At 32.7% G+C, this 60,948-nt stretch overlaps 5 protein-coding genes and 1 pseudogene across 9 annotated transcripts; 2 read left to right on the top strand and 4 right to left on the bottom strand.

The window, feature by feature from the left end:
- Nucleotides 1-625: 625 nt before the first annotated feature.
- LOC144557981 (uncharacterized) lies at nucleotides 626-2,081 on the bottom strand. The gene is made up of 2 exons (XM_078306666.1): nucleotides 1,512-2,081; nucleotides 626-976 (listed from the first exon to the last, which is right to left on the bottom strand). Exons 1-2 carry the CDS (start codon nucleotides 2,079-2,081, stop codon nucleotides 626-628), a joined length of 921 nt encoding a protein of 306 aa, XP_078162792.1.
- Nucleotides 2,082-6,465: 4,384 nt separating this feature from the next.
- LOC144558329 (uncharacterized) lies at nucleotides 6,466-9,035 on the bottom strand (annotated as a pseudogene). The gene is made up of 3 exons (XR_013512885.1): nucleotides 8,854-9,035; nucleotides 7,010-8,619; nucleotides 6,466-6,908 (listed from the first exon to the last, which is right to left on the bottom strand). The product of XR_013512885.1 is annotated as an uncharacterized LOC144558329 (transcript).
- An 8,378-nt stretch (nucleotides 9,036-17,413) lies between these two features.
- Nucleotides 17,414-19,157, bottom strand: LOC144558164 (amino acid transporter AVT3C-like). Its single transcript, XM_078306926.1, has one exon. It carries the CDS (start codon nucleotides 18,955-18,957, stop codon nucleotides 17,719-17,721), a length of 1,239 nt encoding a protein of 412 aa, XP_078163052.1. The 5' UTR covers nucleotides 18,958-19,157; the 3' UTR covers nucleotides 17,414-17,718.
- Nucleotides 19,158-26,360: 7,203 nt separating this feature from the next.
- On the top strand, nucleotides 26,361-32,048 carry LOC144557982 (EXS (ERD1/XPR1/SYG1) family protein). 4 transcript variants are annotated; one of them, XM_078306667.1, is made up of 14 exons: nucleotides 26,361-26,664; nucleotides 26,898-26,985; nucleotides 27,068-27,183; nucleotides 27,469-27,507; nucleotides 27,602-27,694; nucleotides 27,788-27,904; nucleotides 28,500-28,595; nucleotides 29,067-29,180; nucleotides 29,700-29,753; nucleotides 29,873-29,920; nucleotides 30,239-30,389; nucleotides 30,505-30,670; nucleotides 30,779-30,848; nucleotides 31,551-32,048. In XM_078306667.1, exons 2-14 carry the CDS (start codon nucleotides 26,910-26,912, stop codon nucleotides 31,800-31,802), a joined length of 1,392 nt encoding a protein of 463 aa, XP_078162793.1. In that variant the 5' UTR covers nucleotides 26,361-26,664; nucleotides 26,898-26,909; the 3' UTR covers nucleotides 31,803-32,048. The 4 variants fall into 4 exon arrangements, with proteins under 4 accessions (XP_078162793.1, XP_078162797.1, XP_078162794.1 ...); XM_078306669.1 differs by having other exon boundaries at nucleotides 26,629-26,664; nucleotides 27,097-27,183; XM_078306671.1 differs by lacking the exon at nucleotides 26,898-26,985 and having other exon boundaries at nucleotides 26,466-26,664.
- A 10,584-nt stretch (nucleotides 32,049-42,632) lies between these two features.
- OCT1 (organic cation/carnitine transporter1) lies at nucleotides 42,633-46,312 on the top strand. Its single transcript, XM_078306742.1, has 2 exons — nucleotides 42,633-43,053; nucleotides 44,899-46,312. Exons 1-2 carry the CDS (start codon nucleotides 42,666-42,668, stop codon nucleotides 46,068-46,070), a joined length of 1,560 nt encoding a protein of 519 aa, XP_078162868.1. The 5' UTR covers nucleotides 42,633-42,665; the 3' UTR covers nucleotides 46,071-46,312.
- A 2,606-nt stretch (nucleotides 46,313-48,918) lies between these two features.
- On the bottom strand, nucleotides 48,919-51,651 carry LOC144558767 (uncharacterized). The gene is made up of 7 exons (XM_078307636.1): nucleotides 51,381-51,651; nucleotides 50,382-50,916; nucleotides 50,158-50,280; nucleotides 49,778-49,852; nucleotides 49,619-49,684; nucleotides 49,300-49,338; nucleotides 48,919-49,181 (listed from the first exon to the last, which is right to left on the bottom strand). The coding sequence occupies exons 1-7, from the start codon at nucleotides 51,581-51,583 to the stop codon at nucleotides 49,005-49,007; spliced, it is 1,218 nt and encodes a 405-aa protein (XP_078163762.1). The 5' UTR covers nucleotides 51,584-51,651; the 3' UTR covers nucleotides 48,919-49,004.
- Nucleotides 51,652-60,948: the final 9,297 nt, after the last annotated feature.

Here is a 60,948-nt window from a genome sequence, read left to right as displayed (position 1 = left end):
GATTGATCCAGATTTTAATCGGAGGATTCGAATCTATACAGAAATATTATGTTATTTCAGATCTTTAATTAGCAGCTTTTTGGGATGCTTAATTATATCTGTCAATATTCGGAATCGGATTTTCGTATAATTAACAGCACAAATTTATTATAAATTTACAACATCTTATATTGTATTGATTTATATTCAATAAAAATAAATGCAGGACAATGAATTTCGAATCAGATTAAATATTTTAGTTGTATTTAAATAGCGAAAAATCCGACTCTTTCCCTCAATCCCAATTTCCTGTTTCCACCGCTTCGACTTCTGTGACGGAGCGATTTCCTTGGTGAAATTTGTCGCGGCTTCATTAATTCTCATCAAAAAATTTCTCTTGTGGCTAAGATGAGGTTTAATTTTAACTATTAATTGTTAGAATTTTGGCATATTGTTCGTGTTTCTTAGTGATGTTTTATTTGTCTTTTTTGTGAATTTGAGATGCATGGTCATCGTTCGCACTGTGCATGAACAAATTTAAATGAGAAAAATGTGATAAAGCGGTTCTACAGTCTCTTTTTATTTAGATGTGGTGCCTATAGGCTACAGACTTATATGAAATAATTATATGCATGTTTACAAACAATTAATACAACAAAAGACAAAACTGACAAAGTGTAGTGCTAGTGCTAGTGCGATTTCTCTCCTTCTCGCGTGATTTCACTAATACATATGCATTCTCTCCTTCTCGCGTTGCTACTGCAACAACTGTTTCCCCCTCCATCTTCATCTCGTTCTGGAGAACAGCCGCTTGTTCCCACCTCTTGTCACTTTCTATTAAGAGAAGCGTTTCATTTGTTGCTACAACTATTGATTTTTCTTTTTGTACCGCAATGGCGTGGCCAGATGGTGCAAACGGTTTTGAGCTCTCTCTACGCAGTACCTCTTTTACCGTGCCATCAATTGTATCCACTTTAAAGATCTTTCCTGTTCTTGTCTGCATGGAGAGAGAAGAAGATTTAAATTTAGAATATTTATGTTTGATAAACTTTCTTGTTGTTGTGGCTGTAAGGATAAGGAAGGAGAAAAATAGTGCTTAATTTGCAACATTTTTTTCAAACAATAACTATATTTCTTCTATTTTTTTGAGAAATTATATGACAATCAAAATTCTATAAATGCAATATTTGAAAATTCACTTAAGAGCATATAGCTAGCCAGACTGTGTGAAGTGGCATATACAACTATACAAGTCCAAATTAAAGAAATAATTTTTTTAGAGAAAAATATAATTGTTCAAATTGATTATTTTATTTATTTTAAAAATAAAGAAATGAATTTAAACGAAACAAGCACTTTGATGCTGAAATTTTGAAAAATAGCTCCACCAAGGCAAATAAAATAATTGTCCAAATTAGTATGAGAGATTCTGGTAAACGAAAGAGATTTCTAATATTCTGATACATCCTACGGAATTGATAAATTTTAATTTCGACAAGCATTAGCCACAAAATCTATAGTCTATACTTTACCTGTAGAACAATGATGTATCCATGATTGAGATACACAATCCCACTGAGTCCTCGATCACAAAAAATTTTAGATTCTGAAATTACTCTCTTGCTATCTTCTTGGAGCTCCACCTTCAACACAATCCCTCTCCCCACACTGCTAACAAGCACCTCACCTGTTTCAGAATCTACCACGACCCCAATAGGAGCACCATGTAATTCTGGCAAAGGTACTGTATAAATTCTCTGATATGATTTCAGATCATAAGCGGAGACAAATGAGGGATTTGAGAATGCAACAATTAGCCGGAGACGTATCTGATCAATAGCAACAGCGGTGACTGAGACACCACTACTATTGAAAGAAGGTTCATAAAGAAGGCACTTGACCGTGCCGTTATCAAGAATAGCATAGACAGTAGGTCCCATGGCAGATCCGACAACAAAGTACTGCATGGTCGGGTTCCATACTAAACTTGAGAATTGGTGTAGGGTAGAGGAATTGATGTTGATGATGTGGCGCGCCGAGCAAGGAGTAGTGCCCAGGACCAGGAGGATGGCGAGAGAAAGCAGCAACAAAGGATAATACATCGAGGTAGTTTTGATTTTGGTGCGAGTCTTGTTTGGAAGATTTTACTTTAGATATATTTATATGAATATTATTTATTTATTTACTAACACTTAATTTGGACTTTCGAACTAAATACAGTATTGTGTTATGTTTTCTCTGCTTTGCTAAAAGAATAATTATTTATGTACCCGTGCTACAGTACTCGCACGGTACAGTGCTGTGCTACAGTATTCAGACTTAGAGAAATAATATATTATGGTCCCTACTAATTATTATTCTAAAAAGATATTATATAGTCTTAGCTAATTATTATTCTAAAATTCCAGCAGTACCCTTTCTCTATGATTCATATTAATTATATGGTTTCCTTTTCAAAGTCCCGACATTAATTCCGCGTCAACCTTTCTCTAACAAAAATAGTTGATCTAATAAAAATAAATACTTCAGTGCATAGATATAAATACTTTTAGTACTTAGATATTAATAATTTCAGTGTCATATGTAAAAAATACTTAAATGCTTATATTTTCGTAGATATAAATACTTAGAATATAAGATATTAGCACTTAAAAAAGTAAGATATTAATACTTTCATGCGTAACTTGTTATGATAATATCTTTTCGAGTTTTCCAATTATTCTCGCGTCAACTTTCATCTAACAAACATAGTTGATCTCATATGTATAAATACTTCAATGTATAAGTATAAATACATTCAATATTTAGATATTAATACTTTCAGTGTCATATGTAAAAAATACTTGCAAGTGTAGGTATAAATACTTGTACAGCGAGGTAAAAACATTTGAGTGACAATCCGCATGAAAGTACATCATTATGGATCTCATTTGAAAGGAAAAATTGCATAAATATTAATACTTTAGAAAAAAAAAGTTCAAATTGTGGAGGTTTATGTAGTCCCCGTAGGAAGTTATATTTATGCATTTAATTTTTGGTAGTCCCCAGATACTGTAGCACAGGTACTGTAGCGTGGGTACAGTGCGGGTACTGTAGCGCGGGTATTGTTATCTTGGCGCTACATAATCCACACAATAAATAATTATTCACATCATAAGTATAAATACTTCCGTACATAGGTATAAATACCTTCGTTCATAAGTATTAATACTTTAGGAAAAAAATTCGAATTGTGCAGTTTTTGCAATCCCCACAAGAAGTTATATTTTAACATTTAATTTTCGGTGGCCCCCTGCGGGTACTATAGTAATAAATTTGACATATAAATAGTCATACATATTATTTTATATAAGTGTTCTGATCTTAAAATGAGAAATTAGAGAAAAATCAACATATTCTTTTTAAATTTAAAAGTATATCAAATTCAAATGAAAACAAAAATTTGGCATATTTTAATGGAAATGTATAGTAAATGCTGTGAGAAAAAGTTTTGTATCACTTTTTTTCATATTGTATTTTAACCTGATGCGGTGAGAAATGTCGAAAGTAACTATTTTACATTCTGAATCTTCATTTGCTATAGATATTCGGGTATGGAAAATATAATGTTATAAATATTTTTTCAATATTAGTTTAAACTAAAAAAAAAATGTTATAGATATTTGATTTAAATAAAGAGAAATGTCTCTGTACCCCAAGCCACCAAATTTGAGCCCGTCCCCAAACTGGTTTAACTGGGTTTAACCGTCTGCTAATAACGGTAATTTATTAATTTGCCATTAATTTACTAATTGTTGTTTTAACGCATTACTGTTTTAATTTGATTGTTTTAGATGTTAGTTTTGTATGCTTTTGTACTGTGTTTTAATTTCTGATAGACCTAAATTATATACATATTCGATCTGATTTTTATCACGAAATAACACCAAATATCTTGTATTTTGAATATAAAGAGAATATAATACACCTTGGATCAAGTTACTGCGTTTGTTTGGTTTTAATTTGAAGAAAATGAAGAAAAACGAAGAAAAACGCCCAGTGCGGATGCACGGTTTACGATACAGCCGCACTAAGTACTTAGATGGATTTCTAGACGCGCGCTAATTTTAAAAAGATATAATAAGCTATTCGTAAAAATTCGTGCGGACGCACAGATTTCGATGCAGATGAAATCTGCACGCACACGAAAAACCCGAGCCCAGTGCGGACGCACTGTAGCAGAATGCATAACTGGAGCCTGAACTTAAAATAGCCATAACTTTTGACTCGTAACTCCGTTTTGGGCATACGACCACTTTTTGGAAAGCTAGAGAAAAGATCTACAACATGAGAAACTAAAAAAAGGTAATTTGGAGTCAGTAGGACGCACTAAACTAGCAGACAGCCAAAATTACATGTTTTCAACACGGTTTCTATTTTTGGCGCACCAAGAACACATTTTTACAGCTAAACTTGGACAAGCTATCCTGGGAAATAATCCAAATATAGCACCCACTAACTCCACTTCCTAGTCTCTAAATTGGACACAGTCTTTAGTTATAAAAGAGGGGTTTCATTATCCATTCAAGGCATCTCTTCGCAAAGATCAAAATCGATAGCATTCAATCTCATTCTCTCTTTCCACACACACAATACTTAGCGATAAATTCTGAAGTAAGGAAAGCTTTCAAGCAAGGAGAAGAAGGATTTCCTGAGCAAGATTCGGCAAGATTGAGGATTTTGATCCAATAAAGGGTGTAATCATTTATTTATTTCATTTCTTCTTACTTTTGCCAACTTTTGTAATGGATCTCTCTATGAGGGAGTAGATCTCTCTCTAGGGGTTTAGGTCAATGCATGAACTTGTTTAAATCTATTTTATTCGGTTATTTATTTTTATTATGATTGTTTTATGAGATTTGATTGTTAATTTTTGTGATTTATCATTTGTGTTGATTACATAGTTTAGTACTTGAAATCAAAGTAGTCCCGCTTTGGTATCTCTTTGTCATGCAAAGGATTTAAAGAAGTTAGGATGAGAGGAGAATATCAAATTATGAATGCAAATATCCTAGGTTTGGATTAGGATCTAACCAATTTGTAATCTAAACCGGAACTACAGAAATTAATGTTAGGAATTTGGTGAAGGACCTAATCGTGAAGCCAAACCCTAATTAGGACATCTCAAATTGAATCGGGTATTGGTATGATGGACTTAATCGTGAAATATCAATATTTGAGGAGAGGAGAGACTAACAAGAGCGTATGGTTTAGGTAGCTAGGGTGAAACATCTAACCGTGAAGTCCGAAATTATCTAGGCACATTATTAATTCACGACCATGACCCTTTTTAACACTTTAGGTTAGAAACCTCATCAAATCATACATGAATTTAAACAAATATCGAATAGATAGAATTAGCAAGGGATTGTAGACCGAATGCTCCTAGATCTCCTAAACTAGAAGACAAACCAATCTTTCTTTCATTCATTTACGTTTATTGTTTAAAACTCTCTATTTGGGTATTGAACCCAAATTTAGGAATTGTTAGAACAAACCCCCAAATTTACTTTTATTGCACTTTACTTTATTTTATTTTCTGAAATTTATTACTAAAGTTTAAGCATAGTAATTAAACATACTCTTTGTGGATCGATACCCGACAATATACTACACGGTAGGATTGTATACTTGCAATCTGAACCAAAAAGTGTATTTAGGGATAAAAAGTACATCTAGTTGTACTGAAACTTTTTACCATACCCTTTGGACGTATCAATTTCCTGTACAGTTTGTTAGGGGCAGTTGTAATCAGCAATCCCCGAATTAGTCCCCCAGCTTATTAACGGTCCTCTAATCATTTGCTAACTAATTAATTACTTTAACTAGTTTAACTAGTTATAAGCATAGTGACAACTTAATAGTTCGGGAAAGGTTCGGCAGAGTCAAAAATTTGTGATTTGGATATAATTCGTGTATAATTCGAAAATAATTTGAGAATAATTCTTTTTTGTAAACACCAAATTAGTATAATTCGGGTATAATTCGAGAATAATTCGAGAATAATTTGTTTCTGTACACGCCAAATAATATACTAAAATTCTAAAGTTGTAAAAAAAAATGAGATTGTCATTTTTTTTAGTGTAAAAATATAAATTTTTACATAGACATGTTTGTTTAATTCTACTCTATAAGTCCTATCAAATTTATAGCTTAGTTTAACAAAAATTAGCACCAAGAATGGATACCAGTAAATAGTAAGCAATATAAACATCATCAGCTTGATCTGAATTAATTCATTAATATGTAAACAAATCAACTTGTCAAGAAATTGAAAGTGTAAAATTAACATTTAGATTCCTAGTTCTATTTTTTATCACCTTCATACACATACACATATATAAGTATATAACAAGTAAATAACACGTAAATAATATATCACACCACTGATTCATTACATCTGATTAAATACAAAAGTTAGAAGTCCAAAAAATAGTTATATAACTAACATCTTCTCAAAAGTAATTCTAAACTTTCATAATAATAATTAAAAACTTCTAAAGATTACACTAAATCATCTAAATTAAATGTTGATTCATTCAAGCTTGCATCATTGGAGACTTCATCAGCCTCAGATCCACTGTCTCCTTCATTTTCCTCTCTTGCAATTTCAAAGTCACCTTCATACGCATGAATTTTTGCAAGGTTAATTGGAACTGAGTCAGCTTTCTCTTTAGCAATCATAGCACGTTTAAAGTGATTGTTCATCCTCACATAAACAAGATCTTCTAATTTTTCTGGTTCCATCCGTTTTCACTTCTTAATATGAGCTGCCTCAAAAGCACTCCAATTCCTCTCACATGCAGAAGAACTTATAGGCTAACTCAATATTTTGATGGCCATGTTTTGTAGTATAGAAACTGCACCACCCCACATATCCCACCATATCCCTGCCCCGAAATATTCATAAACAAAATAATGAGAATAAAAATAAACAAGATGTACAATGCACATGAACTTATAAGCTGAAACAACACAATAAAAAGCTTACTTGGATGAGATATGTGAAGAGAATTGATTGCCGTGGGACTGAAAATGATAGCATCTAAAGAATGATAATCCTTCAACTCTTTCATTATTGCAGCTTGTGTCTCTTCTGAAGGTAGAAGCTTTTTTACTACATTTTCTAAACCTTCTTTGATCTCTTTATTCATTTTTGCTAATCCATCATAGAACAAATGAGGGTTTAAATAGGCTGCTGCTGCATACAAATCACATTTGAGAGATTTCTTGTACCTATCTTCTATGGCATTAAGGAAGGGTGAATAGTTCTCAGCTTCATGGTTAAAGAACTCCTTAATTCCTTCTTTTGCAAGTTTAATTGCAAAATAAATATAACCTGAAGAAGAACCATCACCATCAGCCAACCTTAAAATCTTCACAAGAGGATCCATGGCACGAAGGTCTCTCCCAAATTCCCAAAATGACTCATGTTCTATGATCGCTTTAATATCAATACCTTCTTTGCTTTTACATGGAGCTAAACCCCGCCACTCGGGTGAAACGACCATGTATCGAAGTGCTTTCTCTTCTCTCAATATAGACTGCAAACACAAAAAGTTTGTTGCAAATCTAGTTACCCCAGGTTTTTTCAACTCTCTACCATTGGTCTTTGCTCTAAACATGTCTGTAACATGTTGGTGCTTATAAACAAACCGAACAACTTTTCTTGCACACTCTAATACTGAGCATACTCCACTAATCCCATCAATCTCCTTGAAAATGAGATTAAGACAGTGCGCAATACAATTTACCCGAAATATGGTACGATATTTCTCCTCAATCATCCTACCAGCAGATATATAGTTTGAAGCATTATCGGAGACAAACTGCACTACCTTTTCAGCTCCAATATCGTCTATCACTTCTGATATGAACTTGAAAATATATAAAGCATCATTTTTATTCCCAATAGTACAAAGAGACTTGAGAAACACAACCCCTCTGGGAGAACTCACCGATAAATTCAAGTACGACCTATTCTTAGAGTTGGTCCATGAATCAGACATGATAGTGACACCGGATATACTCCAAGACTCTTTAATAGACCGAACATAGAGGGTAACTTCATCTTTCAATTCTGCCAATAATTTAGTTCTAGCTAACTCACTACTAGGTGGTTCATAACCAGGTCCAGCTCGAGCAATGGCCCTAACAGCTTCTCGAAAGTTAGGAGACCTCAACAAATTGAAAGACAAATTTTCACGATGGAGAGAGCAATTTTCTTATGTGCTTCTTTACTCTCAACTTTTTTTACCATAGATGAGATGGTTCTTTGAGCTAAGACATTTACCTGGTGTCCATTACAAGCCCCATTTTCATATTGTCGTTCAGACCCGACATAACCAGATTGGGTCGAAAACTCAGCAACCTTTCTCTTATTGCTGGCTTCTAATTCATGTATTCCCTTCAAGGCCAATTCCGTAACTGTTTGAGGTACCTTTGTACATGCCTTAACATCTTTACAAGCTATCTTTGCAAAATGATATCGCATTCTATTTACTCCACCCAAGAACTTTATATCACAGAAGGTGCTCCGTACCACCTTGTCGGTCTCTTTTGAAATATACTCCCATAGTTTATCTTTCTCTCTTGGCATTTCTACAAAAGCAAACACAAATTAGATGCTACATATTGGTACAATTTGGATCATGTACAACACTAAAAAGGTGAAGCATGGGATCACAGAGATATGTTGGAATTAAGAAATTATATAAAAGACTGATATTATACAACACAGAGATGATTAAAGACTGATATGTTGATATTATACTGACAAACATAACAAAAAAAATTAACACAAATAATATTAAAAAAAGTAATAATATATTTCACCTCCTGAGCAGTCAGCCTATCCTTGAGATCAAAAGTTAAGTAGTTCCAACAGATTGAGAGCTAAATAGTACTGAATGTTTCCGTCTCATCAAATCAAGATACCTTCTAGCCTTCTCATTTCTGACATGTGGTCTTGAACAAAAATAAAATCTAAGAAGTTGGAATTAAGAACAGCCAATAGAGACATTGTAGCATACTAGTACTCAAAACAAAAATTAAAATCAAAGTATACTGGTATTCAAAATAACGTAGCATTTAAAATTTGACAATTTGATAATTTTTCGGTTTGAGCGAAACCCACAAGCACCAAACAAAATTTGACACTTTGATAATAAGCAAATTTGTTGCTATTTTAGCAAGGACTTCATGGTTTGATGCTAAGCAGGTACAAAGAAAAAGACATTTACTTGGCAGCAACTAATCGATTTTGGTCAAAATTAATTGATCAAATATCTTAGTCTTATCTCAAATAGAAAGAATCAAAGAAAAAGAGACAGATGTTACCGCTTAACATAATTTTCAATCAAAATTAGAGAGAAATTAAGCTACTTAGTAGTTTAGTACTTACTCGATCTCTTCTTGCTGTCACAGAGTCGCAGTCTAGGGTTTTGAGAGAAAGAGAAATGACGGAGGGAAATAATTCAGCGAAGTCAGAAAAGAAAATATGATTTAGGATGATAAACAATGGGGTGACGAATTTTTCCGAACACAACGTGATTAATTCGTAAAATTTGTAGAATTTGTGAATAATTCGCGAACGGAGCGTTTAATTCGCGAATCACCTTATTAAACGCGGATTGATCCGCTGAAGTCTCGGAAACGATTAATTCGCGAATTAAACGCGTACCGTGTTACTATGGTTATAAGTACTTTAAAGTACTTTAGTGTACTTTAAAGTACAATTTATAATTATTAGCTTGGGTACAGCTCGGGGGATTGGTTTTAATTTTAATGATAACCACAAAGTTTAATTAAAGTTAAACAATTTGCTTTTGATATTGAATAACTGAAAAAAGAGTTTCCATTTTGAAGCTCCATTTTGTTTATGTTTTGCTTCGTTTCTTCTCTCTCTATTTTCTTCCTCTTCGTGCTTTCTCTATTTTTATCCAAGCTGCGATTTTCGATGAGCTTGTCTTCTTCGAATGGGATGTTCATTGATCTTGTTTCTCCATTCTATTGTCGGTGGCGTCGCTACTTATTCCGATCTGTTTTTTGATAGGTGTATCTTTCTCAGATCTGGAGTCGCTCTGGTCATATTATAATTTGAAATCGATCTGCTGTGATAATTTGGAAGCGATCTATTGTTCTTCGATGATCTGTTTGTGCTCAAATATTCTTGAATTATCTATTCAAAGGTACAATAAATCTTCGTATTGTAAGTATGTATTTTGTGTATTTTTGTTTTATTTAATCTGATTCAGTTATTTATTTATTATTATTTTTTTATAGTGGTTTAGTGTAGATTACTTTGATGCTTAATATTTGCAGGTTGATTTTTGATGATGATTTGTTCGAGATTTGAAGTTCTTCTAGTTTATTGATGATATGCAAATGCGTAGTATGTATGGTTAACATGCTTAAAAATGTTATTTATTTATTGATCCGTGTATGATGAATTATTTTGTAGTTGATGCTCAATATGTCAGGTTTGTATGCTTAACAGTTGATATTTGTGTGTATTAAATTGAATGAGCATTATTACTTTCTTGTATTTTTTTTATGTTTACTAGTTTAGAATTACATGCTTATTAATTGATATTTGTATGTTCCAATTGAATTATATGAAGTGGGAAATGAAGTGATATTCATATTCTTAATAATTGATAATTATATGCTTAATAATTGAGATTTATATGCTTAATTATTTCACTGATATTGTATTATTGTTATTTGTAACTATTTAGGGTCGCGATATATTTAAATGGTTCGTAATTAAAGGTTATATCATTCTTACATGATTATTAAATGCTTATGTGAGTTAATTATAGGTGTTACCTTTGATTTTTTAGATTAACTCTCTAATTAATTTGTATTTTGAATGCTTTAAAATAGAGGTTAACATATTAATAACTCGACATTTCGGTACTGTCTCTAGGAAGTGTCTGATAAAAACTATTATTATATTTATATCAAAGGAACTCTCCATCTTCCTTTTATCTTTCCTTTCTTGATCGTCTCTCCACTTCTTTCGTGACAGGAGTGTTGCGTTTGAAATTTGAAATTACCGCTGACTACTACTCTCAAGCAAATCATCATTTCTCATTACGTTTATTAAATCAATTTATCATTTCCGCATTTGCTAATTTCGTAGTTTAATAACGACACTCTTTCACCTATTTTATGTCTTTCTTTAGATGCATTCGAAAAGCGTCAAATCTTTTTCATCTTCAATTTCGGAAGAAAAGCGGGAACTTGCGTTATCTCGAGTTGGCGAAATTGGCGCATCTTCTGAGGAAGATTTTTTTTGTTTTTTATGTGTTGTTATTCAGGATTGCATGTTTCGTATTTAATGATTAAATGGTTCACATTACGATGAGATAGTATTATTTTTCGTTATTTGTAATAATTAATTTCCAACAAATTTTTTTTTTTAGGGTTTTGGGTTTAATTTCTTGTAATTTGTTACCAATTAGATTGTAATGTTTAGAGTTTATGATTTACGATTCAATTTGTGAAGTCTTCTATTAATTATTTGTATATATTTTTTTAATTCATTGTTTGGTACAAAAGGATTGCATTCTTAATTCATGATCTTGTAATTGTTAATATCAGTACTGTCAAATATTCAATGATTATTATTTGTTATTTAGGATTGCATGTTTCATTATTGTTGATTATATTGTTCACATTACGATTACATATCATGAATTTTCTTTGTTTGTATGTACCACTTTTCCCCAATTTTTTTTTAGGGTTTACGGTTTTAAAGTGGTATTTATATTTGTAGATATTTATATATTTCTTAACATTCGTTAGTAATAATATTCATTACTATATAATTCATTAGTAATATTCATTATTATGTAATTCATTCCTCATTAGTGTTTGTTTGAATGCAGTTGCTACACACCCTGTGGATGCACAAAAAAAGAAGATGGGAAGACCTGCAATTCCAAGATAAAGTAATTTTTTGTATTTTATTTGTTACTTAATTGATTTTTACATATTTTTTTAAGTTAATGTTTTACATAAGAGCATTATAAGTTTATTTTCAATGGTATATACTTTAGCTTTCAATGCTTCAAAAATGTTATAGTTAATGGTTTACATAGGTGATTATCAATTAGCTTTTAATGGTATGTATTTTAGCTTTCAATGCTTTAAAATAGTAATAGTTAAATGTTTACATGTTGGAATTATGAGTTTGTTTTACATTGTTTATCTTATAATTTGCATATCATCAATAAACTAGAAGAACTTCAAATCTCGAACAAATCATCATCAAAAATCAACCTGCAAATATTAAGCATCAAAGTAATCTACACTAAACCACTATAAAAAAATAATAATAAATAAATAACTGAATCAGATTAAATAAAACAAAAATACACAAAATACATACTTACAATACGAAGATTTATTGTACCTTTGAATAGATAATTCAAGAATATTTGAGCACAAACAGATCATCGAAGAACAATAGATCGCTTCCAAATTATCACAGCAGATCGATTTCAAATTATAATATGACCAGAGCGACTCCAGATCTAAGAAAGATACACCTATCAAAAAATAGATCGGAATAAGTAGCGACGCCACCGACAATAGAATGGAGAAACAAGATCAATGAACATCCCATTCGAAGAAGACAAGCTCATCGAAAATCTCAGCTCGGATAAAAATAGAGAAAGCACGAAGAGGAAGAAAATAGAGAGAGAAGAAACGAAACAAAACATAAACAAAATGGAGCTTCAAAATGGAAACTCTTTTTTCAGTTATTCAATATCAAAAGCAAATTGTTTAACTTTAATTAAACTTTGTGGTTATCATTAAAATTAAAACCAATCCCCCGAGCTGTACCCAAGCTAATAATTATAAATTGTACTTTAAAGTACACTAAAGTACTTTAAAGTACTTATAACTAGTTAAACTAGTTAAAGTAATTAATTAGTTAGTAAATGATTAGAAGACCGTTAATAAGCTGGGGCACTAATTCGAGGATTGATGATTACAACTGCCCCTAACAAACTGTACAGGAAATTAAAACACAGTACAAAAGCATGCAAAACTAACATCTAAAACAATCAAATTAAAATAGCAATGCGTTAAAACAACAATTAGTAAATTAATGTCAAATTAATAAATTACCGTTATTAGCAGACGGTTAAACCCAGTTAAACCAGTTCGGGGACGGGCTTGGAATTGGTGGCTTGGGGTACAGGAACATTTCTCTTAATTTTAATGCATGTATTTTTTTTAATGATTTTTTACTACTTGGCTCTATACAAAATACAAAATTAGTTCGAAAATTTAAATTTTTTACATATAGACACATTAATACTCGTAAGTATACATATTTTAACAGTTTGAATTATTATTTGCAGCCAATCTAATAAGTTTTAAAATTGAATTCACAATTAAACTTGACGACTTTTATAACACCTAGTCGTACTACTCACTCAAATATAAAATTCAACTAATTTAATTTTCTCACTGACTTGTTTATGTTAATATTCGTAGAGGAGGGATCCACTTACAACATTTGTAGGTTATAACATCTTATAACAATTCGATTTCGTGGTTTTTAAAGTTCAAACAGTCGATCCAACCCGTTCAACATGATATCTATATTAAAATGTGTTTGGAGATCAAATTTTACATTTTTTATGAATTTTTTTATCGTTTATTAAGAATTTTGTAAAACTGTTGTTTTTAGACAATTTTGGACCACTGAAAAATAACAATTTTGTAAAATACTTAATAAATAGTAAAAAATTCAAAAAATATAAAATTTGTTCTCCAAAGCACATTTTAATATAGATATCATGTTGAACGGTTTAGATTAATTGTTTAAACTTTAAAAATTATAAAATTAAATTATTGTAAGATGTTATAACTCACATTTCATGTTGTAAGTGATCCCTCCTCATATTTGTATCCAAAAAATTCTTCAAAAATTCACATCGTCCTGCAGCAGAGGACTATCACATCCAATTAGGCCCATAAATGTCCAGAACGTAGCTAGACTTTGAGACCGGTTATAAGGAGTATGGCTAGCATAACATTATGGTTATTTCAACCTATATAACACCAACTCTAAAACCTATCAAATCGACTTCAAACAGTGAATCCAAACCGTTCAAACTGATCCACTTCATTAGTTGTGCGTTTACATGCAAAATTTATAACTTTTCGAATTTATTTAGTATTAAGTCAAGCAGTCAAAAGTGTGAGTTTTTAAGTTAATTTTAATACATTAATTTTTCAATATTTTTACCGCTTGATTTGATACTAAAATAACTCGAAAATATAAAAAAAAATTGTATGTAAACGCATCATTCATAATGTAAATTGATTTGAACGGTTCGGATTAGTCGTTTGAAGTCGATCTGATAGGTTTTAGAGTTGGTGTTATATAGGCTGAAATGACAGTGATGTTATACTAGCCAAACTCGGTTATAAGCTCTCCTTTTTTTTTTCTTGCAAGATATTTCTCTTGTATTCTTTCGTCTTTTTTTTTTAAGAAAAAAATGTGGGTCTGGCCTAGTGTGAAAACAAAGCGGATAGTTGCATATCCATATTTTTTTCTATCTTTCGATACGATATAGATTGAATATCAGATAAATACATATACAAATATGAATTGGAACAAATAATATTAAAAGTTATTAAAAAATACTAAAGTTCATAATATTTATCTAATTATAATGGTGAATGACATATTTTTTTCATAATATATGCTAAAATATATATATCTAGGATGCAAGAAAGTTCATTGAATGAAGGAAAGAAACAGGCATGACTATTTTTAGATATATGCTATGAGGCCCATCGCAAAACTACGGGTATCTAGGCTCATTTCCCCACCCCAGTGCTAAGCACTGGTGCAGTACCGGCTGGTATGGTACATTGGTACTGATATACTCTCTAAAACTACCACCATCCTGTCAAAAAGAAATCCCAAAAAAAAAAAAAGAGAAAGAACTAAATATGTTCTTTTATAAAAAAGGGTCAAATCATAATTGCAAGTAAGAAGAAATTTGTTTCCAAATCTGAAAGACCATATGAAACACTAATTAGAAAAAACCTTTTTCGGTGGGTCTGGTGCAGAAAACTATATAGACCTTACCAAATCTTTCAAGAATTAAGCAAAAAATTTCAATCTCTTTCTGCTCACAAATTATTACCAAATTTTGGTTGATTTTTGTTAAGAAAAAAAAACAGAAACACTATAAAGGCATTTTTTTATATAAAGGTTCATCATTAGTTTCTTTTTGCTACAAACCCTTCGTATATTATAGCTTTGTGTACTGCTTTGTTTGAGGTTTGGCTAAAGAAAAAAAAAAGAGGCTTATTGTTTGTACCATGTCTTCAAATAAATTAAAGTGATTTGTACATTACAAAATATACTGATGTCACTGTGTGAACTGTCGTGTGATATTCATCTTTGTTCTAACTGGTATAAACCTTTTTATATCATTTTTGTAACCTTACCAGTACTTGCAAACTGAATGAACTAGAAATCATCTCATCAAATTTTATTATAACAATCACTATGTCATACACTGCTTATCCAATATTCGATACATATGCTTACGGTGGTCAATGCAGACCTTGATACTATACATACGGTGTGCCAATTTTTTCAGTACTGAACAGTGCCCTCATTCTGGTACGGGTACCAGTCAACTGATTTCCCATGACTACCAATTACCTGTGACTGTACCAGAAGCTCGTATGCCCCTCCTCCTTCTGGGGGTGTAGGATATATCATAAAAGACTCACATGAACTAATCAAATTTGGTTGCATCCCGGCAAGAGCTTTCTCCCCTTACCACACGGAAGTCTTGGATTTTTATTGGGTATCAGGTCAGTTCTAGAACTTAGGTTTCATGTGTTTTTCTCACGTATTCACAGCAGCTAATGCATACGCTTACAGCACCTGACAGCCCAGTTAGTGAGGATAGGCGTGCTTACTCTGAAATTATGAACATGTCATGCCTTCTGGCTCAACACAAAGGCTTCCGCTGTGTTTACATCCCTCATCAGCACAATTCTGAGGCTGATGTTTTGACACATCAGGCACGTATGACCAATACTCACTGTGAAGGCTACACTTATCTGATTGTCCTCCCTACCGCTGTGCTCTAAGTTTTTGGGTTTATATCTAACTTTTGGTGTTTTAGCTTCTTTAGGTTTTTTGGTTTATATGTAAAATTTTGGTTTTTAAGTTCCTTTTCAGGGGTTTTGTGGTTTTATGTAAATATACCTTGGTTCTGGTTTTCTTGTGAATTGCCAGGTATGTTACTTTTGGGTATTTATGTAAAGTTACTTTTCTAGGTTTTTACATTTGGCATGTTGGTACCGGTACTCAGGGAGCTGATTTTTGTATGTACATATAGTAGGTATACCCTTGAGCATTTTGGTTTTAAATTTTCTGAAGCTGTTCGTGTAGAGTTTTGCTGAGAATGGAAGGCCGATCCTCCGATATCTTGCCTTTTTTCAGAAAGAAAATTGTGATCTACCTTGGAAAGATTATAGGTTTTTCCACAGCTCATGTTATCACCTGCTTCAATAGGGATCGACAGGGAATGTCTTCACTTCTGGCACTATTTACATAAAATTTAGGGTGCTGTTTATTTTTCTATTTCTTGATGTCGGATCCCTTCTATGCAGATCCGATACATATCTGCTTGATCTTTGTAATATACTTTTCAGTTTCAATGAATTGCCTACGGGGCCGGTTGTCAAAAAAATATTCAACACATATGCTAGAATAGCACCTTAGCCTATTATTTGGAGCCTCAAGTCTGTATTTCACGGCCGTCTTCAGTCGGGACACTCCATTTACATGGGGTATCCAGTCCTGGTGGTGCAATGAAGTGTCGACGATTCCAGAAAATTGCATCCTTGACGAATATGAGCTTCAGTTTATTGCTATGGCAGGCACAAAAATGGTGTCTAAATAAACATGGTTAAACAGGTGTGAACAAACATGCTGATTCAGCAGCTGCTCGGAAAATAATATATATAGTGGCGACATACAGAAATGATACAATGTCAAGAGAGACAGATCAAAGACAAAGTAGAAGTCACAACTAGAAGCAAATACCAGGAATTTTAACAGTGTCAGATTTGGGCAACAAATTCAGAACTGATCTTAAAACCATGATCCAGCCAATGTAAAAATCTTTGCTATCAAGCTTGTTCATCATGCATTTCTTTGAAGATTTTGTTTGGCAACAAGTTTCAATTATAATTATTTTAATATACATCAAAACTACTACTCCAAGAGGCCAAGATACACTACTAATTCGTTTAATTATTTTGGAAGGCAATACATTATATATAGTCTTTGAAGTACACTACATCATCAACATATATATATCAGCCAACAACATTTATCTTAAAATACATCATAGTTTTTGAAGTACACTGCATCATCAACATATAATTGATCCAGCAACATTTATCTCAATTCTCAAAAATCAAGGAAATAGCCATGCCATAATTTTAGACTGGAATTTCATGCCCAATTTTATATTATTGCCAAACGCACCAGTAATACATTAATTCTATCTTGATTGTATCCCCTTTCCATCCGAAAAAACCCGTGGAAATGGGCATTGAAATCCTAAACCCCCTCCCAACCAAGAAACCAATCAATATGTGCAAACACAACATACTGCTAAATAACCACTTCATTCAGACTTGCGTTGAATTAAATATCGCCATCAGGGATGACCATGTACCTGACGCTGCAAGAACCGTACCAATCATCACCACTGCAATATCAGCTGCAATCCCTCCCCACCCCATTTCACCACCAAACACCTTTAAGTGAAAAGCTGACGGCAAAACAAAACCTAGCACAATGCACACACTGCTCCCAATAAGGGACAGAAAGTCGGCAAAATTCGGTACGAGCATGGCACCCATACAAACCAGTAAGACAAGACCCCATCTCAACCACCAACAGTAATTCTTACCACAGAACCACCTCTCAGCTACCTCATACACCGGGTTCATCATGATTGGCATGGTGAAGAACAAATTAATGCACAATCCGAGCTGAACAACTAATGTAAGCCAACCACCACCAAAATTTGTGGTAATGATATCACGAGTGTCATCTCCAAATGCGAGATAACCCAACACACCAAATGAACCATACATAATTGCAATGAAAAACATTGAGAGGCCGAGGGTCCCACCGAACTTGGACTTGTCTTTGGCCTCAGCTTCTAATGGAAGAACCATACCAATTCCCTCGAATGCATAAACAGCTACACCAATTCCATAGAGAAGCATTGAGGGGTTGCTAAAGGCACGGACCGGCAACTGGTTGGATAGGAAAATGGAAACGTCCTGTCCGAGGACGACTCCCATGGCACCGAGGTCAACCACGTCAGCAAATATGCTCAACGGGGCGAGAAGAGTGAGGGTCTTGATTGAATTGAGACCCAATTGAAAAGGCAACAATGCCCATATGTATATAGCTTTAGGTGCAAACAGAACAGAGGAGATTGGAGTTTCCAGTGGGTAAAGATGTGCAAGAGAATTGGAGATGAATATCAAATACCCAACACAAAAGCCAGCCTGGCTGAGAACAATCATCAGATCAACCGAGAGACGGCCACCTGCACCACACACAGCAGCCCCAAGGTCACCAAAAGATGAAATCTTTGCATCTAAACGGCGTCGGGTTTTCACCAGAAGCATCATACAGTGAAAAGTCAAGGCTGAGACAGCAAGTAGAGTAATTACTCCGGCAGCCCAGCCGGTGCGCATGAAAGTGTAAGGGAGGCCGAGCACACCAGCACCAACTATAGCGATGAAAACATTCGCGAAGGTTTTGGTCTGGGAGGAGAGATGGTCAGATTTACCGGAGGGGTGAAGGGGAAGAAGCGGAGCGGAGGAGCTAGCCTCGGTTCCAATACCCATTAAAAATTGCTGGTATTAGATGAACCCAATCAAATTTGTTTTTTGAGTTGAGCTGAAGAAATGTAAATTCTATCAGATTTGGGAATTTCCAACGGGAAAGGAGATAGATGGTTGCAAACAAGGGGAGGGAATTGGGAATGAGTTTATTGGGGGAATGGTCGAATGGAACTATGGAAGGTAATAAGAGAGATGACGGGAACACCTACTCCGACCCCTCTCCTGTTTTTATGCAGCTTTGGTGGTCCGAGAAGTCACCTTGCCCTCGAATTCATATCTTCTGCATTAACTCAAATTTTGAGTTAAAATGTGGACCGTCCGATTGAGATCTGTACTAATATTAAAGGGCCCCGTGCGTTATAGGCTTGGGCCGGATTGGCCCGAATTCTGATCGTACGTTTCAGAAATTAACTCAAACGGTACGTTAATGCAGAGGATACGTGTCCCCTTGCCCTCGGAGTCGGAGGTTTTGTACTTGCGTGTCGGCATGTCACCGATACGACCAGTCGACCGTACCTATACTATTTGTTTTCAAATTCCTCTCAGCTCGTGACTAGCGAGTATAATATTTTAAAGTAATTAAACAAATGGTTTATAAAGTACCATTTGTTTACAATATCTTTACAAATTAAAAAATGTTTTTTTTGTTCTTCTTATTACTTGATTTATACTTTTTTTAAGATATATTTATTTATCATTTGGGTTTTTTAAACATATATTTTTAGTTTACCAGTTCAAAAGTATAATTATCTTCTTATTTATCATTGGGCGCGTCCGGTGAGCATCAAATTCGAATCAGTTCAATGTCTGCTCGGATTCGTCTGATTTGCTTCTAGATTTATGCATATCACTTCAATATGTGTGTTGATCAATCGTGTACAGATCATGAAGCGAATCAGACAATTCTAAACAGATATTAGACTGATTTGAGTCTAATGCTCATCGGACGCACACCCTTCATATCATAAACTTTAAGCCAGAAGTCAATCATAGAAATATAAAAGGATTCTGGACTTGTTTAGCAAAGAGCAAGTAAAAAAAAAATGTTTATATTTTTTAAATTTTAATCATATGTCAATGAGTATATGAAACAGTGAAAGGATGAAATTATCCTTGCCTCTATCCGTTCATGTAGAAGAATTAAAAATGCAAAAATGAAAATTTTGACTACAAACTTTTTTTCTAAGTTTATGCCATTTGATTTAACTTCAATATTGTTATACCACTCTCTTACAATTATTTTACACTCTTCTCCTTTTCTTTGCTCATGGAACAAGTCTCTAAAGTTTTATGTATGACATTAAATGCTTTTATTATGTTCTTCAATATGATTATATGAAAGTGACTAAATCAAGATGAAAAATTTATGTGACACAGATTAACCATTCATGGATAAAATAAAGCGTTAATATCACAGAATAAATTAAAGGACATATATCCATTACGTATGAACAGAAATTTCACAAACTTGTCCCTTTCAAACTTTCTGTCAATAGCTGTTGCTATATTTTATTTTATCTTTGAATTTGGAATTTAGAGCAAATTGACATCGGCGTAATTAGCCATCACTGTCATGATAACTGCTACCGCCCACCTCTGGTAAAAAATTTATCTAAACCGACCAATGCATAATAAAAGTATAGAATGAGGATATGGTACTTGTGCATAGCACGGATTTGTTGTACAATATATCAAGAATGAGTGTATGATACTATGTATGCATGAATTGATGAGTAGAACTAGGGTGTTCTTAAGTTCATCAAGTTTCTTAGAAAATTTAAGTCTAAAACTTGTCAAATCGGTTTCAAATGACGAATTCGAACCATTAAAATGCGTCTATATGTAAAAATTTTAAATATTCGAATTAATTTAGTTTAAAGTCAAGCGGTCAAAATTAGAAGATTAATAAATTAATTTTAATGCATCTATTTTTTTTAACGTATTTTGACCACTTTACTCCATGCAAAATTAATTTTTTTTACATGAAGATACATCACTCATAAAGTAGGCGGGTTTCAATAATTCAAATTCGTCGTTAAAGCCGATTCGATGAGTTTTAGACTTGAGTTCACCAAAAGACTAGGTGAACTTAAGAACACCCTAGTTCTACTCGTAATTAGTAATATACTAATATGAATCAATATTTTTGTTTTCAAAAGTCTAACAGTCAATTCAAATATTCAACATGATTATCATATGAATATGTACTTGCAAACCAAATTTTATATTTTTTAGAATCCTTTTAGTACTTTTTAGGATAGGTAGAAAATCACTTGATCTGAAAATTTTGGACCATCCAAAACAGTGATTTTCTACCATCTTAAAAATTAGTAAAAGAAAAGTATAAAAATTATAAAATTTGTTTTGCAAGTACATATTCATATAGAAATCATGTTGAACGGTTTGGATCGACCATTAGGAATTTGAAAACAAAAATATTGATCCGTATTATGGACTAATCTGTGCTATAGAAAGTACCATAGACTCACTTGTATATTAATATCTTCGTTTTTAAATTTTAAATAGTCGATCTGAATCGTTTAATATGATCTTTATAAAAAAAATATACTTGCAAACCAAAATTTATTATTATTATATAGATACGTAGAAAAGTACTTTTGATTGGTCTAGAATTTTCAGGCAAAATTGATTTTTTTTAAAGAAATTAAGAAATAAATTTTCAGAAAACGAATTGATTGTTTTTTCTTCAAAAAAATAGATATAACTACGCAAATGGTGCAGCCCTAATAATTTTGAGACAAATTTGTAGTCAGGAAAAAACACTTATGCGGTCCTATAAATCTGTACCAGTAGGACTATACTATTGGTGCGGAAAAAGAAATTAATTCTCTTTCCCAAGATTAATTTTTTTTTTTTTTTTGAATGAACTGACAGATGCTGCCAGATAATGTATTAATAAAAGCATAGGGAAGATTAAAATTTTTTAATTTGTAAGACAATGGGCAAAATTGGAGACACTACGATCTCCGCTATGATCATCATTACGAGTTACGACAGATACATTTGAATAGCAGCTGGTTGGGAGCAACACCCGCTGCCACTGCTACGTACACTAGTTTGTAACTTTGTATAAATACTTCGTATATATTAATATTGATAACATATAAATACAAAGGCTTCATATCGATAGGAGCATGCATGTATCTATGATTCTATGTTCAACAGATTGCTAGGAAAGTTCGGAACGGGGAACAACTGGACACAACCCGTCAAATATTGTCCGGATCTTTGGAAAGAGACAGATCAGATCTGATAGCCAACAGCCCAACATCTTTGAAAAGGTATCCCAGCAATTTCCTCCCAATAACCATTTCTTCATTGCTCTAACCTCTAAGAAATGAGAATTTTTTTTTTTTTATAAACTATAATTAGAAAATTCATTTTTATCAAACCAACATGGTTATTTTTTCTTTACAAAAATCATAAGGACTTCGGTCCCGCATTTCTTTTTTTGGAACCGAAATGTCAATTCAGTTCCCACTTATTTCATAGTTTTTTCAACACGCAACCACAGAAAATTCAAAAACACCCTGGACCGAATTGGCAATTCGATCCCTTGTGGTTTCGGATTTTTTGTGACCACGTGTTGGAAAAACTGTGATTTAGGTTTTCTGTTTAGTGTAATTATTAATTGTAGAATTTTTTAGTTTGCATGTAGTATAAATCAATTGTTCAATGATTTATTTTGTTTAGTGTAATTTAGGTTTTTGTAGTGTAATTATTAATTGTAAAAAATTTTAGTTTGCATGTAGAGTAATTTAGCTTTTTGCATGTACTATAAATCAATTGTTGAATGATTTTTTTTTAGTGTAATTTAAGTTTATGTAGTGTAATTATTAATTGTAGAATTTTTTAGTTTGCATGTAGAGTGATTTAGCTTTTTGCATGTAATATAAATCAATTGTTGAATGATTTATTTTTTTTAGTGTAATTTAAGTTTTATGTAGTTTAACTACTAATTGAAGAATTATTTAGTTTGCAAGTAATTTAACTATTTGCATGTAGTATTAATCAATTGTTGAATGATTTATTTTTTTTAGTGTAATTTAGATTTTTGTAGTGCAATTGTAGAATAAAGTAATAGAATGAATGTCAATATTTAATTGGATTTGCATGTTAATAATTTTTTTGTATGTATTTATTCATATTGTAGTTTTATTTATATTGTAGTGCAAAATGGATGATGAACTACCCTTATGACCTGTATTGCAGTTGCCTCGAGAACAATACAAATTATACTTGGTGAATACGAGATTATTTGTTTAATATCGGTTTGGATTTAAATTTACTGATTAGATTTTTGAATTCGAATTAAATTTTTGGTTAAACTTTGTTTGCATGACAATTATTGTTCTAGCCTGATTATGCACTGCGTCCATGGCAATTATAGAAGAAGGGTATTTATAAAAAATAAAAATAAAATACATGGGACAAAAATACCAATTTGGTCCCAGCTGAAAAAACACTGGACCGAAATGGCATCTTGGTCCCGTGTATTACACCAACGGCCACACCGTTTCCTACGAAAATCTGTGAAATCAGTGGGGACTGAATTGGCATTTCGGTCCCAAAAAAAAATGCAGGACCAAAATGCCATTTCGGTCCTTGTGGTTTTTGTAAAAAAAAAAAAAATTAATCATGTTGGTTTGGTAAAAATATTTTTTCTAATTGTGGTTTATAAAAAATTCAAGAAATGGTTTCATTTTTTGTGTCTATATTTTTAAAGCTATAGTAACTTCAAATTTAAAACTTAAATATCAAAATAAAATTATTAGATATGATCAATATTATTTTTTTCTATACATACATAAAAGATTATGACATTTTGATTATTAGCATCAAGAGCATGCAAAAATACACCGATATGAATAAATTATGGATGTTGATTTTTCAACTAATTGATTCGTATAAAATCGAAATCAAGAAGTGATAATTTCTTACGTACATACAGAGAAAATAACATATATTACATCTAACAGTTTTATTTTGACATATAAATTTTAAAATTCTAATTCTTAAAAAATTAAAAAGTGATGAAAATTCAAAAAAATAAAAGCATTTGAACTCTCTTAATATATAATAGCTTTATCATGTTAGTTGAGTTGGTAATATTTTTCTTAGAAAATGTGATACGATGGAAGTCTAAAAAAGAAAGCATGGAATCCTGAACATCTATATTTTTTTCAATCAAAATACTTTTGTTTAAAGAATTTACTCTGTCAAAGAACTCAATTGCTTTTTTTTTTTTCTTTTCTGGCAATGGAAGAGCCTGTTAATTAAAAACTACTTGGATCACACAAGTTTTTCTAATATATACGTAACAAATCATTTAACTAAAAAGTATTAATAGCATGTAGATAACTTTCGGGGTTATAAACAAAAATTTCTCCACGCATCTAAATAAAAACATATTTAAGGAGGGGGAGTTGCTATGTCATTTTCACGGAGAGGCGCCAAAGTGACTAGTAGTGATCAAATTGAGTTCCAACTTTATTATATCTGATTTTCTACCACGTGAGTCTACAAGTCATAATGACCGGGAACGGTTTCGAACATTTCGGGCTCTTTATATATGCAATTTTTTTTATACAGATATTTTTTAATATATATATAAACTAATTTTTTTTTGTGAGCCCCTTGAGGCTGAGGACCATTGCTTTGGGAGTTTTATTTTATATTTTCATAGAATAAAGCTGAAATTCATATCACCTGATATAATAAGGTATGTTTAGATCCGGATCATTTGATCAAAATATGCACGAATTAAAGAGCTACGTGCATTCCACCTCGGACTGAATTGGTCTGGATTTTGATCAGATAGTTCAGATCTAAACAAAAATATTTTATTATCTCATAGGATATGGAGTTGTAAAGTTAGAAATTAAGTGACATAACTGTTTAATATCTACATAATTTTTTTTTTCTGAATTTCGAAAAGTACGATTTTCTACACAAATAGCATCATCTTTTGTCACTCGATCAAAAGTTAATTATGAAATATATATTCTTTTAAATAAATTATGAAAGTCATCTTCAAACATGCGTGAAAAATATTGTCTTATCAATAAATCAAAGACATGATTCTCCAGACAAAGTGATTTCGTAATTAATACCGTCGGTTTCATTCAAAGCGTCTGTAAAATTCAAACTTATCTCGTGAACAAATGAAACTCATCATCATTCTTATTATTTTTTTTTTTTTTCAAATATCATCATTCTTATTAAACCTATGATTTTATGTGAAAGAAGCATACGTGTTTCCTGGAAAAAAAGATCCCATTTATAAATTTACGCATGCTGATATGCTATCGTAGTTCTACTGTCAGAGAACTATAACACACGATCTCGATCGATTGATCATAAAAGATCTCTCACGAATCTGAAAAAACCTCACCAAAAAAATACACAATATATATCGTACGTGTTCAAACCCAATCAAATAATCGAAATCGCATGTCACAATTATTTTTGACACGTCAACAATGATTGCATTTTGAATCGGTCAATCACCATGTGAAAGATTTGAACTCGCCTAGTTGCCTTTATAGAAAAAGGAAAACAGAAACAGGAAGACAAATATCAATTTTCAAAATCGGATCGTATCGGATCGGATCATATTCAATCATATTAAATCAGATGTGTGCTTCGATTTTATCACCTTTATTTTAAATACATTTGTTTAGTTAGAACATTCATACTGATCTACACTTGCGTGAATAATTAGATGTATTTTTGCAATGAGAGCATACAAAAAAGTTAATATGAGAATTTACTATAGCCCGGTAAAATATTTTTAATTCATGAAACTATTAAATTATAAAAAGTTATTCAATTTATATTAAGCGGTAGAATTTTGCAGGCATAGCCAGTTTTATTTAAAAACTTATTATAAAACATAACTAACAATAAATTATAATTGAAAAAAGTAAAAATAAAAATATAACATATTCTATCTAGCAACAACGTAGAGAAAGTTCACGTTATTTCTACATTAAATTCATATTTTTTTTCAAGTTGAATTAGTCGGCTGAATAACGTTGATATAAATTTGAATTATGTAGAGTTTTAATCTATGAAAAAAAGCCATGTGATTTTAACAAAAATAACGGACGAATCATGAGCTAGCTTCTTTTGGCAGCAAAATCAAAATTTTAAATTATTAAAAATAAATTTACTACAAGTAATAGCTGGCCCAATAAATCTCTAATCATCCGGCCCATGAAAATTGCGTTTTTCTTCTTAATCTCTAGAGAACTGAGTTCGGATCCTCTGCAATACCTTATTGTTTGACTTTTAAATGTAACCGTTCGATCAGAATTCGAGTCAATCCGGCTTGAGCCTGTAATGCACGGGTTTCTTTATGATTCGTGCCAGTATATAATTAGAAAAAAGAGGTACCTAACGTGATACCTAAGAATTGTAGTTTCTCTTCCGATCGCCAATCACATCCAACTCCAAGTGGTGAATCGGTAAAAGAATCAAATCAAATCTGAAGACTCATCAGTATCAAAACAAAGTAGAAGAAAGTAATAATCGGCGTAAATCGGACGGTAAGTCTCTTCCGATTCAAGCGTTCCTTTGCCCAAAACCAAACCGCAGCAAGTCAATTTGTAAAATCGCGCAATAAATTGGATCGTCGTGTGTCGTGTGCTAGATTAGATTCTCCAAATCATGGTAGCAACAATCAAGGTACTTCATTCCATCTCTGAGATCACTGACTTGTTTCATTTTTTTTTTTTTTTTTTTTTTTTTTGAAGTCGTTGAGATCTATAACAATCATAATTTCACAGACACACAATGTACTTGATTATATATGAATTTCCATTTATTTGGAACGTGTCTATGATTTGCATCTTTAGCTTTGAGTTTAAGACAACAACTACTAATCTGATAAGATCATCACTGCATTCTCTGTTAAATAGGAAGCTTAATTGATGCCAGAGGTGTCTTTGCCTATTCCTAATAGTAGTCCTGTTATTCGTCGAACCGCTAGCAAGTCAACAATATTTGGTAACAATTACTTTGATCTCATATTTCTCTTGTTCATTAATTTTGCTTTGACAATATATATATATATTTTTGTATTCTTTAGCTTCTGACGACGAAAAATTCTTTTTTGAGGACGAGACTATTGATATGAAGGGTTTAAGTATGTCAACACACTCTGCTGTCATAGTGCCTTCACTGATTTTCTTGTGGAGATTTAAGGTCACTCTTTCTTACTTGAATGAGAATGAATTCATTTTGCGGTATTCTCATGCCATGCAAATTAGGAATAGTTGGAGAATGTGTGAAGATAATAGAGTTAGTGGCTTTAATTGAAAAAAAAAAGTTTTCATACAAATGCTTATAAGGTCTTAATGCAACATCCTAACATTAGAAACCTTTTGGAGCATCTATTTGGCTCGAGTGGAGTATGCTAAATTGTATTTATCTTTTCCTTGTATTTATCCTGTCTGTATAACTTACTAATTAGTTGACATGAATTTTCAGGTTTTGCTATTCCTCTTATGGGGTGTTCTCTGTTGCAAGGTCTGTTTTATTTATTTATTCAATAATCTGAGGAACCTTTGTATAAAAAGAATTTAAAATTGTTTAATCTTTCTGCTCATCCTTTCATTTGCAGGTTAGTTGGGACTCAGTTATGAGAATGAGTGTTGATCTTCGAGATTTGTTTCTTTACGAAGTCTTCTTGTATTATAACCCTCTTCTTCTTATTGTAAGTTTCACTCATTTTTTAACTATGACATAATTTGAAAAGGGTTTTGCTGGTGCCGGGTTCTCACTGATGTAACTGGTTGCAACATAATAGACCTTGACAGTTTGGCTTTGGGGAGTCAATCTGTGGGTGTTCTCACAGTCGTCGGTGAATTATGCTAGAGTGTTTGACCTTGCACAGACACATCTCTCACACAGAGAAATATGGAAGGTACGTCTGTATCTCCTCTGTATCTGTTTTTTTATTTGGAAAGGGTTCTTCAATATGTTAATATGCATGGTATAGTTCAAGAGACTAAGAAGCTACTTTAGCTAGCTTATCAGCTCGATTCTTCCTATGTACATTTATTTTTTTTTAACCGCAAATTTGAAGTACTTACTGACTAGATGGCCCTAGGTTACGTTATTGGTCAATATTCAGAATTCGTGGTTTTACTCTCAGGGCAACATGGCCCAAAATTTTTATATCATATAAAATGTGGATATCATATTGGAATATTATTTCTTTCGTCCTTCCACTGTACTGCATCTGTTTTGTTATCAATTTTTTTTTCTTGGTGTTTTACGCCCTATCTCTGTCCTATGGGAGACACATTAATTAATCTTTAGGGACTGGAGTAATTGGGGTCTCCTGGAATAGGTTAGTAGCATGTGTTTGTATTAATATTTCTGCTATGGACATTAAATTTCTGGTTCCCATTATTTATAACAGGAATAAGTTATAAATTGAGTTTGGCTTTATAATTGTACTATTATTGTTTCAGCTAGTTGCTTAGTGTAGTTAATAATTTAATCTATGATGACAGTGTGCTACATGGATGACCATAGTTGTGCCCACAAGTATGACTGCATACCTTTATCTCTACTCACATGGAGAAGTGTCTCTTGCTGCGTCTCAACCAGTGTAATATCAGTTTCTCCTTTAACTTTACAAGTCTCACGGTCAGATTTACGAGTGTTGGACCTGGTGGTCCATTTTAGTCCTTTGCCAGTCCGATTTTGCATTTTCTTAGCTTATTTGTTGTTTATTTTACTAACCAATTTAGCCTAAATTAAGCCTGGTAAACCTATTTAGAGGTAAGAAAACAAAGCAAGATGCTGTTATTTACATTATTTCTAGAGTTTTGTTGGTAGAATTTTACTGTTGGTGTTTTCTTTTCTATTATGGTCATGGTTTTCTTCCTTTCTTTCATTTCTTTTTTAGATGATTTGATTTTAAAGGTAGATTTGGGCCTGTTACTTGAATGGAGAGGAGACATTTATTGGGCTATATATATGATATACAGTCAATTTTTGTTGGGATTGTTTATTAGCTAAGAGTTACAAAGTACTGTGGTAAATTCAAATTCTGAAATTATACTTTCTTTTTTTAGGTGATTCTATATGCGGTTATTCTTATGCTTCTGATTTCACCATTTGATATCTTTTATTTGTCGTCTCGCTATTTTTTGCTAAGGACTTTCTGGCGTATAGTACTTCCTCTACAGGTATGTAATTGCTTTGTTTTTAGCCCCTGATTTTTCTTCTGATAAAGATAACAGAAAACATAAATGAGTGTATCCTTTCTTCAGAACTGTTAGACTTATGAAAATTGATCCATACTATGAATTAATGTCTCCATTTTCAAAGTGCATACAATTGATCTGAACCGTTAATCATGATCTACTTGTGAAAATGTACTTGAAGATCAAAATTTACATTTTTTTAGAACCTTTTTGCTTTATTTTTAGATAGGTAGAAAATCACTTGATCTAAAAATTCTAGACCATTCAAAAGTAGTGATTTTTTACCTATTTAAAAAAACAGTAAACAAATTCTAGAAAATTTAAAATTTAATCTGCAAGTACATTTTCATATGAAAATCATGTTGAACGGTTTAGATTTGATTATTTAGTTGAAAATGAAAATATTGATCCGTAGTACAGACCAATCTGTGCTATGCATAGTACCATAGCCTCACTATTTGTCTAAATGTATATGAACTAAATGTCTGCGTCTTACTGTAGGCTATAACATTTGCTGACTTCTTTTTGGCTGATATAATGACATCAATGTCCAAGGTATGTTTTTTATGTATGCGGTTTTCAACCAGTGTCTGAATTGGTATAAAAAAAGGTTGATGCTAGATAAATAAAGGTAATTTTTAATATTTTTGCATTAACAATTACTTTTGTAACAGGTCTTCTCAGATCTGGAGCGTTCAACTTGTCGGATGGTCAACCGCCAAGTAAACATTTTGCTTTTGTGCTAATCTATTAATTGTTTTGAGGACCTATATGTGCTATATTGCCTTCTATTTTAATTTTTTTATTTAAACTATCAAATTTTGTTGACAAAGTACAATATCTAGTAAACCACAAAAATAGCTGAAATGGCTAAGGTTTGATAAAATAATTTTTGCCATGTTTGTTCCATACAGGTTGTCTTTTTACTTAAGAATATTGCATATTATGGTATAGTGTGAGTTAATATTATCAACTTCACAATTAAGATAAACCCTTTATGCATTGAATTCTCTTTTGCAAAATCACTTATATATTATCAGGTGGCAACAATTGCTTGGTTCGAAGCTGATTCTATTTGTGGCAGCCACTCTGTAGCCATTCCTATGGCGTTAGTCTTCCCTTATCTGTGCCGTTTCTTCCAGTGCCTTCGTCAGTACAAGGACACCAAAGAGAAAACTTGCCTTTTTAATGGTAACAACTTTTAGGGCCGATCTCTATATAAGCTGTGACTCGTTTTACCTATTTAATTCATTTAATATGTGATTATGTCATTGTTTTAATACTTCTTCTATTGTTCAATACACAGCTTTAAAGTATTCTACGGCAATTCCTGTGATTTTCCTCTCAGCACTCAAGTATCATGTACTCCCTGAAAATTGGGTTGGATTTTATCGACCCCTTTGGCTCATCTCTAGTGTTATAAATTCACTGTATTCCTTCTACTGGGATATCACCCGTGATTGGGATTTAAGGTTAATTTTCTTTTGAACTTCTTTTATCTTTGAAACAAAAATAAAAAATTATAATAAACCATCATCTATTTTCCCCCCTATAATGAGATTATGTATCTCCTACTGCAGCATATTATCTAGAATTTTCTTGTTCAAGAACCCGGGTTTACTGACAAACCTTCTCTATGGTCGTCACTGGGTAACTATTTCTCTTCCATTTGCCTCTGCTTCCTTCTTTTGTTGAAATTTTCCCCAGCGCTGCTTGTTTTTTTGAGGGAATTTCATGTATACACCTCAAAAACCTTGAAATTACGTATTCCCCCCTTTAAAATTAGTAATATCATATGTACCCTTCTAAATTTAAAAAAACTCGCAAATTTATCCAATTAATTGACTATTCTATTAAAACTAATTCTAAATTTATTAATAATCCATTTACCCTTTATTAAAAAAATATATATATATAGCCTGTTTAAGAGAAATGTTCGGTCTTCAATTGGCCGATTGTGAGAGCAAATGGTTCATTTTCTTACTTGTGATGCACACACAAACATATGCTTAAATGCCACTGTGCGCGCGCGTCACAAGTAGAGAAATGACCCATTTCCCTTGGATTTCGGCCGATTGGAAACCCAAACACTTCTCTTACACACACTACATGTTTTAATTTTTTAATAAAGGGTAAAATGATTATTTTATAAGTTTAGGATGAGTTTTAAAAGAAAATGCAATAAATTGGGTAAATTTGTGAGTTTTTGAAATTTGGAAGGGTAACTATGATATTACGAACTTTAAAGGGGAAAGTACATAATATCAAGGTTTTTGAGGGGTATATATGCAATCCCCCCAACCCCCACTTTTTTTTAGTGTCACTAACAGTCTGACATTACTCTTTTGGTAGGTTTACTATTGGGTCCTAGGAAGTAACCTAATTCTTCGCTGCACTTGGACTTACAAGCTCTCTGCTCATCTTCGACATAATTACCTGACCGTGTTTGCCATTACTGCCCTTGAAATAGTGAGGCGGTTTCAGTGGGTTTTCTTTCGTGTAGAGAATGAGTGGAACAAAATGACCCAGAAACAAATTCTCGAGCTCACTGAAGCGGTCAAGGAAGAAGAACGGTTGCTTGGATCTGCTGGTCACAACGTCTGAATTTTGAATACAAAAACTTGATTTACAGCCATTTTTTCATATTCTTTTGTTCTTTTTTTTTTTCCGTGGTTCTCCGAATTATTTTTGTAGGCTGTGTTGATTGGTATACGGAAATTCTGTCTTGTTTGGAGAACCAATAGGTCCCGATTTCATAGATTCATAAAGGCATCTAATTTGGTGCATCAACTGAAATTATCTTTTGATATAGTTTATATAATTTTTAGATAATGCAGCAATGCTTGTGAATCCTTGAATCTAATTTGGTGCATCCACTGAAGTTTTCTGGGCATTGCCACCAGATAAAATTCGGTGTTACATAGCGTATAAGTTATAGATATATGTGAAGAATCGGTGTTCGTACGAATTTAGGTAGTTTAAGGTGAAAATAGAGTTGCCAAGTAATACAATATTTAAGTGTGGTGGTCTATGTTATCTCATAGTTTTTGAAACTGGTGGTTGTCATTGCTAATTTCAAAAAGGTTGCGTTTAGTTTTAAGTCTCTGAAGATTGAGAAAATTAAATATCAAATTTCAACGGGCAAAAGAATTGTATTTTACATATCACAAAATTAAAATACAAATAGGTAAATCTTATTCCATATAGAGATGTAAAAAATCTGAAATCTAAGATTGCACTTTTTGGATAGGTGCTTTCATAGAATAATGAAAATGAAGACGCAACTTTTATTCCAGATATTGTGTACCAGTATATGTTCCCAGGGAAGACCTAAACAGTTTGTGAACTTTTCAAATCTAGCAATTGTAGCCCAAACTAAAGCACTGGATAAAAAGGAATATAGGCTTATATAAATATCAGAGATCAAACTTCTCAACCCATTATGATCTAGGCCCATAAATCCGTAATGCTCCCAATTTTATTTAATCAAATATAAATTCCCCATCCACCGGTTCCTGCCCACCGTGGAACCAGTAAACTTTCCTGCCCACCGCTTTCATACTACGGTACTTCATATATTATAGATTTATATGTTTTATTTTAAAAGTTCAAACAGTCCGTTCGAACTGTCTAGATCTTCATCATCTTTTCATTATCTTTATATAAAAATATATTTCAACACCAAATTTTTAATCTTTTAAGTGCTGTTCAGCTAAATAAGATTTAGCTTCCTTAAGGCTTATTTAGATCTTAATCCATGTTAATCTGTCCAAACAGTGGCTCCTCAAGCAAATTAAGTTCTCTTCCTTAGCACATAATCTAAATCCTGGATACCCTTTTAGCTTCCTTAGAGACACAAAAAGTGCATATTTTCTGAACAATTATACCCTTAAAATTTGACTTCCTTAAGGCCCTTTTCATTTTTAATTCATTTCTCCTATTCTCTTTCATTGAGGCGGGAACGAAACCCTAGGCGCGGGAAACAAAGACTTTCGCTCTCTCCAGCACAAATTGACGGCTCTCCGGCTAACGATTCTGGACCATTCAAAAATAGTGATTTTTTATATGATTTGATTGGTAAGTACATTTTTATATGAAGATGATGTTGAACGGTTCGGATTAATTATATGAATTTATAGTACAAACTTATTTGCACACTATAAAGTACCGTAGACTAACTCATCCAAAATTCATTTTTTCTTGCCTGTATTGCTTTTGAACTTTTTGATGCTTAATAGATTTCCATGGAAAAGGCAAGACATATATAATAGAGATTTAAATGAGCAAGACATGTATTGGCCAATTGGCACAAAATTGTACTCAGAGCATCCGACATGCAATGAGAAGATATTTGGTAAACAAGTGCTGATTGCTTTCTTTTCTCAAAAAAAAGTGCTGATTGCTTTCCAGCAAATTAATTGTTGGAAGTCTAATCAAACAATTAAAATGTTTTTAGTGGATAATGAGGGTACTACGCCTCGATTAATTAGTGGAATCAACTTTTTGGAACAATTAATGCTGTCTATTATTCCAAAGCACAAGGTATATTACAAGAATCTATCACTTGAAATTCCATTCCTGTGTGGCCAAACAAGCACCCAATAATTGCTTAACCTTTTAATCCTAGTATATCAATTTTTTTTTTTTTTTTTGTGGCATCTAATCCTTATCCAATGTAATTACAAATGCATCACGGGAAGGAATGAAGAATGTAATTGTGAATTCTCTTACGTTTAAATTTGAAATAATATGGAAACTCATTTTATTGCACTAGTTATAAAAAAGGCAGATTCTTTCTAGTGTGCAGCTTAGGTATGTAACAGAATTCACATGCTATGATCGGATATGTTACGGTATGGCACGACATGTGCGTCATGACTATTTGTATGAAGTAACTATATTTTAAAAGGTTGATGAGACATGCAAACTGATTTTTGTCATGGTACGGTATGTTATGTGCATGGACAACCCTGGTGCTGAGCATTTAGGGCGACCGCTCCGGACCCCAAGATCCATGAGGTCTAAAAAAAAAAAAAATATAGTTTGTATATATATTAAAAATAATAATTTGTATATATTAAAAATAAATAAAATATCAGGGCCCAAATTTTATATATATAAAAGGCTCAAAATTTTCTATAAATAGGTATATGATCTATTGGCCTATCAATAAAAAATCAGACCGGTTAATCGCTTCCATAAGTACTTCAATACCATATGCTTATAAGTCATTTTTGTGTTTTAAAAGTCCAAATAGTCGATCCAAATCATTCAACATGATATCCATATTAAAACGTGTTTGGAGACCAAATTTTACATTTTTTTGAATTTTTTTACTATTTTTTAAGGTAGGTAGAAAATCTTTTTTTTTTTTTTATGGTTCAGAATCAATAGATTTTCTATCTATCTTAAAAAATAGTAAACAAATTTCAAAAAATGTAAAATTTGGTCTCCAAACACGTTTTAATATGAATATCACGTTGAATGGTTTGGATCGACTATTTGGACTTTTAAAACACAAAAACGACTTATAAGCATATGATATTGAAGTATTTATGAAAGTGTATTAGCTGGTCTCATAAAAAAATTGTATATTGTATATATAAAGTGCACAAAATTTTCTCCCACCCCAGACTCCAGAATCTTCAGGACTAGCACTGGTTATGTAGTCATATGAGTCAAGCATGATCAGGATCGTCAGATCTTGATTGAATGGTAAATATTGAATAAACAAACTTAAATTACAAAAAAAATAGTTAAATGTGACAAAATGTGACAAATATGGTCAGTCAAATTTGGACACGATACATGTAATTACTATGTGACTAACATCCTGTGACTATTTCTCTAAATTTGATCACAACACATAAAAATATGACTTAATCACGCTATGTGACTCAAATCACATAACTAGTCACAGCACGGCACAACACAAATTTACATCCCAATGTGCAAATCACAAATCACTAGCCACAAATTTAGCTTGCAATAATTCACCAACAAACCAAAAAAGTGGCATTATACATTAGTGACTAACTGATCAATGAGACTTGCCGTTAATAACCAGTCTTAATTTGGTCCCACAGTGACACATAAGCATTTCTCACATGAAAATATTAGAATGTGCCTATCCATGTCATAAATGGTCCCACAGTGACATAAGCCACAGGAAGTTGATCAAAAGCTTTTGTATATATGTAATTAGTCACTTAATTAGATAATTAATAAGATAATTATTAATGGGGATAATTTTTTTAATGTCTTATATACTTGTCAACATTTTAAACTTTTTCTTATTGCCCTAGCTAGCTAGTTAACCTTCAAGTTGAATTACGAAAACTCCTAATTAGTTCCCCTCCGCTTTGAAAATAAAAGACAAAAATATTCCCTCCATTGAATTCTTATTTCCCCACCTCCTCTCTCTTCTCTCTTTGCTCCCGTTGCTATGCAACTAGATCTAACAATCGTACAATACTAAAATTGAAGATAGGATGTTGTTTTGTTAATTTCATGTTTAATGAAACAAGGTGGTATATATTCCCATCTTTTATCAACTAAATTAAGATCGATGTATGCTTATACCAGTATCATGCTCTTGTCCAATATATATTTCATGAATGATATATTCACAACTAAGTTGATTTTATGAGACGAATATACAAAAAATAAAATTGAACTCTTGAGCAAATTAATTGAAAATCTGTATAATATTGTTTTGTGAGGAAGCATGTGACATATGTATATTATACAACTATCATTATCAATCCCATGAAATATATGCAAAACTATATATTAATAGCTTATAGCTATAGTGCACTCATGTTAGTTGATATATTGTTGGATTTATTTAATGGTACGTCTGTTATGGGAAACCCGAATTCAAAACCCAACCTGTTATGAAAATGTGCAGACCTGTTATGAAGAGGTGCATTAGTTTTTCTATATACTCTATCCTTCTGTCTCTTCAGATAATCTGATAACGAAAACAGTAACTGCCACTGTTTCAGAAAAAAGGAAAACACTATATTAATACTTGAAGGTCTTAGGTCGTGGAAAATGCAGGGCTTCCGGCTTCGGCTTGTGATTCCTTGCAGAACCAGTGATACTGCTACGCTCGTAAGATCCACTTCCGCACAAAGATTAACGGAGTAATTTGTAAGTTCTATCCGTTGATTAACATATATATATATATATTCCCAGTAGGGAATATGCTAGCATGCTATGCATAACATAGAACCCCTCCGTGCAACGGCTCGGATTTCGAGTTTTCAAAATCCTAACGGTCGATCTGAACCGTTCATCTTGTTCTCCATATTAATATGTGTTTGGAGACCAAATTTTATATTTTTTGAATTTTTTTTACTATTTCTTTAGATTTATTGAAAATCGCTGTTTTTTTATGGTCCAGATTTGCTGAAAACAGCGATTTTCAATAAATCTAAAGAAATAGTAAAAAAAATTCCAAAAAATGTAAAATTTGGTCTCCAAACACATATTAATATGGAGAACAAGATGAACAGTTTGGATCAACCGTTAGGATTTTGAAAACTCAAAATCCGAGCCGTTGCATGGAGGGGTTCTATGCTATGCATAGCATGCATGCTAGCATATTCCTTCCCAGTAGTATTATATATCATCACGTCATCTTTCAATCCCAAAGAGCAACAAGTTAATTTTATTAATTTAATCTACACAGAGAATAAACTAAGGGTAATTTTATCTTTCATTTTCAAAGCAAGCTAGCTAGGTAAATTAAGTAGCTTTTTAGTTTAACTAGAAGGCTAATTACATGAATAACTAAATAAGAAACAGTTTAAAATGTTGAAAGGTAAATAAAAACAGTAAAAAAATTCAACGGTATAAAATTACCCATACGTATCATGTATGATTTGCTGTACATTAAATTTCATAAATGACTCTTCACTTGTTGTATTGGCGGAAAAATTGTATATTGAATTCAAGTCGTTTAGAATATTTAATTATTGGATATATATATACACTAGCTACAAGCTAGCTTACAATTTCACAATTTCAACAACTTCATTTAGAAGTATATAACATAATTATGCCCAAACTATTAGATATTAATGTAAAATTTATTCATGAAGTTACATTTTCAATGCATCTTACGCTTCTAGTTGCGTCCTTCATGGTAAATTCACAAAAGATAATAGAAAATAGCGTTAATAATTAGGGTTTGCCTAACCTAATGATCACCTCACATAATCTATATTACCAATATAGACCAGTAGTTGTTGGTATTCACAGATCAGTATTATTTACTGTCAAGCAAATAATTGACCATATTTTTTTATTAATAGAAAAATAAAAATAAAAATATTGAGAAAGGTGAACAATTTTGGAAATTTTCGAACGTTATGGAGCATAACGCCCAGATAATCAGAAAATGTAGAACTCTTCTTATAAAATCAGAAATTCATTAATTGTTTTTGGAAATTAAATTTGTACTAGAGTCAAGCCTAATGACAAGGAAATTACAGTTAGCTTAAACTAGACTCTAGTTTTTGTTGTTTTCTTTTACTGCACATATGCGCATCTCTTTCAATAAAATGGTGAGAGAAACTTAATTATTGAGAAACAACTAAACTTATCATTTTTATGTTTCTATGTTCAAGTTCTCTCTTTAATTACATATATGTCATTGCTAGAGATTACAACTTATGCATCTCAAGTCAACTAGGACTAAATTATTAAGTTCAACACCTTTTTTTAATTAAAATTATGTTGGACAAGTGACAGTATATATTTTCATTCATTTGGTACAGCGTTTCAGCTGTCAGAGCCAATTATTGGAATAACAGAATTTTGGCTTCATCGCCTTCTCTTTCTTGGTTGTTTACTTGTTTTTGAACGAAGCATGCAGTACCATACCTCACGGTTTTTTTTATTTTTTATTTTTTATTTATAAATATGAATGAGGTGAAAGTATCATATCTTTAAATATTTATAAAAAGTATCGAGTGATATGCATTTTACACAATGGTCTGCGCTATGAGCTCATATCTCTATTTGTAAAGTCTAAATAATCGATCTGAATCGTTCAATATAATCTTCATATGTAAAATGTGTTGGCAAACTAAATTTTACATATTTGAGAAATTTTGTACTATTTTATAGATAGATAGAAAATCACTTGATTTGAAAATTCTGAACTGTACAAAAACAGTGGTTTTCTAGCTATCTCAAAAATGTAGTAATAAATTCTAAAAAATATATATAAATTCGGATCTTCAAAAACATTTTCATACAAAGATTGTGTTTATCAGTTCAAGTTGACCGTTTAAACTTTATAAAAAAAATTTATGAATCCCTAGCACATGTCGATTCGTAATGTATTATGATCATAGCCTCACTCAAAATATTTAATTAAAGTTTGAATCTACAACTTACGATTTATTGTGACTGAAATTTTGACCATACCTTAAGAAAAGCTGATTATCTTTATACTTATTGATGATAATAAAATGCATGCACAATTCATATATGAAGATTGAAGAGAATCAATCTTTGAATCAGTAGAAAAAATATTACTAGATTTGTGTGTTTTGTTTGTTTCTGAATTTTTTTTAGAAAAATCTTTATTTACTTATTGAATTTTTAAATTGTTTTTGTTGAAGAAGATGGTTAATTTGTATGAACTTTTTTTTGATGGTTGGCATAAAATATGTCAACAAATGTATTGATAAAAAAAAAGTTTAAATATACAAGGTCCTAAAATTACTCTTATTCAGCTAATATAATATTTACAAATAATTTGTATGAACTTATCACTCATAAAATAGATAGATAAGCAATTTATTATATTTCCACTGACAGTACACTATCAATATATTGTGCAAACTTTTTGCATCCGATGTGACGATATACATTCTATATATATTAACATACAGTAGTGAAGTATCAAATAATGATCGTCGCGAATTAACAAGTATTCTCTCTATTACTGTAAAAGATTCCTTTCATTTTATGGCTTAAGATTAACTCCCAGCCGCTTTGGGATTTGGACTAGCGCAGAGACAGTATTATTGGGCTTTGAGATTCGTACCAAGTTAAAAAGAATGGTCCAGATCCAATAATTATAAAAGATTCCCTATTACAGTACAGTACCAGTCTACCAGAGGATGTGAATTCCACACTAGAGGCCACTAGTACCAAAAAAATATATTTTAAGCACCAATTATTTTGTACTATAAATTTTATAAAATTAACCCCTCTTACTAGAGAATCCGTATCCTCTGTAGTATTGTAGATGATCACTCTCACTTTACGGTTTGAGATTAAATCTCAACCGGTTTGAGATTCGGGTCGCAATAGGGGGCATAATTTTTGAGCTTTGAGATTTGTGCCAAGTTAAAAGAACGGTCCGGATCCACCAATTAGGAAATCATTTTAAAAGATTCCCTTGTGCGGTACTCTACTGGATCCGAATTCCTTACTAGAAGCCACTAGCCCAAGTCCAGAATCCTCCTCTTACTCTTACTCTTACTCTCACTGGGAGATTCATTCCCTTTTTTTTTTTTCTAAGTATATATATGTGTCTGACAGAATGATTAAGCTGCTAATTACTTGTTTAGTATCACAATATATTATAACATACATGAAAAAAATAATTGACATCAATAATCATAGTTTGCCATTCAAATTGTCATTCTTTTTTAATAACTAAAGATAGAGGTCTATATTTAAATTTCATTATTCAGAAAAATAATTTCATTCGAATTTCAAATCCACAATCTTTCACACATAAAGCATGACATTTACTAATCATTTACATTTAACGTTTTAAAAAAATGACATGATCCATTGAAGAAATGAAAGGACTGATTATCAAATTTGAGCAGTTCTCTAATCCACATGTCATTATTATTCAAACAAATTAAAAATAATCTAAATGTGAAAATGAGTCGGACACAACTCGTTAAAATAATTGCCAGTTACCTTGCTTTGGTTTCTAGATTTGCTTTGCTTTGCTACACACACACACACACACACACACACCCACCCATTCCGCTTTACACTTGGTATGTGCTGTGCAAGGTAAAGGTAGTGCAATGAGACGTCATCGCCACTTTCGCTCTTAACAGAAGACCTCAAAACAGCGGCTCAGGTTCAGCCCTACAAAATCCCCTATTTTTGCTTTTATCACTTCTCCGTTTCACCCCAAATTGGAGGTGATCGAATTAATTGTAGGAGCAATTTCACGTATACCCCTCAAAAACTGCAATATTATGTATTTCCCCCTCTAAATTTTGAAATTACATATTTTCCCTTCTAAACTTCAAAAATTCACATATTGATCCATTTTATTGTCTTTTATATTAAAACACATTCTAAATTATAAAATACCTATTTTACCCTTTTATTAAAAAACATAAAATGCCCTGAAGATTCCTCTACTGTCCGAATTGAATTAAGATCTGTGTGCGCTAGATCAACACGAATCTTGAAGCAAACTCACAAATATTGAAACAATGTGCACAAATCTATATGTGATGCACGCCAATCAAAATTGCTTTGAGATCCATGCGGGCTAGATTAGCACGAATCTTGAAGCAAACACGCAATAATCTTAACGCGATGCGCGCGGATCGGACGGTAGAGGAACCCTTCATACTCAAATTTGAGTTCGATGTGGCGTTGTATACTTTTAACAAAGGGTAAAATAGGTATTTTATAAATTTAGAATGAGTTTTAATATAAAACAAAATAAAATGGGTAAATATGTAAGTTTTTGAAGTTTAGAGGGGAAAATACGTAGTTTTAAATTTTAGAGGGGGAAATACATAATATTGAAGTTTTTGAGGGGTGTACGTGAAATTCCCCCTTAATTGTATAACAAAAATATATATGTTTTTGTTTTTTTTTATTCCTCCAAATTTTATTTTGGTTAAATAAGTGTGACTGTTTGGTTCGTTTTACAAATTATGATAGTTAGAATTTCAATTTACGGTTTAGTTTGATAATGAAAGCAAATAATTCGAATAATTAAGAAATGTTAATAAATATGTATATTACTATAGTAATATTACACATATATAAATTTGTATTAGTTTTTATATCACATGTTATAAGTTAAATTTTTCATAGTTTGATTATTTGAATCTGCTACTAATTAGATCGGTTGATATTTATGCAAACCTCAAAAAGAATTTCAGTTTTCTTTTTGTTGAATTTGAACCAAACTGTTCATGAATATCTTTAATTTTAACTTGATAATCTTGACAAGCGCCTTTCTAACCAAGTCAAACAATTAAAAAATTATAGAAATGATGATAACTTTTTAAATTGGATCTATATCAATTTTTATACAAATTGAGTGCTTTTAATATATATAACATCAAAAGTTGTAGTTAATATGTGTGGCTGGAATTAATTGTCAAGTCTTTTAACAAACAATAAAACTTGCATCATTTTTTTTCATGTGTTTGTGTAGCATAGGTTGCATTCAAAATTTCAGATCTGAAAAATAACAGTTATATTTTTAACATTGTAATATATTATCAACTAGAATAGGTTTAAATGCTTTATTGTTTTCATGCCTCAATTATGTTTGATATCTTTATTAATGTTTTTAAAGTTTAAATAGTCGATTTGAACCGTTCCACATGATCTTCATATTGAAATATGCATGAAGACCTAATTTTATATTTGTTAGATTTTTATTATTTTTTCAAACAGTTACAAAATTAATATTTTTGAATGGTCCAGAATCTTCTTATTTTGTACATATATAAAGGATAGTAGAAAAAAATTCAAAAAATATAAAATTCGGTCTTCATGCACATTTTAATATGAATATTATGTTAAGCGATTCAAATTGACTGCTTCAACCTTAAAACTTAGATAAAAAATATAAAACGTGATTGTAGTATGAAAATAATGAAACATATTAACCCTACATTATCAACCATCCAACCACACATGTACATAATTTTTGTCTTTATAAAATTTCAACAATGTTATTTAAAAAAAATCGTCAAAATTATCTAGCCGACTATATCAAGATATCTTATCTATTATCCATCTAAGTAATCAAGATATCTTAGATAAGTCAACGAGCTACTTCTTTTATTTTGAGAAAAGAGTCAAACTAACTACTTTTTTTTTCTTTTTTTCTTTTGGTCAATTAAATTTTGTCGAAATACCTTTAGCAATTAATGTTTTCCTGACATAACAAAAAAAATTATAATTCCTACAAGTGAAATTAAATTAATTTTAAAATCATTGCCACATAACTCGCTGGAAAATGCTATGTTCTTATAGAAAACACCTCCTGTTCTCAGAAAAAAAAATGGAGAGAAGAGACCAAAATCACAACAGAAACGTAAGAAAGAGAACAAAATTAAAAAGATAACACACTCAAAACTTAAAAGGGACTGCACTGCATATCACCTCCTTAAATAGACACCCTTTGTAACAGACTTCACATCACACCTTCAACACACCATGGATGATTTCCCAGACCTGGCCATAAAAACAGGACATGAGAGAGAATCCCTAGTTTCATCCAAGAAAGAACTAAGCGTCGATGAAATCATCGAACAACATGTCGGTTCATTGGGGTTTGCACAACTCTTGCATGTTTTCTTGGTGTCTCTTGCATGGATATTCGATTCACAAAACACACTCGTCACTATTTTTACCGATGCGCAGCCGGCCTGGAGGTGCAAGGGATTGTCATGCGATTCGAGTGCGATGTGTACGCTTGATCCACGCATGTGGGAGTGGGTTGGAGGAGATAAGAGCTCAACAATTGCCGAGTGGGGGCTTATTTGCGATAAAAAGTTTCGAGCGGGCATTCCCGCTTCATTGTTCTTCCTTGGATCCCTCATAGGTATATATTTTTCTTGTACCCAAATGCATTATTTCATTAATTAGTGACTCATCTTAGTATATATAAATTATTTTCCATTTGTTATGATCTAAGTATTATTATGTGATTCAAAATTAATATGCCAGAAATCAGACCAACAAAAACCAGCAAATTACCATTTTCACATAATGGCATGGGAATTAGTACTACTGATATGGATTACAAAACATTAACAATTGTGAGTTATGATTGGCATGATTTTACAATAGTTAACTAAGGGTTTAAATTGATGAGGAAACTAGCTTGATAGAAATTTTGATTTTCTTATTTGATATTTGTGATTAATCAATTAAGTCTGATAGCTTTACCAAACAATATATGACGGTTTTTGACAAACTCTAAAATTTCACATATCTAATACTGACCTCTTCTAAATTATTATTGATGAAGTTTATATATCTCACTGCAAGAATTTGAATTTGAATGAAATAGCACAAAATTATGGACTATTCCGATCACAATTTAGTATTAAATATTGAAATCTGCTTTTTATGTGGGCTTAGAATTTGCACTTAATTTGGCTAGCAAGCTTCTTATAAGATTCAAGAGAAGATCTCCTGTTTCCAATAATCTTATATTATCTATCCTGCATTTAAAAAAAAATTACAATAACATTCCAAATTCTATAGTTTGACAACACTGTCAAAAGCTTAAACAACATGTTCAGTATATATGAAATATTAATTAGGCAAGCTGATTAATGAATGAAACTATTAAGTGTTTCAATAATATTTAAAATATAAAACACTATTGTAATTTTTGTAAAGAAATGTGGGATAGACAAATAAAAAATTCTGTTCCAAATCTGTACTTTTAAATGATTGGATACTGAAGTACACTTCAGATATATAAATGAAAGATTTTAACAGAGCAGTTTTGGCTTCATGCAGTGTGCGCGCAGACTATAGAATCAATACAGCACTACGGATAGTTAGTGTGCTACTTGAAGTCAAAACTACTCTGTTAAAAAATTTACCCAATATATACTTGTTTCCTTTTAGTATTACACACCAGTTATAGAAATAGCAAGTATCATTCAAAAACCATCCAGTTAGGAATGGATATACAAATCAGGTAAACTGGTCAATCTATCAAAATTGAACCCAAACTGCTAGCGATATCTTAAACAACTTTAGTTGAGAGATCCAACCAATTATCTTACGTAAATACTTCTCTGAAGATAAAGTTGATAATATTTTAATTTTGTCTACATGTGCTTATAAAACAACTTTTTCTTATCCATAACAAGTATTTTTGGCTGTCTTGTCTTTACCAGATAAGGTGAAAGAGAAATGATATTTTTCTGGATCAATTGTTGCCAGAAAAGTGACGAAATTAAAGATAGAAATTTTTTTCTTAGAGGAGAAGTCTTTTACTTTTTTTGCTCGCAGTGATTTTTTGGGTAAAAATATTGACAGAACTATTTTGATTTTACGCAGTGCACCAGTCAGATATTTTTTCATTCTCTATTGATTGCGTGGAACCAAAATAGATCTGTCACTACGTTGCCCAATTTTTCAGTTTATGCATCTAATCCAGAGAAAGTTTAGATATATAATTTAATCATAATTCAAGGCCAATTGCTCAATAAAGACCTAACAAGTGTCCAATCTGATACAATTGTACAACATTATGTACCACATATACTTTCAGAGTGTACTCTGATTGCACTATTTTCAAAAGAAGAGGCAGCAAAGATATAGCATGGATATGCACCAGCAATCAACACAAATTATTTGACACCAACAATCACACATCCTCAAAGTATACGAAATTTAATTACATGTTACATTATTTATTGAACAGGATCTGCAGTGCATGGTCGGTTAGCTGATGCCTACCTTGGTCGAAAAAAGACAGTGCTTCTATCTTGCATCCTAACTTCCATCACTGCCTTTTTAACATCTCTTGCCCCAAATATCTGGGTCTATGCCTTTCTCCGTTTCTCAAACGGTTTCGCCCGGTCCGGCATTGGCATCTGCTGTCTAGTCCTCTCAACTGAGGTCGTCGGTCGTTCTTGGCGTGGCCAAGTCGGCCAGTACGGATTTTTTTTCTTCACTGTTGGTTTCCTCTCCCTGCCTTTAATTGCCTACCCGGTGCGCGAATCATGGAGAAGCATGTACAAAATCATGTCAATTTTCCCATTGATATACTCGGTACTTATCCTTCCCTATGTTTCCGAGTCACCACGGTGGCTTGCGTTAAAGGGAAGAACAGACGAGGCCATGCAGGTGCTAATGAAATTCGCAAAGCTTAATGGCAAGACTATACCGTGTAACGTGTTCATCTTGAATCCGATAAGTACACAGGGTGGTCAATTTCAAAAGAGTGAGAGTTTATGGTCGGCTGCATGGGCAAGTAAGAGAATTGCCACCGTCATGCTCGCCGGCTTTGGAGTTGGATTTGTCTATTATGGGGTTCAATTAAATGTTGAAAACCTCGAATTTAATGTATACTTCACCGTGGCAATTAATGCCTTGATGGAGATACCTGCAGTGTTTATAGGCAGTGTTTTTCTGGGTTTTACCGATCGACGGGTCTTATTCTCTACTTCAGCATTTCTTGCCGGTATCTCGTGTCTATTGTGCACCATTTTCTCGGGTAATGGTAAAGGCAAAGGAAGTTTGGTTCAACTAGGCATAGAGGCTGTTGGTTTCATGGCAGCATCTCTGTCATTTGACGTGATATACATATACTGCGTCGAGTTGTTTCCTACTAATGTCAGGAACTTTTCTGTGTCGATGTTGCGTCAGTCACTGATGCTTGGGGCGGCAATTGCACCCGTGATGGTTGTGTTAGGCCGTTTGCAACCGAAGATTTCATTCTTCGTGTTTGGTGCATTGTCGATTTTTAGCGGGGTGGTGACATTTTGGCTGCCCGAAACGAGAAATTCACCGCTGTACGAGACACTGGAGCAGCAGGAGAAAGAGGAGAAATTCACCTTGGGATCTGCTGGAGATCTTGAGATGGTTGATTAACAGTATAAATTATGAATCTATACAGAAAACAATAAGCTCAGGTGATCAAATGTGAATGAAATTATAAGATGACTAGGCTATTGGTTTTAATGTGCCAAATCATGAAAAGGAACGTAAATTATTTGTCAAATTGAATTTGGGTGGTTTTGTAAAAGACCGCCTGAAGTAATTAGTGCATGTAATTTGTTCCTCATTGTGGAAATGTAATTAATCATATTTTATCTTGAATAAACTTCTCTGATAGTACATATAAACCAGTATTCCATAAGTGTCTCAGATTTTTAGATTTGATTTCTTCAATTCAATTTGATTTCTCAGATTCTAAACCCCTAATTTAATTTAAAAAGAGATAATATAAAAATTTAATAGTTAAATGCAAACAAACTCTGATTTTTCTATGTATCTCTACATGTTTATCTTAATTTTTTGGGTCTCCAACCAAATGCAACAGTTTACGTAGATATATGGTTAAAATTTTACAGTTTCTGTTAATTATGTTTACGTTGACAGATCTATAATTGTGGCATAATAGTTTCCTTTTTTGTTTTTTGTTTTTTGTTTTTTGTTTTGAGAAGACGTACTATATATGAAAATTGTTACAATTACAACTAGGCCCCTCAAACTTGGCCTATTTCAACAATATTTGAGCCACATTGTTTCCTCTTACAATATTCTATTTCCCAGTACCTCTGATCTTCACTCTATTCCCTCCGAAAATTAATTCATTTCTCTGTCGCCATATTCCCCAGCAGTAGGGGTGCAAACGGATCGGATACGGATCGGATATTAGACGAATACGGATTAGATATTAACCGGACACGGACACAGATATCCGCTTTTTATAATAGTGAATAACATAATTTTTTTCATAATTCATATTAAATTATATAATATATATATCTACTATTCAGATACGGATAATTAAAATTCAAAACCATATCCGTATCCGTATCCGTATCCGCACGGATATTCGGATATCGGATATCCGTATTAAATTTTCGGATACGGAGTCGGATACGGTCGGATAATATCCAACCCGTTTGCACCCCTACCCAACAGGCACACACAATCCTTGTAATCCATTCCTGCTTCTGAATTTTTTATGACTGCTAACTTTCGCCCATGATTTTTCCAGAATTTCTGGTACCGACTGGTACCGAACCAGTCTTTGTACCAGTAACCTAGCTTTGAGGGATCTTTGCATATTACTCCAAACTGAATTGTGGCATGTTAGTTGCAGAGAAGATTTTGAGGTTTAGCCTTCTACACCTTATAATTTAGTTTCTGTTTCCAGATAGTCAGTGAAATTTGCACCTTGATCGGAACAAAATTGCGTGATTTTAGATTATTTCAATAGAATAGATATCCGCAGAAACTGGTTTAGAATTGAAAAGAAATCAGATATCTCTTGTCAGGCCATTCTACAAGCTTTTTTTGGAATCACAATGACGGGATTGCTATTTTCTGGTTACACAGGAAAAGATTTGAAAGAATCTTTAACCAGTTCTAATTCCCATGTATTTCCATGTCATTTAAAAGAAAATAATCTTGTTTTTCCATGAGTTTTTATCTACTTTCTATAATTAAGCGCAACCCTTAACAGAAAAAGAGTCATGTTAGTCATGTCACGCATATTGGTCATATAAGGCAACTCGCTTGTTGCATGATGTATTTCTCTTCGATTGAAAATGACATGTCACGTACACATTACATTAAGTGGCTAATTTTTTTAACATTATTTCTTTAGTTTAATTTATTTTACATTATTTTCTTTTTTTTAGCAGCTTTTTTGTTATTTTCTATGAACTAATTTAAAATTTGATAAAAATAATTAAGCATGATGGCCATATGTGACCTGATTGTCTTTTATCGTTTTAATCACGTTACATAAAAAATAACTTTTGATCACTTATTGTCACATGACCAAATAGCGATGTGTAATCACGTCTCGTCACATCACGTTTTTGTTTTTGTTGCATGATTGTATGATGTAGATTGAGCACCGGGCAAGTGAATATTTGCGTAGCCCCGATACTAAAGAAAAAAAAAAATAATCATTTCACTATGTCAATATGCTTAGCAAATAGCGATGCCAATATTAGTCTAGCTTGGCTATTTCTCCTCAATCCGGTCCAATCAGCCCTAGTAACATGGATCCGAATCTGCTGCAATCTTTCACATGTGAAAAGTACTCTGAATTGTTTGGAGATGCGTGCACAGAAGAACTAGCTGTTTGGAGATAGGTGCACAAAAATTTCAGGATTACTGTTCCTGAAATTCGGATTGCAGCAGATTTATTTCCCTAGCAACATATCAGGCTAGGCCTAATTTCCAATGGAACAGGTTGGGTTGGGCTGGGTTCGGTATGGGCTTTGCTCTCTGAAAGCCCGACTAGTCTAACCAGAGTATATGCAATATGAGATGAGATGTATTATCAATGAAAGACAAATGCTATAGTCATGTCACTTCAGTTTCATGTCTAACATAGAGAGGCCGAAGGTAGTGTTCCTACTGCATATGTAAGAGATATTTAATTGGGACAATCACCAAACAATATCTTATTTCAGCAGTTGCAGTACAACTTTTGTCTACTGGACCTCAACTCGATCGAATCCATATCCTCTCAGGTACCAGTTAAGCCAAAATCAATTTGGTGTCGATTTAGAATATAGGGGACCGTTTTGAGATTCGTGCCCAGATTGAAACGGATGACTTAGATCTTATCCGAGTTGAGGACTCGGGGTTGAAATTTGTGTTTGGAGCCGGTACATGCAAGAATATTTTTTGTTAAATAATTGATAAAGAACTAAAAGAAACAACTAAGAGAAATTAATATCTTTGATCAAACTTACAAAATAAAAATTGCTTTTTGGTCCTTACGATCAAACTTTGGCAACAAATTCAGAGAATTAATTAATGTTACTGATAATAATTTCATCTAAAGAGACAATTCCTGTAAGACGGGGCCCAGTAATCAGGCGTGCCAGTATCTTGGCAAACCTCAGGGGCACAGGAAACAGGAACCAAGCAAAGCCCTCTACTCCTTAAATCGACATCTTGATCTGCCTTCAGATCTCTTGCTTCCATGCCTCCCCATATTGCCTTATGATCCTAATTGAAGGAGCATTTAAATTGGAATATTATTAATTAGCGATCGATCAATATATTGGTTAAGTGATATAAAGAGCAAGGAATAATTAAGATGTAATTAATATTTCCTTGTACGTACCTTGCTAGGACATGATTTGATGTATGGATCACTAAATAACTGCATCAAGAAAAAAAGGCCATAAATTAATAAACTACGATAAGTACTTTATTGAGAAGTAGAAGTAACATACTAAGCTCACCATAGCCCTCTTACTATCTACCAGTAAAAATATTTCAGCAGTTGGTAATATTTGTTAAAATAGTACCATGAATGCTGCAACTATTATTATTTCTTATTTTTTATCTTTTCCCTCATATTATTTTCCCTCTTCTTTTAGTTTTTATAACTAGTTACTTTCTTCAAAAGGAAATTAATATTCTCAGATTGAAAGTATCACCTGAATTTGCTCATGCAAAATTTTAATGTAGTTGTAAGTATCCAGTAGTACTGACGCCGTATCAGTCTGTTAAAAAAAATGGGAACCAAATTTAGATAGTAATCCTAATATTTCAATTCATCTTATTTATTAATATAAAATATTCAGTGTATTAATTACCTTTCCGAAAGGAGCTACAATCTGTTGGAGTGCACTAATCTTGTCCAACAGCTTAACTTTAGGTACCTGAGGCGCCTTTTTTCATACGAGAGATTTTCAGCTTTTAGAAAATTAAAATCTGTATGCCATTAAATTTGGTAAATTACATTACATGAGTATATGACAAACTACTACATATATTCAGTTTTATGAATACCTTCAACTGTAATAGAACTGCTAAGCATCAATATTAATGACTGATCGATGCAATTACTAGATATGAAAGTTGTTCCAAGTAGGGAAAAATAAAATTGAATGAAAACTTGGGGATTTTTTTTTATTTGAAGACCATGCATGTAAGTTGTTAATTATTTTTTATATCAAATCTTATATCTAATTACCTTTGATGTTGTTGTTGAAGTTTGTTGTTTAGGCTTTTTGGAATTTGCCTCTGAACTATCTTCTGATTTTCTCTTCTTGTTATCAGTAGTTATTCCACTGCTTCTACTACTACTTGGCCTAGCCTGGAAAACAAATTAATTTGACATAATCAGTCTTGATTGATACTATACATGCCCAAAGACAAGAAAATTAAATAAATTAAGAAATCATAGGTGTTGCTTACCAATGATATTTCGGATCCGATTTTCTTGGAATCAACTCTAGATCTTTGTGAAATTGTTTGAGCTGATGTGCTGTTTAAACAACCATCAAAAGATATGAGATCTGCCAAATTCCTAGAGCACGACCATGGGGCATCGACCATTTCATTACACAACTTGTGATTGTTCAATCCTAAGACCGATGTACCGCTTCCAATATGGTGTGCGTTAGCGTTGTGATAACCAAATATGTCTTGCTGTTGTTTTTCTTCTTTCAAATCATAGTTGTAGCATGCCATGCTCTTTGTAAAAGAAGGATTAGACATCACATGCTGAGCCATCAATGGAGGAGCTATCGACCAATTACTAGCTAAATCGGACTGAGTAATTCCATTATAATAGTTAATTGAATGTGCTAACCCCAAGTTATTATCAACATCTTTCGAGTAATCGTTAAATACATTGGAAGGTGAGGTTTTTGACGACAACAATTCGAGGAACTTTTCTCCACTATTGTTCAGGTCATGATCATCAAGTCGCATGCTACCTCCAGAATTTCTACAAGAAATATATGGACTCTCTTAAAAAAATTACAAATAGTTCTCGATTACAGTTACCCATCGATCGAAACATGCACGCACAAGGCTGATCATGTGATTGTCTATATATATAATATAACTTGGAGATAGATTTTATATGTTTTTTTTCCAAAATGAAAGAAGTGTGCGGAGATTACGTTACGAATCTTCACCTCACAAGAAAAAAATGGGTAACTCATTCATCATCTCCTTTTCATTCAATTAAGTGCATGTATTCTCGTTTTGTTCATCACTAAATTTGATAACAGTAATAATTTGTTTGACACTAATTAATTACAGATTAATTAGAGAAAGTATCTCATATATACATTTGTTTAATTAACTATCTCGTTATAGGAGGTGCTGAGCTATACAGATAATAAATATGCTAGTTTCATGTCTGGTAATAATATGCAAGAATGCTTCTAGCTAGTGGATACTCACAATAGAAGATGATTCCACATATGGTTCTTGCTGGAGAGGTCAGTTGTCGTGCTTGACGAGTCGATGCTAACGCAAGGTTGGCTTGATGTATCGGTGAAATTGTATGGCACGGAGAGATCTTCTTGGTTCGGCAAGGCCGAATTCGGGTCAGCATGAAGCCATCTTCTCATTGGACTCCAAGAAGCCATGAACTGCATTTGCATGTGTGTTTATATATGCTTGTTTGTTGATTTTGGGTGTAGACTTTTGGTTTGGAGGTTTTTGGTTGGCTTGGTGTGGGTTGGTGCTTAAATAGGGGTGGAAAACCAAGCAAGGGATCCTCAATTGGTCAAAACAGACTATACCTAGGAGCTTTTACCGTGGTAAATTAAGATAACAACAGGTACTTAAGTTTTATTTTATTTTATTTTATTTACTTTTTGGTAAAAGGCGGAGTTCAAACTATTTAATATTTATAATTTTTATTTGATTTCTAGCTTGTGATGTGAGGATATTGTTTTTGGATCAAATTTTTTTCTTAATAATCTTATTTTATGCAACATACGATCAATACAAATAATATAAAATAAAATAAAATAAAGTATATGACAAGTGTGCTCAATGAATCCAAATCAGCTTTGCCAATATTTTTTTTTTATCCTTTTACTATGGTAAGATAAGATATGTAACAAATTAAGTGATTACACCTAGGAGCGCACGAAAGTTTGACAAGTCAAAAAATAATGTTAATTTATGTTATTCTTCATTTTATTAGAAAAAGTTAAGGGTAGTTGTAGCATGCTTCTAACCTTTTAAAAGTTACATCTATTTGAATTCTCTTTAAAAAAAAATATTCAAACTAAAGAAGTAAAAAAAAAATTATGACTTGATCATAAAAATGTTATTTAAATAGGACTTACAAAGAAGGGAAGCGAAAAGAGAGAGAGAGAGAGAGAGAGATGGGCGAGGGTGGTGAAGCATCTCAGTGATTTAATTTATTTGTGGTGCGTGTATCAAATTAATATCAATTTTCAAGTTGCTTAACTTTTTATCAAATAATTTACAAGCTTTTAACAGTTGAATTTAATGAAATTTAATGACTTGTTAATGGATGATCAATTATATTTCAGATGGACTCAATAATTTTGTTTCACATTACATCCTAAATAAAGGAAGGATGTTTCTACAACTTTTTTTTTTTTTAATTTAAATAGGTTTTTTATTCGAGATATCATATGAATGTACCATAGTGGTTTGCAACTCGGGCGGGTACGGGTACCCCGGGTATACCCGTCTCGGGTACGGGTACGTCTCGGGTACGGGTATACTCGGGTACAAGGGTATTCGGGTACGGGTATGGCGGGTATAATTTTCAAAACCCATACCCTACCCGTCCTATACCCTTACCCGTGTACCCTTGACGGGTAAGGCGGGTACGGGTACGGGTAGGGCGGGTACGGGTATTTTTTTTTTTTTTTTTTTTTTGCTGTTTTTTTTTCTGGTTTTTTCTGATTTTTTCTGGTTTTTTTCTGATTTTTTTGGAGGGAAAAATCAAATTTTTTGAATTTTGAACTGTGATGAACAGTACTCGGGTATGGGTACTCGGGTAGTCGGGTACGGGTTTAGTCGGGTACGGGTTAACTCGGGTAGGGTAAACTCGGGTATTGGTCTAAAATAACGGGTCCGGTCGGGTTTTTGCCCGTACCCGCATACCCGAGTACCCGACCCATACCCGGGCTCGGGCACGGGTACCCTAGCTGGCGGGTACGGGCGGGTATACCCGTTAAGGGTATTATTCAACCTCTAATGTACCATAAACATTAAATGTGCACCGTCAATATAAAAAATTATAATTAATGTTTTACTTTGGCTATTCAAAAATTAATCAAACAATAAGAAACCGTCCCTTACAAATAAAATTATTGACATTTATTTAATTTGTTGGTTAACAAGGAAATTAAAACATGATAATTCCAAATAATGCTTATGTCGGCATGACACAAGCGAATGCTTGTTTTTCTTAATTTAAATAATTGCAAGTTGTTTGAAAGTAAGAGAGAAGTAAAGATAGTGTGTGTGTGTGCGCGCAGCCCATCCACTGAGGGCTGAGGCAGTGAGGCAGAGGTCGTGTCCAAATTATAATTATTGGGTGGCTCTTGGTTGACGTTGTAGGGTCATCCAAGCAAGGCCACTCTGCCACCTTTTTGAAGGTGCATTTCTCTTATTTATTTTTATACCTCCTTATCCTTTTCCTCTAATATAATATAATATAATTTAATCCGACATTCTTGCAACACATCATTGGATTTTTTAGTAACTATAATTATATAGGTACGGACAGACACTAAATTAAAGCAAAGAAGATGGTTTCACGGATTTCGAAGATGATTCTGGTCTCTCCAAAGGAATGCCATTATTAATGCCTAAAGGAGGTGGTGGTGTAATTAATTTAGTGCTAAAAGGAAGTATTATGGAAATTATTAGTTAGTTAATGTGAACTTTTAATTAATAACTGGATACAAAATCAACATGATTAATGTATGTTCCAAATGCTAAATCAAATATACAAGCACTATATCAAGTCAATCATACATATTGATCTTGCCGGAATTAATGGTGCAGATGATCGGCAGTCGTTGAATTCGGAACAAAGCCTCCCTCATAAAATATTAAAATTGAAATTTCATTTTATACAGTTGAGTCCTTCCTCATAAAATATTAAATATGTGGTTAAAATTTCATTTTGTGGTTATAAATATTTGAGTTCAAATTTCAGTAACAAGACATTATGTATTTATACATATTATACATTTAAATTTCAGTCTCAAATCTAATTATTTTGTCCACCCTGATCATTCAGTTTAGCTGTTAATAATTATGGTTCATCAAATTTGTATAGAAATATTGACTAAAAAAAGCGTGACCACAAAATGAGAGTTCACATTGACAAAGGATAGCTAGCGCTCTAGAACCTGCTTTAAATGGGGCAGGCAGTAGAGAGAGAGAGAGAGAGAAAGAGAGAGGTGCTGCTTCAAACAAGCACTTGATTACTTGGTAGATAGTTGCTACTGAGGAAGTTACTTTCCAGCAAAATGGATCCATGAATTTCATGCGTGATGTCAGAATCAGGAATCAGGACTCAGGAGGTATGAATTTTGCAAAGGTTAATTAAGAACAAAGCCTCTGGAAATTCTTTTTGGAACAGCACACTAGCACAGCACGCGATTGAAAGAGACTAGGCAATATTTGACATAAAGATTCCCGACTTAGAAGCGTAGAAGCACCTGTTGTTCTTTATTGTAATTGTCAATATCCTTTTCCTTTTTAATTTTTTTTTTCTTTTCTAGTTCACTGTAACAATTTTTAAGTGGTCAACCAGTCACGCCACATCACAATCGAAATAATTGTCTTTAATGAGAAAGTAAATAGTTGATATTAATTACTATAATATTTCTTTTTATGAGGTAATATTGTATGAAAAAGGTAGCTTTTAATTGCATCACCAGATAAAAGAGCATAAAATAAAATTATTTTAGAAAGATTGAGATCCTTGACAATGCACCAATATTTGATGGCTTTAAGAAGCGCTGCCAAAAATGGAATTCATTTCACCTAATTAAGACACCTCGATCACTGTTTGAGTTTGAATCCGGTCCATTCTCAATATTTTAGCACGAATCTTAAAGGGACCTTGCATTACAAGTTTCAGCTGGATTGGCCCGGACTCAAAACTCAAACGGTGAGGTAATGCAGAGGATTCAGCGGGCTCGTAAAAAATGAGCATCTGTTTGTGGGTAGCTAATATTGATTTTGAAGGGGAGCCAAAACTAGTGCAAGGAGTTGCACTGTCCTTCAATTAATTGGAGCTTGTCAGGTTAGTTTCTTTAATTTGATGTACAAATTAAACAGGATGTCAAAAGTTTCATGAGCTAAATCAACCCTTGTCCCAATTTAGAGGAGCAGGCGTGCAGCACTAGCTAATCTATCATCCCTATTTATCCCAACCATATCCTTTACAAATTCCAAATATCATATCATCTCAACCCTTTTGTGTATGTGTACATGTAATTAAGGATCCACAAGGTTCTTTATATATTTGCTATATATATATGACAATATTATTAATTCATAAATAGGTACAAGTATAGCTAGTGGATTAATAAAACCCGGGTCGGGTATACCCGACCATACCCGCCCGTACCCGAGCCCGGGTATGGGTCGGGTACTCGGGTACACGGGTACGGGCAAAAAACGGACCGGACGGGGTTTTTTGGACCCATACCCGACCATACCCTACCCGACCATACCCGTACCCGACCTTACCCGTACCCGACTTTACCCTACCCGGATACCCGTCTACCCTTACCCGTACCCTTATACCCGACCCACTTTAATTCAAATTCAAACCCAAAATTTGATTTTCCCCCCACCCGGATCAAAAAAAAAAAGAAAAAACAGAAAAAAAAAAATAACAGAAAAAAAAAATAACAGAAAAAAAAATAACAGAAAAAAAAGAAAAAGAAAAAAAAGAAAAAAAACAGAAAAAATAAAATAAAATACCCATACCCATACCCGCCCTACCCGTCAAGGGTACACGGGTACGGGTATAGGACGGGTAGGGTATGGTTTTTGAAAAAAATACCCGACATACCCGTACCCGTATACCCTAGTACCCGTCCTACCCGTACCCGAGACGTACCCGTACCCGTACCCGCCCGACCATTAATACCCTAAGTATAGCGAGGTTGGCTTTACTCTACTGCTATAAACATATGAGATCATATACTTATAAGTTATTTTTGTATTTTTAATGTCTAAATGGTTGATCTAAAACGCTCAACATGTTCTTCATATTAATATGTGTTTGGAGACTAAATTTTACATTTTTTGAAAAGAATTTTTCAAAACAGGGTTTTTTATTTATTTTTTATTATTTTTTAAAATATTTTTTATGACAGTTTTGAATTTTTTTTGAAAACATAGTAAAATTTTTTTTAAAAATATAAAATTTGGTCTTCAAACATATTATAGTATGGAGAACATGTTGAGTGCTTCAGATCGACCATTTAGACATTAAAAATGCAAAAATAATTTATAAGCATATGCCATCATATGCTTATGAAAGTAGAGTAACCAACATCCAAATATAGCATACAAATATTAGATGTCATAAATAAGTTCTAATTTGACATCTAATATTTTAATCATATGATTTAAATGGTACGAGTATAGCACATATGAAAGAAACAACTTTTGATCTGGTGACAAAGGGTAACATCCTCCATTAATTATGAATTGAATTATAACCCAATAACCCTATCCGAATTCCTTACGGATGTCGGTCGTATTCTATAAATTTTTCATAAAATATATTAACATCACAGCACCCTGTTTTTAAAATGAATCCACTTTGTAGCCCTCATATAAATAATTTATAGATGAAGGTTTCATCAATAATAACGAACGAACCGTAATTTTGAATATATATATACCGTCGTAAATCTTATATATATACATTCCTGACAGGTACTTCCACCTTAATTTGTTTGCAAAACAACTCTTTCAACACCTTACTTTCTTCTTTAATTACTTGCCTAATACCGTCTCATACACGCCGGAGAACTCTTTGCTTCACAGCCACAACTATAATGTTTTCATCTGATTTGATAAGAAAGGCAAATTAAAGGGGGTGATATAAATTAAAACATTAAATTAACTTAGGGATGAAAATGAGAGTTGATTACCTTTAGTTAGGTCTTGGCAAAAAGCATTCCCACAATACAATTCATTCAAAGGAATGTTTTGTGATGCAGACAGAATTGTGTTTTCTTAGATAAAATTTTAGTTAGTGGATGTCTTTAAACATCTTAACTTCTATATCAAATTGTCGACATAATAGAAAAATATTTGATTTCAACATGGTGCAGACTGATTCGGCATATCAAGCAAAATTCATCACGGATTCTATGCACGGTTTTGTACGACACGGCACACACGCTATATGCCAAGTAAAAATTCTTTTTCGATCAATTAATACACAGGTATCTGTTATATATATATCCAATGAACCCACGATCAATTCAAAGTGTTTATTAGCCAAACTACATAGCTTTTACAATGCAACAAGCAATTAAATTGAAATTTTTTAAATTATCGCATCCTTGATTGATTCAATTATGAAGATTAAAGACATAATGAAAAAATGGTTAATGTTTATGAATTTAATAAGACGATTAGTGGAACTTGCATGTCGTTTAGCTATAGGCAAAGCAAGGTGAGGTGGGGGTCCCTCCACACTTTGGAGAGGAAGAGACAAACAAGGAATAGAGCAATACATGCACGCGCACCATTTTTTAAGTTTGCTAAAAAAAAAAGGCAATGCTTAAGAAAGGAGAAAAGGAAAGATAATCAGTCGGTTTACTTTAATTAATTACTTTGTTATTCCAAACTTTGGATTATCTTTGCTTAATCCAAGTTGACCTATTTGTTTTGTCAATCAAGAAATGCCTAAGGTCTACCTATCTAGTTCTCACTAACCAGTCCTTGAACACATTGAAACTTACTCATATCTAGTTACGGACCAAATCGTAATATGCATAGTACCATAGACTCACTCAAAACTAAATGCAAAAAAACAATTTTGAAAGAAATAGGCAGATTGAGAAAGGGGAGGTAGCACAATTGGCTAGAAAAAAGTCCTAGAGTTGTTGTACCCAAAGGTCGAGAGTTTGATTCTCCCTCACGACTTCGCAGCTTCTGCGAAGATTTTCAAAAAAGAAAGAAATAGGCAGATTTCGCATATGTATATCAGCGCTGTTGTGATGCGATATCTATTCTGATGTGAATTGCATACTTCATAAATAAACATTTTAAAAGCATGTATATTTAACCTGAGAAGTGAAAACCCCGGTTTCCATAATCTCTTTATTTGTCAGATTGATGTAATACTTAACTACTGGTCTGGTTGTTGTGTCTAAAATTTTGCATATATGTTGGACAAATTTTTTTTCAAATTCTGTGTGTGAATTTTTTTTTTAGATGAATGATTCCCAGGATGCAATAAGGTTGGTGGTGAAATTAAATTCAAAGTGGACCAAAAGAAAGATGTGAAAGAAAAGCATTTTCATATGAAAAAGATTGATGCAACTTGTCTGCATCTGTGTGGATAGCTTGGTGATAGAGGTCTGATGAAAGCATGAATGAACCCTAGTTGAACTTTTGCTAAATTGAGATGAAATGATCGGTTTCAAACCTAACCAAAATGCAGAGAAGCTATTGAAAATTAAAATAGAAATCCATTCGTAATTAAAATTCTCCATCTGGGTTACTTTTTAAGTTGATTGAATTTCAATTTTCAAGTCCGTCAAAGCCATCCAATTAACATTAAGATTCACGCAAATAATTTTGAAGTTTGTGTAGATTCAATGAGACACGAATCTTAATGCAGATTAGACAAATCCTACAAAGCATTAGTCCGCCCCTACTCCTTGCAATAATGAGGGAAAGAAAGAGAGAGAAAGTAGTGGTCAACGTCGACAAACTATGACCTGGTGGCAATTATTGGTCAAAAGGCTATTTATGTCTGATGCCTAAAGTCACATAGTGCAAATTAGGGGCCTGAAAATAATAAATTAATGAAGGAATCGTAGTTGGAAGAATTGCAGACCATGGCCCAGTTAATAGTATTATTAAAAGCATAATTTAGGCCTTCTCTGACTAGCCACTTGGGCCTCTGATGGGCCTTCCAGTTCTACGTGGTTGTACAGATTTGATTGAAAGAGCCCAGCAGATCTGAACTATCCGATCCCAAATATACAGTCAGATCATCTCACAAAAAAGATCACAGGTTACCTGATCAATAGAAAAACTAGTTGGATGAAATCCAGATTCAAATTAGCCTGCAACTCTCCAAATTGAATCTGTTTGCATTGAAGCTGTTGAAAGCTTGGACAGAAAGCAAAAACAATGGATCAGAGCTATTATTACCAGCATAATTAAATTGGAAAAGCAGAAGGTTTTAAGTGCATTCATTTTTTATGTATTTATTGTGTCTCAATTTTTGAAATGTTAATAACTCATAATTTTAAATTTCAAAATAAACCACCAAATATGATCTATATTAGTTGATTTGATCTATATTAGTTTCCCTATGCACATGTAAAAAATGATGATGTTTCAATTTTGTTAAGATTGTTACCAAGAGTTTGCATAAATACACATAATTTCTTAACATTAATTTTTCAATATATTAATTCTTATAAAACTAACACGTACACGTGAAAATTTATTATGTGCACATCGAGAAAAAAATATAAATCTCATCTAACGATTTTATTTTAACATTTGAATTTTAAAATTATTAATATTAAAAAAAATAAAAGCATTTCAACCCTTGTCATTGGGAAATTTGAGATATATGTGCATATCCTAGAATTCACATTTTGCAACCCAATAACTTGCTTGAGTAATACAAGACCAAACCCCACACAGTGAGCATCTTCCTGTTTTGGCCCTCAATATCATTTAGTAACTTAAATGAACCTGAGTCTTAAATGATTCAGATCAATGTCAAAGTCTCTACTGATATGATCTGTACAATAGGGAGCAGCAAAACCATAACACAACAGGAGACTTTTGAACTTCAGATTTGTTGAAAATTAAAGCAAAAAGAAAAAAAGGGTTTATGGTTATAATCAGTGTAAATGAATTGTGATGCATGATGGGAAACTAAAGTTTCCATATCTTAAGAGTACTTATGACTCACCCCCGAAACACACACCACACCCGAATGAATCACCATAGAAATACACACCGCACCCGAAATCCAATGAAGACTTTCCTGTCTTGGCCTCAATGAGATATTAGCAGAATAAAATCAGAGCAGCTTAATCGTAATCTAAAATATAATAACATCTTTCACTGTTCTTAGAACAGCTCTGCTATATGCCAATTTAAGTCTGGCACAGATAGATTGCTACGACTCAAAACAAGTTAATTGGAAACGAACCCAAGTAATAGGTCAAACAAAAATTAATCTATAGGAAAACATATTACAATATTTGAGAACTTATTTAAGGGATTCAGACATGAAGTTGCACCATGCCAGCCTTCTGGCATAACGAAATTAAACACTATAAACAATGTTGACTGATACTCTCCAAATCTCAGTGAAGAGAGCATTCTTCAACCTTGACCAAACAGTACTGAAAACTGGAAAGAAATTTCAAGAACGAACCACTCTAATCTAAACCATAAACATGTGAAGAGGTTGCAAAAGAATAATTTAATTAGGAGCTGCTTATAATCTGTACTTAATTTCTTGAGTCTCAATATATGCAACCTAAGATAAAGTTTTCGCGCGGAAGTTGCATAAAACTATGTACATAAGTATCTGACACTAAGTTATATTGGATCTAACACCAGACAAGTAAAAATTACAGCACCTAGTAACAGATAAAATAGATGCATGTAATCACTTAATTAGTAGCAACAAAAGGGGCCGAAAGGCATGATACTAAACCTAAACCTACAAAACTAAGTCATAAAGTCATGTCATGAACAATCAATTGGTAATGTTTAACGAGTAAAT

Source organism: Carex rostrata, chromosome 8, assembly GCF_964058835.1.
Source record: "Carex rostrata chromosome 8, lpCarRost1.2, whole genome shotgun sequence".
Classification (NCBI taxonomy): domain Eukaryota; kingdom Viridiplantae; phylum Streptophyta; class Magnoliopsida; order Poales; family Cyperaceae; genus Carex; species Carex rostrata.
The sequence above is the reverse complement of the archived record's forward strand: the minus strand, read 5'-3'. Positions and strand labels throughout refer to the sequence as shown.

Coding starts and splice junctions, on each gene's coding strand:
- LOC144557981 (XM_078306666.1), bottom strand. CDS start 2,081: ATGTATTATCCTTTGTTGCTGCTTTCTCTCGCCATCCTCCTGGTCCTG. Junction 977..1,511: donor GATACATCATTGTTCTACAG/GTAAAGTATAGA, acceptor CTCTCCATGCAG/ACAAGAACAGGAAAGATCTT.
- LOC144558164 (XM_078306926.1), bottom strand. CDS start 18,957: ATGGGTATTGGAACCGAGGCTAGCTCCTCCGCTCCGCTTCTTCCCCTT.
- LOC144557982 (XM_078306667.1), top strand. CDS start 26,910: ATGCCAGAGGTGTCTTTGCCTATTCCTAATAGTAGTCCTGTTATTCGT. Junction 27,184..27,468: donor TTTTCTTGTGGAGATTTAAG/GTCACTCTTTCT, acceptor ATGAATTTTCAG/GTTTTGCTATTCCTCTTATG. Junction 30,390..30,504: donor GAAAACTTGCCTTTTTAATG/GTAACAACTTTT, acceptor TTCAATACACAG/CTTTAAAGTATTCTACGGCA.
- OCT1 (XM_078306742.1), top strand. CDS start 42,666: ATGGATGATTTCCCAGACCTGGCCATAAAAACAGGACATGAGAGAGAA. Junction 43,054..44,898: donor CTTCCTTGGATCCCTCATAG/GTATATATTTTT, acceptor TTTATTGAACAG/GATCTGCAGTGCATGGTCGG.
- LOC144558767 (XM_078307636.1), bottom strand. CDS start 51,583: ATGCAAATGCAGTTCATGGCTTCTTGGAGTCCAATGAGAAGATGGCTT. Junction 49,685..49,777: donor TTGTAGCTCCTTTCGGAAAG/GTAATTAATACA, acceptor TTTTTTTAACAG/ACTGATACGGCGTCAGTACT. Junction 49,182..49,299: donor TCAAATCATGTCCTAGCAAG/GTACGTACAAGG, acceptor TCCTTCAATTAG/GATCATAAGGCAATATGGGG.